The sequence below is a fragment of the Bombyx mori genome, chromosome 17 (genome assembly GCF_030269925.1).
Source record: "Bombyx mori chromosome 17, ASM3026992v2".
Lineage (NCBI taxonomy): Eukaryota > Metazoa > Arthropoda > Insecta > Lepidoptera > Bombycidae > Bombyx > Bombyx mori.
In genome coordinates this window covers 8923819-8995907 of record NC_085123.1, presented here as the reverse complement: position 1 = coordinate 8995907, position 72089 = coordinate 8923819, and the positions used below count along the sequence as shown (strand labels likewise).

The 72089-nt window shown below is 38.5% G+C and overlaps 3 protein-coding genes across 8 annotated transcripts; all 3 read left to right on the top strand.

Moving 5' to 3' along the window:
- Positions 1-20828: 20828 nt before the first annotated feature.
- LOC105841255 (phenoloxidase-activating factor 3) lies at positions 20829-27079 on the top strand. Of its 5 annotated transcripts, XM_038017046.2 has the most exons (9): positions 20829-20913; positions 21050-21085; positions 22219-22379; positions 24454-24805; positions 25047-25205; positions 25379-25438; positions 25690-25858; positions 26330-26526; positions 26605-27079. In XM_038017046.2, the coding sequence occupies exons 3-9, from the start codon at positions 22269-22271 to the stop codon at positions 26994-26996; spliced, it is 1440 nt and encodes a 479-aa protein (XP_037872974.1). In that variant the 5' UTR covers positions 20829-20913; positions 21050-21085; positions 22219-22268; the 3' UTR covers positions 26997-27079. The 5 variants fall into 5 exon arrangements, with proteins under 5 accessions (XP_037872974.1, XP_062529351.1, XP_037872973.1 ...); XM_062673367.1 differs by lacking the exon at positions 20829-20913 and having other exon boundaries at positions 20959-21085; positions 25705-25858; XM_038017045.2 differs by lacking the exon at positions 20829-20913 and having other exon boundaries at positions 20959-21085.
- Positions 27080-31113: 4034 nt separating this feature from the next.
- SDR1 (short-chain dehydrogenase/reductase) lies at positions 31114-36209 on the top strand. Its single transcript, NM_001177862.1, is given in 4 exon segments — positions 31114-31470; positions 31658-31815; positions 32728-32899; positions 35617-36209. Coding segments are annotated over 4 exon segments (921 nt in total). The 5' UTR covers positions 31114-31223; the 3' UTR covers positions 35961-36209.
- A 1938-nt stretch (positions 36210-38147) lies between these two features.
- Positions 38148-71121, top strand: LOC101737269 (nuclear pore complex protein Nup214). Of its 2 annotated transcripts, none has more exons than XM_004932411.4 (28): positions 38148-38428; positions 38742-38880; positions 39160-39320; positions 39814-39986; positions 40840-41051; positions 41449-41569; positions 41878-41965; positions 42554-42656; positions 43193-43346; positions 46395-46452; positions 46833-47010; positions 47346-47413; positions 47537-47791; positions 48116-48285; positions 49246-49407; positions 50158-50340; positions 51504-51793; positions 57661-57798; positions 58103-58291; positions 58373-58894; positions 58973-59071; positions 59159-60392; positions 61623-61810; positions 64367-64531; positions 66975-67035; positions 68450-68625; positions 69567-69690; positions 70935-71121. In XM_004932411.4, the coding sequence occupies exons 1-28, from the start codon at positions 38390-38392 to the stop codon at positions 70963-70965; spliced, it is 5481 nt and encodes a 1826-aa protein (XP_004932468.1). In that variant the 5' UTR covers positions 38148-38389; the 3' UTR covers positions 70966-71121. The 2 variants fall into 2 exon arrangements, with proteins under 2 accessions (XP_004932468.1, XP_012551253.1); XM_012695799.4 differs by having other exon boundaries at positions 38194-38428; positions 68471-68625.
- The last annotated feature ends 968 nt before the right edge of the window (positions 71122-72089 follow it).

Below are 72089 nucleotides of genomic sequence, written 5' to 3'. Positions count from 1 at the left end.
ATCGCGATGAAGATTAGACGTCCGGTGCATTCGTGTTGAGCGCGATGCACCGATGTTCGAATCTGAGGCTAGTACCAATTTTTCTAATGAAATACGTACTAAACAAATGTTCACGATTGACTTCCACGGTGAAGGAATAACATCGTGTAATAAAAATGAAAACCCGCAAAATTATAATTTGCGTAATTACTGGTGGTAGGACCTCATGTGAGTCCACACGGCTAGGTACCACCGCCATGCCTATTTCTGCCGTGAAGCGGTAATACATTTCGGCTTGAAGGGCGGGGCAGCCGTTGTAACTAAACTTGAGACCTTAGAACTTATATCTCAAGGTGGGTGGCGCATTTACGTTGTGGATGTCTATGGGCTCCAGTAACCACTTAACATCAGGTGGGCTGTGAGCTCGTCCACCCATCTAAGCAATAAAATAATAATAATAATAATCAAGAGAACAAATACAGCGTTGCAGAGACAAGCGTTTCAAAACGATAGTTTATGGTATTAAGTTTACGACGGCCTGCACCGTACGAGGGTGTTGTTTTATTGCCCGGGTCAACGTATAAATCTCTTTAGGCAAAGGTTATGACGCCGCAATGTACGGCTATACGTATGCGTGAGATGTACGACTTTAGATACACTAGGATATTGTTTGCTCGTGTTTTAAGGTGGGTAGGTACCACTATTTTGAGTACTTCTACCGCAAAGCCGTCATTGGTGGTGTACTGGTGGTAGGACCTCATGTGAGTCCACACGGGTAGGTACCACCGCCCTGCGTATTTCTGCGGTGAAGCGGTAATACATTTCGGCTTGAAGGATGGGGTAGCTGTTGTAACTATACCTAGACCTTAGAACTTATATCTCAAGGTGGGTGGCGCATTGGCGTTGTAAATGTCTATGGGCTCCAGTAACCACTTAACACCGGGTGGGCTGTGAGCTCGTCCATCCATCTAAGCAATAAAAAATATATTAATATATTCTTAACTTCTCTCTCTCTCAAAAGGCTCATTCCCAAGTAGCTGGAGAAAGGCTTATGTTCTCCCACTTCCTAAGGTCCCTAATCCTTCCTCTTTTTCTCACTTTCGTCCAATCTCAATACTTCCCATTCTCTCTAAAGTCTTGGAGGGTTTAGTCCAAAGACAGCTCACTGTCTATCTTAATAAAAACAATCTCCTCAACTCTTTTCAGTCTGGTTTCCGCCAAGGCCACAGCACGGTCACTGCATTGCTCAAGGTCACCGACGACATTCGCCACGCGATTGATGTGGGGCAGCTAACCGTGTTGACCTTATTGGACTTCAGCAGTGCTTTTAACTCAGTAGACTTTGACATCCTTCTAAGTATCCTTGGATCTCTTAATGTATCTCCACTTGCTCTAACCTGGTTTGAATCTTATCTTCGGGGACGCTCGCAATGTGTCCGCTCTGATGATGCTACTTCGAAATGGTGTGATTTAACTGTGGGTGTACCTCAAGGTGGCGTACTATCTCCTCTTCTTTTCTCTACTTTTATTAACGAAATCACTCAGGTGCTGGCTTCTCACTACCATCTCTACGCTGACGATTTGCAGATTTATAGACATTTTAAAGCTGATGATGTTGCTCTAGCTATTGCTGAAATCAATGGAGATCTTGGTAGAATTAGTGCTTGGGCTAAATCTTTTGGACTTCTTGTGAATCCATCAAAATCACAGGTCATAGTAATTGGTAGTTCCTATAGGTACAACACGATTGACCACATTAATTTGCCCCCTGTGACGCTAGATGGAATTCCAATCGCTTATTCTAAAACAGCAAAAAACCTAGGTATTGTCATCTCTCTTGGTCCAGTCAGATAAATTTAGTTAGCAGGAAAGTGCATTGCACGTTTCAGTCTCTCAAGCGTCTTCAGCGTTTCTTGCCCTTTGAAGCTAAAGTCACCCTGGCCCAATCCCTTATGCTTCCTCTCCTTGACTATGCGGATGTCTGTTTCCTCGACGCCGCGGAGGGGCTATGGAACAAACTGGACAAACTTTATTTTTGGTTTACGCAAATATGATCATGTCTCGCAGTACAGATCACAACTTAATTGGTTGCCTATCCGACTTCGCCGTGATGTACATGTTTTATGTATGCTGTTCAACATCCTCAATAACCCAGCTGTTCCCCAGTACCTCCGTGAGCGCTTCGAGTACCAGATGCCCCGTGGTGTACCCTGTCGTACAAGTAGATCCCTTCTCCTTAATTTTCCCCCTCACTCCTCCAGCCGCTACGGTGGCTCGTTCACTGTGCACTCTGTGCGTCTGTGGAACTCAGTTCCACACTCAATCCGGGCAAGTCCCTCACTTGAAGTTTTCAGGAAGGCATTAAAGGAGCACTATCTATCAATTTAGTATTATTTATATGTATTTATTTTATGTATTTCATTATATATGTACGTGTATATACATTATATATATGTGTAATTGTGTATGTATATAGTTTGATTTATTATGTATTAGTGTTTATTTTAAAGCTTTCCATCTTTGAGAACGGTTAGCTGGTAGATAACTCAATTGTTGAGTTAAGCTCGCCATTTTTTATATCTTATCGCAATTACTGTATTATATTAACAGTGTGTACAAATAAAGAATAAAGAAGAAAAAAATATATTAATAATTTTAGTCAATAATTAAATTTTCTCGAAGCCGTGAAATAATACAAAAACTTTACAAAAAAAAACGACTTCAATAAAATGAATACAGAATATCATCAGTATAGTTATAATCAATTAATATACATTATTAAGATTAAAATTACTGGTCATATCTTGATAAAATTTAAATGAGACCACATGACAAGCACCATCTTTCTACTTGAAAAATATTTATTAATATCGATTCATCTATACGAAAGTTTTAAGGTAACATAAGAAATACCTAATACAGACGAATTGAAAGACTCCTCTTTTTTTTAAATTCGCTTAAAATAAAAGAAAAATGTTTGATAATGTATAATAACTGAGGAAGCACTATTCAGAATTAATTAACGAAAATAATATTAGACCAACTTACACACGTAAATACTGGCAACACTACAAAACTCAATAGTCTGTAACTTAGATAAGCTATGAGGCTTACGCTATTCCAGATGAAGGAACCGGAACATTTAGATGCAGTTAGTAGTTACCAAACCAACACCGTGATACACGGACTCCTTCCGGCACAAACTGCAAGGACCAACTTGATCTACTGCGATTTGTGCGTATTCAACTATACTATTTGGAAACTGGTACCTGGAATTTCGTGTTTGGAAATTACGAATTATTAATGCATCACATCGGATACTATTATAAATGATATGAAATGATACGTGCCATGTTAAAATTGCAACAGCTCCAGTGATAATAAATGTGGCGTGTGCTCAGGAACGACTTTCACAGTGAAAGAAAAACATCGTAAAATAAAAACTAAAGATTGAAGAATTTTTCATTAAGTATGATAGTTGACACTATCAAATCTATTTCTACTCCGAAGCAATCATGGTTACCAGTCAGAAGTACAACACAGCTGCAATTGAATATAATGGACGCTTTGACGCTCATATCTCTCTCAATCATTATAGCGGCATTCACGTGGCGTTGTCTATGGACCCCAGTGATCACTTATCGCCAAGTTCTCCATGAGATCCACAAAATGTTTTTGGTATCCGCATCAATTGCAAGACAGGATAAAAAGACAGAGAGACAACGTAACCTTACAAACATTGTTTCATCTTACATCACTAATGACAGTCTAGCTCTTAACTCTTTAAGCTTGTTCGCGAAGTCCTGTGAATCAGTTTGATTGCCAACGACCATTCCCATTAGTCTCAGCTAAAGAACTTTCCCTAGATACGGCGTCATTAAAACGTTTTCGTGTCTTTAATCACGTAGCAGCGTTTGACGCTTCGGCTAGCATAGTTTTACAACCAGTAATTGAGGTTCCGTATAAATTGCACTGGAGTCTTTAACAGCAATTTGTTGACAGAGATATCGTTTGTGACATAACGCTTGCTCATCTAAAAAAATATGTGTGGTGTCGTGGGACACCGAATAGGAACTTCCTTTATAGGGTTCCTTACTATAAAAATATTAATTTGAAGTTCTATTCGAGGTATAAAGAAAATAATTATTCGGGTATACATTTTGTATTATGATTTTTTTATTGATAAAAATAAAACTACTTTACAAAGTTATCAACTTTATTTTATTCACAATGATTTATAAAAAATACACAATAATAATAATATACAAATAAACAGCTATTTATATGAATCATAATAATAATAACCGTCATCACGTAGACTATACATTAGACACTGTATAGCCATCATACGAAGACTATACATAAATAACAAAAATCTTACGTTACGGGCGTTTTTCCCGGTTAGGGTACCCCTCCGCATCGTCCCATAAGGAACTTCGTTCCACAAAACGCCTCTTTGTCATTAGTTATTTAAAGCAGTAAAATGGTATGATACTTTCGTAAAATACAATTTAAATTAAATGTTTTTTTCATCGATATAAAGCGACAGTAGGTAAGACGTAGGTATTTCCTGGCTAATCGCTGGTAACCTTGAGGGGCTATTCCAGCTACGCACGGCTTGGTAAGCGAGCTCAGCCAAGAGAAATTGCTAACACTAGCCCTAGCAAGAGCAGTGGCTGAATCGCGAATCCACTGAGAAGATCCGGCGACAAAGGCAGTGGGTTGTGCCCGTGGGTTAGATTGCATGTCTTTATCGCATTTAAAGAGTTGGATAAAAACGGCTGTCGGTGCTTGGGGTGCCTAAAAGCGTCGAGAGAGGATCAGGAGGATCCGATTTTACATGTTTAAAGCAACGGTGGCTATGCGTTTATCCCGTCCTCTAGGCTGGAAATGTAACTCCAGGCGACCACGATAAGAAAATTATAGTACCGCGCCGCTTTATAGAATACATATAGAAATACATGGCGTCTATGATGTAGCTATAATTCCGTAGTAGTATTTTTTTTTCTAACTAATGACTAGGAATATGATCGTGTAATAAAAATAAAAATTAGCAAACTTACATTGACTCTTTGTTATTGCAAAATGGCAGTAATGCTTATTTTATTTGGAATCTTAACTAAACAGTAATTCTAAACTAATTAAATTATAGGTTACCGTTACCGAATGTTCGAGTAATTACTTATGAAACAAGCCAACCCCTATACATAATATGAAAACTTTAGCAAGATTCCTGTGAACTGCAAGCAAACATTAATGCTTTACTGTAAAACATAGATAACGCAATATCTCCACAGCCGCCCTTGCAAAGTGAACATTTATTATTAAAGATTTACAAATATCGTAGCCTGCAAACACACAGGGTGAATTAATTTCACCCCAACAAATTAGGGCTGGCACAACTAGAATAATTTTGCTTGATGTGGTGAATATACCGAAATTGTGGTCGGGCGTATTCTTAATCGGATGGGTATGTACCAGGATCCTGCTTATTTGTGGCTCGAAGAAGTCATGCGTTCCATATTAATGGTTGGATAGCCATGATGACAATACAATTGACACTTCAACCTTTTGTTTCAAATTGGGTAGTGACATTCACTTAATTCCATGTAGACCGTGAGCCCCTCTATCAGTTGTCTTGTACAAAAGTTAATTACCGCAATGAGCTTGTTTGACTAATGACAATGACGTTTCCTTCTTGGAATACGAGGCGGAAGTGGCAATAGGCGAGTCCAATACTTTCTACCGATGTTCGCTTCGGACGAGTTGAGGACGATAATAAAACAACATTGCACCATCTTAACAACAAACTTGCGACATTGTCGACAGTGGTGAATGCTTAAACAAATGAAAGAGGAAATAATTGTAGTCACTAGTCAATACGACCTCATGGGAACAACCGAGAACAAGTGAAGCCATTTAATGCTAAGATAATGGATACGAAATAATTTCATAATGGCTCGATTATTCGCAACTCTGACCAGTTTATGGCTAACTCAGTTTTATTCGAACAGCCTTCTTTTAGGCTAGACGCACTATTGCGATTAATTATGAAGAGCATAACACGGGAACCTATATAAAAATATATATTTACTAATATCTTGGGCTGAAAATGTACAGGGAAGGGTTTATGGTACAAGACCGCGCGGGAGGTCGCCAATGCGGTGGACCGACCAAATTAAAACTGCAGTGGGAGGTCCCCTAAATGAGTGCAGTAGAATGGCCTCGAGCAGGGAGAGATGGCGGGACATCGTGAGAAGCATCAAGTCTGCCCCTTCCAACACTACATGACGATCACGACCACTCTGTCAATAGTGACACGATTGAGAAAAAGAAAGGCATACGGCCCACCTGATGGTGAGTGGTTACCGTCACCCATGGACTTCGGCAATGCAAGGGGCAAAGCCAAGCCGCTGCCTATCGTTAAGTACTCTCCACAAGTCTCGTTTCAAGAAGGATATGTTATAGCGCTTCGGAAACACCGTGGAGGGGAGCTCATTCCAAAGCCAGATGGTACGTAGCAAAAAATATCTCTGGAAACGCACTGTGGATGCACTCAGTGGCCTCAGTACGCTTCATACGCAGTATGGATGAACTCTACTCAGGTGGCGGCCAGTGCGATGGTAAAAACGAGATGATGGAATCATCTCAAGCAATTCCTACAACAGACTACAACAGCTCTCCGGTTCAATTTGGATAATTTATATTTATTTTGTAAACGAACTGGAATGCGGTAAAGTTAAATAACAGTATCAAATAACTGTTAATGAACTTGCACAATACATATTTACGTGTAAGCGAGCGTAATATTTACGATTCGAATGAATCTACAAATTAACGATTCAATTTGTAAAATTCAAAATTAATGAGCGGTTAAATTTAAATGAGAGCATTCAGAAAATAGGTAAACGTTCTACATTCAACGAACTCATGCTAATGTTCTCTTTTTTAATGCTGTAGATAAAGAGACGATCTCGCCACACACCTAAACCTACATATATTAATATATGTACATCCTGTCACACTACGTGGATCCCCCAATAGTATCAATGCTTTTCTATCCCTAAAACTGATAAGTATTACTGCTCCGCGGGAAATATACAAGATATTCCCTACCTGTGCGGGATCATACTACACTACTAGTTAAAAATGATACAAATATATAATATGTATGTATGTATGAATGCATGTATGTACATATGCAGGTATAAGATATCAAACAACAAGTTTGCGCGGTTTTTGATATTAATACCCTAAGTAATTAATTAAAGTCTTTAACTCCTCAAGTAAAGACGATAAAATAAGTTAAAATCTTGTTAAACTATGTATTTGTATAAGTATCGGAAAAAGACTACATACATACCCAAATGCACAATAATTACCTCAGAAGTAAAAATAACCTAGGTCATGTTTATGAATTAGTTTTACGAAAATATCTGTAATTATAACCTAACTAACCTTTCATTTTAGGTAATGCATATTTTTCAAATGTTGAGTATGCTCAAACTATGGTTTAAATTTCGTTTCTTTCAGTCTTCGCTAAGGGCAGCCATTTCCTTCCGTGCTCACTTTCAGAACCTGGTCCCTCGTTTGTTGGGGGTGGCCGGCGCGTTAAGCCGGCTTCTGCCCAACGTCGGGGGGCCTGACCAGGTGACGCGCCGTCTCTATACGGGGGTGGTGCGATCAATGGCCCTATACGGGGCACCTGTGTGGGGCCAGTCCCTGGCCGCGGGGGTGGCGAAGCTGCTGCAACGGCCGCAACGCACCATCGCGGTCAGGGTCATCCGTGGTTATCGCACCATCTCCTTTGAGGCGGCGTGTGTATTGGCTGGGACGCCGCCTTGGATTCTGGAAGCGGAGGCGCTCGCTGCTGACTATCAGTGGCGGGCTGACCTTCGTGCCCGGGGCGTGGCGCGTCCCAGCCCCTGTGTGGTCAGAGCGCGGAGGGCCCAATCTCGGCGGTCCGTGCTGGAGTCATGGTCCAGACGGCTGGCTGATCCTTCGGCCGGTCGTAGGACCGTCGAGGCGATTCGCCCGGTCCTTGTGGATTGGGTGAATCGTGACAGAGGACGCCTCACTTTCCGGCTCACGCAGGTGCTCACTGGGCATGGTTGCTTCGGTGAGTTCCTGCACCGGATCGGAGCCGAGCCGACGGCAGAGTGCCACCATTGTGGTTGCGACTTGGACACGGCGGAGCACACGCTCGTTGCCTGCCCCGCATGGGAGGGGTGGCGCCGTGTCCTCGTCGCAAAAATAGGAAACGACTTGTCGTTGCCGAGTGTCGTGGCATCGATGCTCGGCGACGACGAGTCGTGGAAGGCGATGCTCAACTTCTGCGAGTGCACCATCTCGCAGAAGGAGGCGGCGGGGCGCGTGAGAGACGCACAATCCCGCCGCCGTCGAGCGGGGGCCAGGGAGGCGGATCTCGCCCAAGCCCTGGCCCTCTAAGTGTTTCGGGTCCCCCTCACATGTCGGTCTGGGGACCGGCGAGGGGGGCCTAAGAAGACGACGTGCAAGCTGCTCTGCACGCGTTTTACGCAAGAGCATCCGGGTGATGGAAGGCCGGCTATCCTCGACTCACGCTGGTTCTGGTCCAGCGGGGTATTCCATAGGATAGCTCACTCTAACCGGCGCCATCTAGGCGGGCTTCGGATAGCCTGCCGACCGAGAGGGCTGGTGGTCGTGGCGCCGACGACCGCCGGTCCGGCGTCCCGAGGGGGAGGGTGATGGGAGAGATGTGCTCCGCACTAAACGCTTCACTTTCCCCCCTCTGCCTCTTCATGAGTTCTGTCTCATGCGAGGTTTGGACGTTGGTTGTTGAGCGACAGGAGGTTTTAGTCAGTTCGACTCTGACATGCCCCGCCCTCCATCCCCAGTGGAGGGCGGAAGTCCGGCGATTTCCTCCTGAGAAAAAAAAAAAAAAAAAAAAAAAGGGCAGCCATTTTAGCGTTTAATTATCTACACTTTTTGAAGCGTTTCGCTCGCATAGTTTTCACGTCCTCACCTGAAAGACCCGGTGCATTTCAAAGCATCATTGTTAACTGCTTCAGTTGAAAAATATTGCAGTATTCAATTTCCTTTTTGTAATATAAAATGATTTTATAGTTTACTAGTAAAAATTATAATACATAGCTCATCAATTTAGCAGCAAAAGCCCAATTCGAAATGCGAATATACCTACTTTTAAAATATTACGACCTTCGATCTACTCCTCCTCCTTCTCCTCCTTGCGTCGTTATCCTCATTACTGAGGGTCGAGACTCCGCCTCTGCATCAATCTCTCTTGTACGATTGTTCTCCATCTGCTGCGATCCTTGGCCTCGTGGAGCTTGATGTCCAGACAAGACCAAATTTGGTCCGATCATCTCGTGAGACTACGCCCTCTGGGACATTTGCCTCCTATCTTGCCTGTCACCATCAGCTGCTCAAAATTGTGACGCTCCTTTCGATCTACTAAATTTCAAAAATTTCAATAAACAATTCTAGAATTTTTTAAATTATGTTTTTACTATAGTCATCATTTTAGAAAACAAAATTCGATTGGCCTATAGTATATACGATCGGATTAGTTCACGACCCATGTGATATTCGGTAGATACCCGGAGCTATAGAAATTACAATCACAACACACCATCACCACAGGTCACGTGTACCGGACATGGTGGGATCGTGCACCGATTCCCGGTCGTGCACGATGTTCCACAGTGCTCGGTGCTCGGCCCTCTTTTGCGGAATATCGGGTATGACTGGATGCTAAGGGGTGCCCTCCTCCCGGGCCTGAATTTACATTAATTTCTACGATATTTTTAAACGTTTATTGAGAGTCATTCAAAACGCTCTGTACATACTGTAAGTTAATTCCACTGCGCAACATAAAACGTAAAGGAGCGAACGTTGACTACGAAAACTGCAAAAACATTCACGAAGTCACAGTTCAAGTGAGTCTTTCGCTCGTTGATGAATGTTGGGAGTGTTTCGAAATTATAAGCGCTCGTAACGTGTGAGACTGAGTGCTCCGCGGGGTCGCACGCACTTCTGAAGGCTAGGGAACTAATGTTTTAGAATTATGAAGCAGCTAGCTAGAGGTTGGGGAAACTCGTTTCAATCTGCCTTCATTTAATTTTCTGTTTGGCGTACAAATAAATACCTCGAACGCAACCTTAGTTTAAGTCACGTCATAGACAATAAATAAATAATAAATAAATAAATATTTACTAACGATCACGCCACGTTAACTGGTCCCGTGATAAGTTCGTAAAGAACGTGTGTTACAGGTACCAGATAACGGAAATAAATGTAAGATTTTTATTATACACATACATATATTTGATATACATCCATAACCCTGGAAAAGACATTTATATTTATCATATATACCGTTGGCGGGATTCGAACCCGTGACCCCCTTATGTAGTGACCATGTCACTTACCACTACACCAGACGGCCGTTAAATAAACAACATTAAGCGCTTGCCGACGATGAGTTCTCGTGAACACATGTAACTCTCTAATAGCTATAAAAAACAAACAAAAAATAGGTATAGAATTTTCTGAGATTTTTGCGAGCCGTATACATAATTAAATTATGTTTACGGTTTAATCTCACGTATTTCATTTATCAGTTTATTTTACCGATTTTTCAGAATACTTTACGGTTTTCGTGGTCGTGTAGGACTTAAGTGCTATTCGTTAAATATTGAATATATTTTTTTATTGCTTAGATGGGTGGGCGAGCTCAAGGCCACCTGGTGTTAAGTGGTTACTAGAGCCCATAGACATCTACAACGTAAATGCGCCACCCACCTTGAGATATAAGTTCTAAGGTCTCAGTATAGTTACAATGGCCACCCCACCCTTCAAACCGAAACGCATTACTGCTTCCCGTGCGGACTCACAAGAGGTCCTACCACCAGTAAATGAGGTATTACGTTAATGTATTATGTTAGTGAGGTTAGATAACCGAATGCTAACTTTAAAAGTAGTTTTTTAATTATATAAAATTTGTACTTGAAAACGTATTTGCCGCATTTCGAACCGGGGACTATTCGCTTAACACAGCCAAAAAAAATTTAAATATATTATGTACAAGCGGCCCACACCGGCTCCACTCGGCACAAAAATTTCAACGATATTTGACGTTGTTTTCTTTTTTTAAATAAAAGAACACTTATTGCGGCATAACTACAATATTTAGACTATGCTGTCGCAACACTTTTTGTAAACAATAAGGTGTTCTACAAAGTCGTAGTACATTATTTTATTCTATCATCAATAGTTTTCGCAGGGCAGGCGATGTAAAGAATATTTTAGGTAATTTTTTTATACCTTGGGTTACATTATTGGAGTTTTAGTAAGGATCCCTAATTTTTTTCAAAAAAGATTATAGCCTATGTCACTCGGGAATAGTGTAACTTCTAAACAGTGAAAGAATTGTTCAAATTGGTTCTGTAGTTTCGGAGCCTATTCAATACAAACAAACAAATCTTTCCTCTTTATAATATTAGTATAGACAAGCATTCTTGTTCTCCTTCTTGTCATTCTTGTCTTTATCCCACATTAAAGGGTCGGCGCTGCCTACCCTTTTATCAAGCTGCATAGGAATTTGATATGAGTTATACGACCAGTTGCCTGTCTGACGTCAGTCCTCATTGGGTTATATCTCCATATATCCGTATAGCAACGTGTATTTCTATCTCTTTCTATCCTTCTATCCTATCTTTCTATCCTGTCTATGCTGGTTGCCTCTAGAGGCTGTGCCAGCGTAACCGAGCGAATAGGTGAGCTCACGGGGCTCTGAGGACATTACTAACACTAGCCTTAGCAAGAGCAGTGCTTCACAGAATCTAGCACCGGATCGGAATCGCGATACACTGAGAAGATCCGGCAAGAAACTCAGTGGGCTGTGTCTATGGGTGCGTGTCAGAGGAAGTGACTGTAGTATCTATTTATGTTTATGGTGTATCTTTTACTTTATCCGTTTTTGGTTCTACAATTTGCATTTCGCATATAAATGCATATGATTGACATCGCATACAATGAAACGCATATAATTGACATCATAATATCTAAACTGCTTACTTACAAAAAATATGCGCAGTTAAACGGTGCAAGCCATTTTTTTTTTACATTCTAAGGTAATTACAAAATTCCTTAGTTGTTTTAAAACAATGGCGATCAAGTAATTATGAAGGTATTCCAATAAGTATGATTTGCTTTTGTTGTTTCTCATTACTAATTGACTATGTATTTGTACATAGATCTACTGATCAGTAGTGGTCGCCAGGGTAGGTATTCCTGACACTAAATCGATTCCCATTTTAAGAATTTTCTACTCACAAATGAAACAGAACTATGTAGTACATATTTTAGTGAAAAAATATTATATAGTATCTTAAGAAGAATGAATCATAATGTGAACAAAATAGAATTTAAAAAAATATATGTTTCCTGAAAAAAAATAAGACAGATAAAACATTCCGGCGTCAATGAACTCGAAATGAGCATGAGTGCATTTAAAAAATGAGTATGCGCTTAATTACACGTATAGATGAATGCGCTCACGGACTTCCTGATTTTAGGTGATTACTAAAGCCCACACAGACATTACAACGTGAATGCCACCAGCAACCATGGGGTCTATATTAAAAATATACAGTAATTACCCGAAATTCAGATGTTATGAATATGTTTTGAGCACGTATTTCATTAAAAAAACTATAGGTACCTGCCTGCGGGACTAAGATTTATTTAGCGCATAGCCGCCTCAATTGCACTTTATACTTTAGGTAACTACGACTCAGTCATTATGGAATAATATGAAGTATTAATATCTGGAAATAGCTAAAATGTTTAAGGTTCTTGGGCATGAAATAAAAAATATCAGAGAACATCGGCGTAGCAATTCTCTTAATCATTTACTCTGTGGGAAATCGAATTTTGAAAACGGAATCAGCCATTCTTTCTAAACATAGAATTTAATTGATTTATATTTAAACATTTTATTCACATTCGAGGGTTTACGTTAATTTGTTATTAAAATATAAATACCACATAAATAATCTGCTAACTAGGCTTCAATTCTGAGCGGTCTTATCGGAAAACTTTAACTTTCAACTAAATATTATAGCCTGAAGATTGCAATAGATCAAATATTTACGTGATATATTTTGCTACGAAACTACTTTTTCGGATTAATCTCGTTGATCGTTTCCGCACCGTAGTGTCCGAAACTTTGACAATAATACGAGCATAAAGAGTAAGATATAGACAAGTGATAGAACAGTAAAATTAATTTTAATTAGGTTTTTTTTTATTGCCTAAGTTTGTGGACGAGCTCACGGCCCACCTGGTGTTAAGTGGTTACCGGAGCCCACAGACATCTTGACACCTTGAGATACGAGTTCCAAGGTCTCAGTATAGTTACGTCTGCCCCAACTTTCCAGCCGAAACGCATTACTGCTTCACGGCAGAAATAGGCAGGGTGGTGGTACCTACCCGTGCGGACTCACAAGAAGTCTTACCACCAGTAATTACACAAATTCTAATCTTGCGTGTTAAGTCAATAGAGAACATTTGCTAAGTACGGATTTCATTAGAAAAATTGGTACTTGCCAGCGGAATTCGAACACCGGTGCATCGCTCAACACGTATGCACTGGACGTCTAATCCTTTAGGCCACGACGACTTCAAAACGACTTAAAAAATTGCAGAAAATACTATATATTTTCACACTAGTAAAACAGGTTGTATTCGCCTTCGCCGCAATCAAAACAAACTAAATAAACACAATACAATAAACGAAATCAAGACGAAAAAAAAAAACTCTCAAACATTTTTCCCGAAACACTCGACAAGAAGCGAAACTGAATTAAAAAGTTTTTTTTTTTTATTATTTCCTGTTCGAACATTTTTAGTCGCGTCGTCCGTTGAACGCAATATGTTTCCGACGCACATCCGCACACGCACATATGACGTCGACACTTCGCATTTTATATTTTAAATTATTCTCATACATATGTGCATAAAAGGTACAGATTTGTTTTCATTAAAACATTATTGCTTACGAACGAGTGTCTGATTCCGTGTGTGGATATTATACATGTCAATGGTTTTTTAAGTAAACTCATATCAAAAGTTTCATTTAAAAACTAATTTATATAAGAAAAAACCTCTCTTCAAAGGACGCGAGCGAGAATATCACTTGATATTTTGTTAGTTTGCACCTTTGTTTTTAGTAAAAAAACGTGTAATTTAAAATGATAACAGATAAAATATTTTGGTATGAAAACCAATTTAAAAATGCGGTCGAACAAAACAAATCAAGGTTGTGTACCTACTGTTGGTTACTTCGTAATATAAATTGAATGTACTTTATTTACTATAATAGACTTATTGAATTATTTTATGTACATTTATATATTATTTTAACGGCCGTCTGGTGTAGTGACATGGTCACTACACAAGGGGGTCGCGGGTTCGAATTCCGCCAAGGGAAGATATTTGTATGATAAATATAAATGTATTTTCCAGGGTTATGGATATATATTAAATATATGTATGTGTATAATAAAAATATTACATTTATATCCGTTATCTGGTACCTGTAACACAAGTTCTTTACGAACTTATCACGGGACCAGTTAACGTGGCGTGATCGTTAGTAAAAATATTTATTTATTTATTTATTTATTTATTGTTAGTATTTTTTATACAAAAACAATAAATGAACAAGCAATATGTCGCATTCAAAAGCCACAAATTCCCGAAGCGGCAATCGCTCAAATTTGCCTACGGGAAAATACAGTTAACCACGGAAATGAATATGGGCTGCTTCCGAATTAAGACAAATCGAGTTATCGGTACTCGTAAAATATTTTCAATTTTGCACTGGTTCGATATTTCATATTTAAATATTAGAACTATCTTAATCACCGATAGAATAAATTACTGGTGGTAGGACCTCGTGTGAGTCCGTACGGGTAGGTACTACCACCCCGCCTATTTCTGCCGTGAAGCAGTAATGAGTTTCGGTTTGAGAGGTGGGGCAACCATTGTAACTATACTGAGACCTTAGAACTCATATCTCAAGGTGGGTGGCGGCATTTACGTTGTGGATGTCTATGGGCTCCAGTAACCACGGTGTTGGGCTGTGAGCTCTTACCCCTTTATAGGCATGCTCACCTTAAGATTTCAGTGAAAATTATTATGACAATTATCGATGCTTTAATGGGTTGGAGGCATTGCATTGCATGGCAGGGGCATTCGTTTCCAATCACGTGACTGTGTCAAAGCTAAAATACTTCAGGCAGTGGGCAACTTGCTGACGAACAAGTTCTGTGATAAAAGAATGCATCGTCTAATTAATAAAAAAAGATGTGTGGTGTCGTGGGACACCGGATAGGAACGAAGTTTCTTATTATAAAAATATTAATCTTACGTTTTATTCGAGGTATAAAGAAAACAATTATTCGGGTATACATTTTTGATTGATTTTTTGAAATTGATTTATGATGTTTTTTATTGAAAAAAAAAACTACTATAAAAAGTTATCAACTTTATTTTATACATAACGATTTATAAAAAATATATAATAATAATATACAAAGAAACAGCTATTTATATGAGCAATAATAATAACCGTCATCACGGTTCATCACTATACATTAGACACTGTATAGCCATCACACTAAGACTATACATAAATAATAAAAATCTTACGTTACGGACGTTTTTTCCCGGTTAGGGTACCCCTCCGCATCGTCCCATAAGGAACTTCGTTCCAAAAACACGCAAAACATATTATTATTACGTATATTAGTTTACGTAATTATTGCTGGTATTGCGATAACTTTATTATCTGCTTAGGCTGATACCATGATCGTGCTTATTACGGCCGCAAAACGTTCGTGCGTTCAAAGTCGGGTGGATGCCTCATACGATGTAATTAAGACTTTGAACTCATATAGCGATATTTGTGTAGTAGTAGTCTATGGTCCCGGCAAATGCTTAGGGCCGGTATTAGAGATCATCTATTGAAAGATTATTTATTATTTCTTTACCTACGTGATGTATTATGTTACATATTTTTGGATGAACAACAGTCTTATGCATATTTCTCCATAGCATTTGATATTTTTTAAGAACAATATTTCAATGCCATTCATAAACCAAGTGATCCTGGAAAAAATGTTCTGCTGAAATTTTTAGCATGAAGATAGGAACGATGAGACAATTCGTCTTCATTGTTCGCTCCGTTGAATATTTCCAAGTTACTTAATACCCTAAAAGTACCAAATGAAAAAAACCCTAGATGAGAAAACCCTGCTGCGGTCTGCGTAATTCCCAGCACCGATATTATGCGGCCTTGACTGTGAAAAATCACGTCTTTTCTTCCATGCTGTCTTTCCTCCACATACATAACATAAGTTCCTAGTGTTCAAAGTAAGTATTTTAAAGTTGAGATGACCTTAATTTTAAAGCAACAAATTAATGAAGTTAGGTCCATGAAGGTCGTCGAATTGTCTTGATCTTGAACTAGTGTCGATCGACTTAAAGGTTCTTAACATGCGTAAAACAAACATATATGCGACAGAAAAAAAAATGAAACACATTTGTATCGATTTAGAGCAGCAACTCCCCATTTCTGACACGCTAAGAACTATGATCGATGATTTGACACGTGCAGTGGGGATGCACGTCGTTTATAACGTTTGCTCCAACGAAGGCAAAGGCGTTTTCGAAATAAACGACATAATTCATTATCATCGGTATCATAAATCGTGCCCGTTAATCACGATGTTTTTCGAATGAAAAAGGTAAAGTATTAAATGAGATTTTTCGGTCTGTATCTCTAAATATTAATGTTACCTATATATTTTTATTTTGAAATCGTACTAATTGTATCGTGTTAGTCTATTTTTCTATGCCTCTGAACTCGGTGTTGGAGAAAGCCGCTCAGCTCTGACTCTGGATTAATACCTAGACAATCTCGTTATGTGCTTTTCCGGTAACTACATTTCCGATCCTGCGTACAGAATGAAAAGCAGTCGACGTCGCCCAAAACACGTCATTTCGGATCCTCCCGATCCACTAACGGTGCTTTTAGGTACCTCAAGCACCGGTCATCATCCTCGTCCAACCCGTCGCTCGCGACAAAGGGCTCGACGAGTAAATTAACCCACAGACACAGCCCACTGAGTTTCTCGCCGGATCTTCTCAGTGGGTCGCGTTTCCGATCAGGTGGTAGCTGCGAAGTACGGCTCTTGCTAGGGTTTGTGTTAGCAACGTCGTACAGGTTTGAGCCCCGTGAGCTCACCTAAATGTTAGGGCGAAGCTGAAATAGCCTTTCAAGGCTATCAGCATAGGTAAACAAAAAAAAAAGTGCTTCACAAAGTACAAGGCCGACCTGGCGTGGATTACTGCTTCCATCTCTGGATCAGTACTCCCAAATACCAGCTACTTGGACTTGACTCCATGCAGGGCTGTTCGGACTATCGAAAAACTCGTTCACACAGATCCTTTAGAGCCTCCGGGTCTATAGAAAGACTTCGTTTTGCTGTGTTTTAGAACTCTGAGAAATCGTTCAAGATGAACCTATCGTTTCTCTTTGTTCAGCAGAGAACAGAGCAATTCATTCCAGAGCAGAGCTTATCCCTAATGTATAGAACCGCTGCGTTCATCTACAGTGTCTTTCCAGGGATATTTTTGCCACGTACCTACCATTCGGCTTTGGAATGAGCTCCCCTCACGGTTTCCAGAGTGGTATAACATGTTTTTCTTCGAGGTTCAAGGAGAATCCTTAGCAGCAGGCAGCAGCAGGTGGTTTGCTGATGTTGTTGCAGCCTGTTGACGAAGACCGCTTAACATCAGGTGGACTATACACTTATCTACCTACAAATGTAATGAATAGAGTAAAGAATAAAAGGGAATGAAATGTCCATGATCCATCCAATGAGACTGTGTAATTATTATAGTGTGGCATCAGAAAGCATTACTATCAAATAGAAATTCAATAAAACAAAGTAGTTACAAAAGTATATTATGTTACAACCCTTTTCATATGTTAGGGTTCCACCCTTGACAAAAATCCTTGCTATATCGTGCCATTAAAACTAAGTGGCACTTGTCGAATCGAACGTACCCTGAAGTTAATTGAGGGAAGATTGAAACCAGACATTCGTTACACGGAAGTTCTGTCTTTGGGAAAACACGGGGGGTGAAAAATAAAAGTTATCGCATAAAGTTCTTTGTCACTTTGCAAAGAAAGTTGTTGAATAGTTATTTGATAAAAATCGATGAAAAATTCACCGATAAACAGCAAGATATTGTTATGAGACTAACTTGTATTTCTAAATTATTGTATTGATTAAATTATGTTTTTTTTTTTCAAATCAAAAACTGAAAACATATTGGTCATATTTAGTAGACGTTGACTCAAGTGCAGGGCCTTATTCAATTTCATAATTCAGGTTTACGATTCCAGAACTTTTGGAACGAGGCCAAAAACTAGGCACTTAAAAGGACCTAAATTAAATTGGCTACTCTGTTATGTCTTGGTCGAACATTACTGAACCCAAGTCTCTATTTAATTGGGTATGTAATAATAATGATAGTAATTAACCAGGAAGTTCTTGACATCGCAATAGTTGCTGCGTACATTGTGAGCTTTTGTAACGGTACTATTCCATTTCTTTTCCTAATTAACACGCGTTCTGTTTTCAATGACTGTAATACTGTTTTTCACTTATAGCTTACTCTTATAGCACACATTTTGGTCGCACCAAAAACAAACAACCAGAATAACATTGTAACAAAAAAACCAAGCGTTGTATTTATTACAAACTAGCTAACCCGTCTTCCCCGACTTCGTAGTGTCTTAATCGATAAATAAAAGACCTAAACTTTTGTATAAAACAAACTTAAAACAAACAAAAGGAATCCGTCCGATGGGGGACACATCAAAGGAAAAACAAAATTGTTATTTTTATTTAATTCCGAGCATTTTCATATTTATCTACTTTTTAAACCTTCTCTAGACTTCCAAAAATAATTCAAGACCAAAATTTGCCAAATCGGTCCAGCCCTTCTCGAGTTTTAGCGAGACTAACGAACAGCAATTCATTTTTTATTTATTCGAAATTAAAGTAAATTAAATATAATTTACTTCTACAACGGTTTTCGTATCTTCACATCCACTTTATTTTTCTACATACTTCTCCCCATTTCTTAGCTTCAATATAATCTAGTTGAAATATGTCTCAAGAATGTCCGGAAACTTATAAAATAACGAAAGATTAACACGCCGCTCCTCGACATTAAATTGTACCAAAAGCTCAAGATCCGAGTAGTGCGTATGTATGAAATTGAAGTAATCGAAAGTGTGGCTGTCTACAACAATACATCAGAGGTTGTATCAGGCTTTGTATAAAAATATACGAAAAAAAAATAATAAAGCTAATATTTTCTTTCAAGACGAGATTTTAATAAAAATTAATGTCTCGGTGCTAATTTAATGAGGACCTCTTTACGAAATTGGATGAAATGATCTAATCAGGTCAGTAAAGCTTTTTTGTGAGAAGACAATTTTGATTAGTTCTTAATTGAATGATGGGGTAATTTATCTTTTGTTTAATTGTTCCAGGCTACTGGGTTAAATGTTTAATATGAGATAGGATTTCCCAAATAAGGAACTAAGTTATGTGAGACAGATAACAGTAATTACCTACTATTGAAAAAACCCACAAGTGTGACAGATGTGTAGACGTTACATTGAGTAACGTTTTTTACGAAGAATTTTGAACTATCTCACGGCCTACCTGGACTGAAATGATTAGTGAGGACCCTAGACATCACGACGTGAATTCCCTCAGCCATCTTGAGATATGAGGTTGAAATCTTAATCGTACGGTATTACGGATGACCCTTAAAATCATCAATAAAGAGTCGGTTTGTATAATTACGTAATAACTTTTTTTGTGATTTTGACTTTTTTTATAGTTTATGGATCGTGAGCACGTTTACCTTTCTATGGTTTAACTGTGAAAAATTAAACAAATCTAGGAAATTTTCCTTTAAATGTTTTTTTTTAATTTAATGCTTTATTTAAAAAAAAACCTATGATTTACACATATTTTTTGCATGACTCAGTTTAGCGATTACAAAGAGGTTGAAATCAATAACAGTAGTAGGAAACAGTTAGGTGTTCTAACCGCAGAGACAAACATGTGTGTATCTGTGTGTGTGATTTCGTGTTATGGGAAGTTTCGGGGGTGTGTGGTGGCACACTGCTAATTGAATTTCAAGCGCAGGACATGGTGTGGTCTACGCCGTGATCCTGTTTATCGAAGCTGAAACCAATTGGCCACCGGTAATTCTAAAATTCTGTTTAGGAGTTATACGTGAAACCTTATGTAGGGTTTTATTCTCTTTAAAATTTTATTTCGTACCTCACCTTATCTATACTAATATTATAAAGCTGAAGAGTTTGTTGGTCCGATTTGAAAAATTATTTCAGTGTTAGATAGCCCATTTATCGAGGAAGGCTATATATAGGCTATATAACATCACGCTAAGACCAATACAAGCGGAGCACCAATAAAGAATATTTCCAAATATTTTCACTTAGTAGGTAAATGAAATGGGGGTAAAATTTAGCGTTATGCCAAAGTAACTATTCCACGCGAACGGAGTCGCAGACAAAAGCTAGTACCTTTATAATAGTTTTTCTTTAGTTTCCTCTGCATATAGAAATAGAAAAAAAAGTTGGCCCACATCATGCCTGAATTGAGAAAATCTATTATTGCATTCTAAGAAAAATATTATGTAGGTACTTATTTAATTGTTATCATTCATCAAGTGCTTGTTAGTTCTATTAAAACTATTAGGTCGTAATTAATAAATAACTTAGATTTCCTTTGTCAATCAATAATTAGTAAAGTAAGTAGATATACCATTGTTGTAGTATTTTAGTCAGTCATTAACAAACGTTCATTAGCGGACATTGTGTGTGACATCTAGTTTAAGTTTTTGTGTAAAATGCGGGTGTCTTTAATTTGTCATATTTCATTTTTAGGAAGTGTAAGCCTTTTTGTAACTGCGACACGCAAAGGTATGCAAATATTTAGTAATTTAACATATCGGGGAAAACACGAAGAAATACACACATCGCTTCAAAACTGGGCCTACTTAATACGACTTTTCTTCTCAAATTACGCGTATATTGATGTTTAACTTAACGTTAATGGTAAATTATACAGTACCTTGGCAATTTCTTTTCATTTATTATATTTATTTCTATTAATATTATAATATCAAACGGTAAGTTTATACGTTATATAGAAAAAGTACTTCGCATGCTGTGAAAGGCACCATATAATTTGACTAGTTTTTTCCTGTACACCAGTATTAAGCAGAGCCTATAAATATCATAACGTGTACGCCACCACTTCAAGACAGGGGGCTAAAGTCTTAGATGTACTGTATGAGGGTTCACGCACCCTTCAGACCTGAACGCATGACTGCATCGCGCTGCATATACTCGGGATGGCCTTACCTATCCATGCGCGTTTACAATACCAGCAGTAAATACGGGCTAGTGATCGAAAGACAATAATGAACGCTGCTGTTAATTCTCTTAACAATTCCTTAATTGCCTTTTACCCACAGGAAAAGACGAGGTGGATGTTATTCTAGACACTATACAGCTCCATATTTTTGTGTACATTAAAGAAAAAAATGAGCAGATTAAAATATGTTTTAAGGCCACGCATATAATTTTTTGTGCAGTACGTTCCGAGAGCGCTATTCTGTAACTTAAATGAAAAGTAAAACGTTAATAAAATATAGCAATACAATTAATGCCAGTTGATTAGTAAATAATATGAAAAAATTAAAAGTTTACTGAATACTTTTTTACTGATGGTAGGACATCTTGTGAATCCGCACGGGTAGGTACCACCACCCTGCCTATTTCTGCCGTGAAGCAGCAATGCGTTTCGATTTAAAGGGTGGGGCAGGCGTTATACTACAAAATTTAAACCTTAGAACTCATGTCTCAGGTGGGTAGCGGCATTTACGTTGTTAATGACTATGGGCTCCAGTAACCACTTAACACCAGGTGGGCTGTAAGCTCGTCCACCCATTTAAGCAAAAAAATATATATATGAATTACATATAATATGTCAGAAATGTGTGTTTTAAACATTTGATTTAAAATTGCAATTTGAATTGCGTTATTTTCAGATGTATGCGACCAGTGTGTACACAAAGATAAGTGCTCATTATTCGGTAACATGACCCCACATGAACAACAGGGTTGGGTCACTAAATATCCTTGTTCAAGCCCTCATAATCATGGGAACAGCAGAGTTGGTGGTTTTACTGCGAATGCTAATGAAGGCTATGTGAGTATTGAAACATCAAATGCAACATACGTCTACATATTAATACGTGAAGCAAAAACTTTGTATCCCTTTTTACGAAAATTGCGCGGTCGGAGAAGTATAAAATTTTCCACACTTATAGAGAATATAGAGACGAAGTGCACAACGCTAATATTTTTTAAAAATAATGCTTAAAAGATACATTAAATCAATAAAGAAAACATTACACACACTACATACAATGTATTTGACGCACACACGCATACCTACTATTTATTGTCAAACTTCTGTTCTTGACGTCTGTGGTCAAATTGAGAATAGATTAAATATTGTTTGTCTTTTTTAATATTTTTTTATAGTGTAGCCTTGGCGAAATTTGTGATTATTGAAGTATAAAATAGAATCATAATAGTGTACAAACTTACAATTCCAATTAATTACTGCGGGACCTCTAGTACATATAAATAAATTAATTATTTTTAAAAATATATACGAAACGATTTATATACGAAAAGCTACTAAATAATTACCTACTTTTTAACTACCTAATCAGTAATCGCTGCCAATCCTAATGGTATCCTACTACGCTAACAAACAAAGATCAGTGATTAATTTTACGTGATCAACGGATTTAAGTAGTTCCAATAAAAAAGCTTAATGTTTACTTCACCACCATTTATTTTACCGATGGAATAGTACTCTGAATTTCACTAGCAATCAATGGTTTTACTTCATTTTTATATATCTATACTAATATTATAAAGAGGAAAGATTTGTTTGTTTGTTTGTTTCGAATAGGCTCCGAAACTACTGGACCGATTTGAAAAATTCTTTTTCCATTAGAAGCCGACATTGTCCCTGATGAACATAGGCTACTTTTTTTATTTTTTTTTTTATTTTTTTTTTGGTTTCATGTGTGTTTTAATGTTTCCGAAGCGAAGCGAGGGCGGGTCGCTAGTTTTTATATATTTTTACAATAAAGTACGACAATAAAGTTTTAACAAACAAATTTGTTGAAGATTCTATTAATTAATTTTCGAATATAATTTACTTAGATTTGAATATTATAGCAATATAACTAAAATAAATAGTCTTATATTTACTGAAACCCATAAAGCTAACGTAGACATTAAGTCTATTCCATTGGGAATCAAACTACACGATACAAGTTGAGGCACTGACCGGTAAACGAGGCGACATACTTGTACATACAACTTATTTACCTATGTAAATACACAGAAGCGCTTGCGGATTAAAGAATAAGACGGTTCGTGTATTCATGTCGAACAATGCGACTTTATCGGGATACAAATCCCGAAGGCAGATACGAGATTTCTTAGAAAATACGTACTTAGCAGATTCACTCATATAATGAAGGAAAAAATATATGTATTATCGTATAAAATAATATATGTATTATAATTTTACTAGCGACCCGCCCTCGCTTCGCTTCGGAAACTGTAATTTATTACTGATTTCTCCACTATTTAATGAATGTTATTATACATATAAACCTTTCTCTTCAATCACTCTATCTATTAAAAAAAACCGCATCAAAATCCGTTGCGTAGTTTTAAAGATTTAAGCATACATAGCGATATAGGGACAGAGAAAGCGACTTTGTTTTATACTATGTAGTGAAAAAAAAACACGCGTTAATACCAAATCTTTATTTTTATTCAGTTGACACTATTGATATTAGAGTGAAGTTATAAATTTATTCTATTGTCATCGGTCCTTAGCGAAACATTCAAGTTAATCGAAGGTCGTAAAGAAATATGTAAAAATGACGTTCAAAAATTCTCCTACTTAAAACAAACTTACGCATACCAAGCTCATAAAAGCTAAAAAAAAAGAAAGTCGTAAGACATATTTAGCCCCCACCGCAACTTATATTATGTTTATATATACCTATATATCGCTACCGTTCTGGTTCGAAAGTTAGGGAAGACGTCATAAGATACAATGAAGACAATCTGAAGGTAACGATATTTTATGACGTATGTTTGCTCTGGTACTCACTTGAATTTAGGAGGACCGTGAGCTCATGTACCTATGTAGGACAAAAATTAACATATTTAAGTATTTATTTCAGATATGCTGCCCAAATGGTATTTGGGATCTAGAGAAACAAAACTCAGCCAATAATACTAAAGTGAATCCGGCCAGTGGTAATTTAGATCCGTTAATATCAAATCCTAAGCCGTCTCACCCCGAAGACCTTAGTGTTGACCAAGGAAAACCTAAACCACGAGTAAACGTTCTTATCCCGAGAACACCGCAGCCGACACTTGATCCTGGAACAAAAACCTCGTATTTTCCGAGTTTAAATAATAGCCCGGGAAATATAAACACATATAGCCAGTGCTCCCCATTAACAAGCTTTCCGCCTGATCCTAATACGGGGTGTTGTGGCCTGGAGGCTACTGAAACTGACAGGCTAACAGGTGAGTTGTTTTGCAAAGCTGTTATGAAGGAAATACACATTTTTAAAATTTAATAATGCAATGCACGCGCACTGTTGGTGAATGAAAATTTTCTGAGCTCTCCATTATCACTGTTATGCATTTTGTTTACATCATTGAATTATCTTATATGACACACATATTGTTATATTTCTGAAATCATAAACTTTCCGAAAAAAAAACTAATTTTTACGGCTTAATAACATAACTCACTTGCACGCAGCCATCCCGAATACAATTTGGGCTCAGAAACCGTACATCCAAAATACTTGGAAACCTTTAAAACCCATGCTTGACCCATCAATACCATTATGGCAGAATAGTCAGAGTCATATCAATCGGAAGAAAAGAGAATTAATTAAGTCGTCGACTCGCATCGCAGGTAAGATGAAACTATTTTCTATCGAATGTCCTAAACCAACAACCCGATGTAAAGTAGGAAAGCTTTCAATTATACTTCAAACTAAAGTGGATAAAATCAAAGAAAGATTTACGAAAGATTTACGAAATATATATTTTCAATCGTTTTTACTGTTCTAGTTTTATTTTTTTCAGTTTTCGCGACTCGTGGACATAGTTATGATTGCTTTAACGGTTTAATCTCGCATTATGACGGTAGTTATCATAATATACATTATATTGCATGGTATATAGTTAAGACATTATTTTAACGTCAACAAATTACACCCTAGTCATCTCGTCCCTGACCACGAACACGTAAATTGTTTGAAACATTGAAAATAAAGAAAATCAAAATAATAAGCGCTAGATTAAAATTTTAAAGTACTTTTAATTATATTTTAAATTCTTCTAAATATATATCAAGGCAAAATTGAAATTGGGTACTACTTTTTTTTGGGAAACAGGTGGTACCGAAACAGAGTTATATCAATATCCGTGGACAGTTCTGTTGAAAACGACATTCAATTATGGGACCCACAAAGCGGCGTTCAATTGTGGAGGATCTCTCATCAGTTCTCGCTACGTACTCACCGCCGGACATTGTGTGTTTGATCCAAACGGCACAATAGCCAAGTAAGTTTGACTTTATTCAAAATTCAATTACCACAATATTGGATATTAATTCATACCATAAAAATGCATTGCTATCGAAACAAAATTAACGTGTAGAAATTCAACAAAAGGAACTAGTATAAAATAACTTTGTTAGATTTAATCTCAACAACCATTTATCATAAATATTATAAGTTAAATTATTAAATGATCTCATTCGTAATGAAAGCTCATTGGAACGTTTAGTGGTTCAAGGAAGAGTAGACGGTCAACGCTCTCGCGGCCGATCATCCACAAGGTGGACAGACTTGATTAAGTCATCTACAAAGTGTTCCCTTACTCACATACCGTCACAAATAGACAGAGATGGAGAAATCTTTCAAAAGCCGCAACCAAGCATTAAGACATACGTAACCACGACCACTCCGTTAGGAGTGTACGACTGAGGAGAAGTTAAATCCAAGATGAGTTGTAACATTTACTTCATTTCAGTGTTGAAGTTCATCTAGCAGAATACGATAAGCAATCGTTTCCGGTCGACTGCAAAATGGTCTTAGGTGTCGGTCAGAAGTGCATACAAAATTTAATAATGTACGGAGAAGATGTTATTCGACACCCCCTATATGACGACAATAGCCTCAGTAATGACATCGCATTAATCAGACTACGTGGGAACGTTCCATATACAGGTTTTTAATTTCACCAAAACCAATCGATACGTTATATTTTAACGGTGGATATTAATTAGTTAAGTTTAAAAATTTCAGATTATATTCGACCGATTTGTCTGCCCCCGATCAATATTGACGATCCGGAGTTTTCGAATTTGCGATTAGCGGTAGCTGGATGGGGTAGTAACGGTCGGTTTATATCTGACATCAAACAATCGACGGTCGTCAATCTAGTGCCACAGGCGCGATGCAAATTTTTTTATCCGGCTCTGAGCGACACACAGCTCTGTGCCGCCGGGTATTCTGGAGAGGACACATGCAAAGGCGACTCCGGAGGACCCTTAATGACCGTCTACGGCGGGAAGTACTTTGTCGTGGGTGTAGTGAGTGGAAAACGGGCTGACTCCCCCTGTGGGACATCCATGCCTTCGCTTTATAGTAACGTCTACCGGTACATAGACTGGATTCGGAGTAACATTCGTAATTAATTCCCTTTTGATGTTTTAAAGTGTTGCTATGTTTATTTTTTGTTTTTTTCCGTGCAATGTAAATAAAACTTCTTTGCGAGCGCATTAAATGAGTTTTATATCGTGTCTAGTGGTTGGCTAAGTTAAATTTACCATAATGTATGAAAATGATTGCGGCGCATATACCCGCCGAGTTCCGTAAGAGCTCTACATTTTGCATGCACAAATAAACTTTTATGAACTGAAAATATAGCTCGTGAAATTCGAGTTTGCGATATTTTGTTGCCGTATTGCGTGGTGCTGTTGGCAGGGCTGCTTTGTTACCGCGTAAATTGCCCGTGCATTCATGACGACGCCAACTGCGAAATTGTGCAGCGACGAGAAAAATTGATTTTATTGAGAATTTGTCAATATCCTTTCGTTGTTTGTTTAAAAACAATTTTTTTTTATTGCTTAGATGGGTGGTTAAGTGGTTACTGGAGCCCCTAGACATCTACAGCGTAAATGCCCCACCCACCTTGAGATATAAGTTCTAAGGTCTCAGTATAGTTACAACGGCTGCCTCACCATTCAAACCGAAACGCATTACTGCTTCACGGCAGAAATAGACGGGATTATGGTATCTACCCGTGCGGACTCACAAGAGGTCCTACCACCAGTAACTGCTTGGCGCTTCTACTACTGTCGCCATTCGTAGAAGCAGTACTATAATGACTTTTGTATTCTGATTTAGAGATTATATATCCCTTCTATTTTAAGTAAACGTTGACGTAAAATAAACAGGCGGTCGTAAAAATCCCGCCTTAAGGTGTTTAAGGTTAAGGACAAGAAAATAACGGCTTAATCTTCACGAAAAACGAACACATATTTTTTGGTAAATGTTAACGTGTTACTTCCGTGTATTACAAGCTTGGGTTAATTATGGTCTCAGTTGATTTTGTAGGGAAACGTATTAACATTTGACAAATGATGATGGATCGTGAGAAGTACAGCTCCTGCGGTCATCGTGAGTTTGTCATCCATCAATTTCCTGAACAGACGCTTAATTTCATTGCTAACCAAAAGACGAGATAATATAGCAAAGAATCGGTAGTTCGTTAATATCCTTTATGTAGTACATCAAATTTAATTTTACAAACTTTAGTATTCATTTAACTCTTTTCTAATAATTGCCGCTTCATTCTTTTAATTTCATTTATTTATTTATTTACTGCTTAGAGGAGAAGAGGGAGACGAGCTTACAGCCCACCTGGTGTTAAGTGGTTACTGGAGCCCATAGATATCTACAACGCAAATGCGACACCCACCTTGAAATATAAGTTCTAAAGTCTCAAGTATAGTTGGCATCTACCCGCGCGGACTCACAAGAGGTTCTACCACCAGTAATCATCATCATCAAAAGTAATCACTGCTTGTTCAAAACACCCAACCTTGCTTCAGTCTCAGGTGATAAATATAGTATTTTTATGTTCTGTTTACGTAATTCAATTTTATAATAAAAAAATAAAATAGACCAGGATACATTTTTGAAATTGTGGTTCCAACCAATTTTGCCACAACAAATATAAATTATGTAAGTTTTTAATTAGTAAACGGTACCAAAACTAGAGTCTGGTACCAAACGCACTCTCAAACCCGTTGTCGCCGAGTCAATGAGACAACGAGGCTCTTAAAGACAGGCTTCACGTTCCCTATACCATTAACCGAATACAATCCGGCAGAAGAACACTCAAATGAGCAAACACTATTATCAGGACTACGTCGAGGGCGGGCAGATTTCCCCGGAGTGCCCTTCTCCTTAAAAGTGTCGGTCCAATGACCGCCGTTCGCCGCACGAGCCGTCAACGGATTTTTCCTGGAAATTTCCCCTAGAAAATACAAATTTAAAGCGATACTTTTCTTTTGTTCTCGATCCATTATCCCATTAGGTGGAACATCTGAGTTATGGTACGATATTGATTATAATTGATCTGTGCCTACTTCCCTTGCGAATGAAAGGTTTAACGGGCAAGACAAGATAAAAATTGGTAGGAGAGTTAAGATAGAAAATAAAATAGGAGGACTGTGTGAAGTAAAACCGAGATGGAAGATGAGAAAGGTAGTAAATTTAGAAAGCGAAACACTTCATGTATAGCCAGCATCGATAGCTCAATAACCTAGTTTTGAACTATTTGAATGTATAATAGATCATAGATTAATTTAGATAGTTTTAAGAGGGGTATCCCAGAACAACAACGCCATCACCATCGCCATCGCGATCGACCGGTGTAAGGGGAATCGTTGCAAGGGGAGTCGTTTGGTAAGTAAGACCCTAAAAATATTCTTAGGCCCGTGGTCTGCTTCCAACATCTATAAAACCGTAAAGTTCCATATACCCAGCGCGCCCCCTAGGCGTAGATACTTCGTATGAGATTCAGCCCGAAAAAAAGGTCGTTCTATAGACGCATTGCGGTCTGAAGAGCGAGATGTTTTTACATGTAATTCAACTGGGCATCAAACCAAATATCTTATAGTGGTTGGAGCTCAAGCCTTAATTGTAGTCTTATCCGTTTTCCTAGCAGAACACGGCTTGGAGATCGGGGTATTCACGTTGTGATGTATATGGAGACCCGTAATCACAAAATACTGGATGGACGTGCGCTTATTTTCCGTATATATTTATGTAGAATCATTGGTCACAATAAAACATGCCCGTCACCATTGTCGAACGAGAAAGGTGACATAATTTATCGGCGTATTCGTCGATCCCTAAACACCAATACTGAGGTGTATCCGCACTGTATATATTTGTCCATTCCCCTGTCGTAAAGGGAAATTTATGTAAAATCAATGCAACAAATAAAAAACATCAGTTGACTTATTCGCGCCGTGTAACAATTAGCCAGTATCCCGCAGGGACAGATTTACATCCGATGTAATCACAATAATACTTTTCTAATTAAGAAAATTTACAGCATAACTAATTAAAGTACACTTCACATATCTTCTAAATCACTATCGGGCCCCAAAGAATTAATAAGATTTTGCACAATTACGTAAACAAGATGCTCAGAATAAAATAACAATAAAATGTTAATAAATAATTAAAAGAAACGTATTTATAGAAACACTATCAGTCGACATCCGATCCCGAATTAAGTCATCCAGAAAATACAAGATTGTTTCCGTTCCATAGGTCTAATCTCTCAGATGGGTATTCGTGCTGAAACGATCCTCTTTTATTGGCGTCTCTTTGTCGAACTATTCGACATTTTCATCTGACACCCCGACCAATTTTAGTTTTCGGCAAAACTTTTTGTACTCATGAAATCATTTGCCATCGAGATGTTTCGAAAAACTACTGTCGTTATATAGTTATTTTTTCTGCTAAAACATTTATACAGGAAAAGAAGCTCTAATATCAATAATTATTGGATTTACTTAAATACTAACATAGTTTAAGTTATTTGTAATACTGACACGCTATGAGATTATGATGTCTTGAAATAAAAGATTCTTATTTTATTTTATTTAATATTTACTTTTTTTTATTGCATAGCTGGGTGGACGAGCTCATAGCCCACCTGGTGTTAAGTGTTTATCCAGAGCCCATAGACATCTACAAAACGTAAATGCCGCCACCCACCTTGAGATATGACTACTAAGGTTTCAGTATAGTTACAGTCTCAGTGTTATAGATTTAATTCGGTAATAATTCGGCCACGACCTATTCATACGCAGGTATAAGCTCAGTAAATGACAGAAACTATTCAAATATACTTGGTAGCTCGTGTTTCAACATCGATCGCGGTCATGTCTATTGGAATTGGTTAAAACCGACTACACAAGATAGTATGAGAGATCAATTTCTGCTTTAATATATTGCGTTGAGTAGATCAGAATCTACTGAACGCAATATATTAAAGCAGAAATTACGAAGTTTCTTATCAACTTCATTCCACTTTATTAGATAAGCACATAAACTTATTACGCATTTTTTGCTATTGTTCTAATTTTAATGTTGGAAAATAATATTCTAAAGTTCTCCTGATAGTCGAGACAAATAAAAATTATAAACATGAAATTCAATGTAAATATGCAGTGAGGCCCGAAACCCGTTTCATATGCAACAGACCGCCGGGAATTGTCTACAAACGTCAGTGTCTTTTCAGTTCTTAAGACAGCAACACCATATCGGAACGACGTCGTAGCCGAATATTTTATTAGAATTTTTCATTACAAGTCTAAATATTCTAAATAGTCAGCGCGATGTCCGTTAGCCGTCTTGTAGCTGTAACAGGGTGTGATAGTGGACTCGGTTGGGCAGTAGCAGCTCGATTAGCCCGAGAAGGCTTCATCACAATAGCTGGTATGCACAAAGGAATAGAAACCGAAGCAGCGAAAGCCCTCGAAAAATTGTGTGCGCACACATTCCCTTTAGACGTAACTAGAGTTGAAAGCGTTCAAGAATTCCGGAAGTACGTGCTTACAGTCTTGAAAGATAATCCTAAATATAGTAAGTACTTAAGCTGTTATCACCTATCCTTATAATGTAAATCATATTAAAATGGCCATGAAGAATATTTAGCCTATCTCCATCATTTATTTTAATGTACATTTTTTTTCTATTTTCAAATTTTAAATTTATTTTCGTTCTACCGTCATTATCATCTTCATTGGTGCTAACAATATAATTTTGTTAGAATTTCATGCCGTGGTCAACAACGCTGGAGTTATGACAGTAGGAAAGTACGAATGGATGACAGCATCGATGATAGAAAGCCCGGTTCATGTGAATTTGCTCGGCGCGATGAGAGTCATTTCCGCATTTTTACCAGAGATCAGAAAAACTGCAATCGAAGTACGTATTTACTATGCGTATGTTTTAGCGTAGACTGATGGAACGAACTCGCGGCTCTCGAGGAGCCCATAGACATCAAAACGAGAATGCCGCCGCCCACCTTAAGCCTTAAGATCCATATTACTATGCCGTTGAGGTAATAGTATAATATCAATTTGAAAACTATAAAAAATATAATTTTTGTAAGTTCGTTTTTTATTACATGATGTTCGTCTTTAAACACAAGAATAATTAGAAAAATTTATATCTACCTGATGGATTTAAACACCAATATTAAACACTCAAACACTATTTACATTATAGGTAACATTAGAGCATACATTAAAAAAAAAGGTGCGCGTGCAGCTTGGTGGACGTATGCTTAGATGGGTGGACGAGCTCACAGCCCACCTGGTGTTAAGTGGTTACTTGAGCCCATAGACATCCACAACGTAAATGCGCCACCCACCTTGAGATATAAGTTCTAAGGTCTCAAGTATAGTTACAACGGCTGCCCCACCCTTAAAGCTGAAATAGGCAGGGTGGTGGTACCCACTAGCGCGGACTCACAAGAGGTCCTACCACCAGTAAACAAGAGAGTGGTGAAGCTTCTTTTACGGTGTGTAGTATTGTGGTTTTCTTCATTATTTCCGATTTCATACTGTGACGCGTAATACGGGATGCTGTTTATATGAGAAATGACCTAGCTCGCTTTGTCCTCTCTTTCTCTTCACGGTCGAGTGGTTTGCGAGACGCTATTTTCTCACTCTCGATGATCCTAAATTGTATTTTTTCTCTTTAGCCGTAACGAATCAGTCGCGAGTTAAATTTTATTCTAAACGCGCCTAAAGAAGTTCCACTTCAATAAAACAACCTAAAACAAAGATTAATATGATCTGGAGAAAAATACTTAACTTTTGGTTTTCATTTCAGACTACAAGCAAACCTAAGCCCCGTATAATCAACGTTGGTAGCCATTGTGGCCTGCAGCCTTTGCCCGCCTTCGCTGCATACAGTGCAAGCAAAGCTGGCCTTTTGGCGTTGACACGATGTCTACATCTTGAGCACAGCGAGCACGGATTAGCTGTCATTGCCTTTGTACCAGGTTCTTATGACGAAGATTTTTGTTTCAGAACTTCCCGAGTCTACGATTTTTGTTTCTAATCAATTTTAAATGTTGTTTCGCTTCAATAAAGCCCATACGTTTTGATTTCTAGGTATAGTCTGGTCCTGATTATATATTTTTTACCAAGTAAAAACAATGTCTCTGTTTGTGTTAGAAAAAAATCAAACCATCTGTGTAGTATTTGCACTAAAAAGACTATTAAAGCAGTGAAAGCACAAATCCAAAAAGTCCTCCGCTAAAGCAAGATATTTCATAGTATGTATATTAATGAATAGTACCCACAACCATATAGCGTATTTTAAATCATGACTTATGATTTTTAGCTTACAACAAAAGCACAGTTACACACACATACTTATCCTATAATTTAAAAATTAATAGTATGGCCAAATCAAAGCGACTTCTTAAGCGGTAAATAAAGGAGACCGAAAAAAAACCACTGAGCAGAATTTTTACCGTTGAGCAAATTTTCAGCTATACAGAAATTTTAAATTGGCCGGCCACATACAATATCCGGCTTCAGAAATGGCTTTGTGGGCTTGTTATTTTTAAAAGGTGACTGGGCCATATTTTGTATAGAAAGGTGTCAAAACATCAGCCCAGGTGTAGCAAGAATCAAAATACACTTTTATTGAGCGTAGTTATGCAATGGATTGTTTATGATTCCAATACATCTAAAAACTGGCTGTCATCTAGTTTCGATCTTAATCCGTTTGATTTTGCTCTTTAAGAGTGATTACTTGAAGTCCGTAAAACATTCCATAACATTGGCAGTAGATTTTTTAATGGAGAATGTGAGTAATTTAATCGGTAACTGACTACAACGCTTAAAGTTTTACATTAAATGTAGATATGGAGATGACTTTAAAGGAAATTCATATGTTTCAATATATAGATATATGTAGGTAAACTAACGCACATTACGGTAATAAAGATCCTTTAGATTTATAATAAAATTTGTAGCGAGACTAGGAATGAAATCGTTTGCTGATTCCAACTGTAGTTTCAAACAGCTTATTATGGATACATCGATATAACAGTAGAAATAAGTCCCTAATCGCGAAGAAGCTTCAGAGCGCAGCCCTAGCCCTAGGACAGTGGTTCCGAAAATGGCGCATAGACATCAACCCAGCGAAAAGTACTGCGGTGCTATTTCAGAGGGGAAGCTCCACACGGATTTCCTCCCGGATTAGGAGGAGCAATCTCACACCCCCGATTACTCTCTTTAGACAACCCATACCCTGGGCCAGGAAGGTCAAGTACCTGGGCGTTACCCTGGATGCATCGATGACATTCCGCCCGCATATAAAATCAGTCCGTGACCGTGCCGCGTTTATTCTCGGTAGACTCTACCCCATGATCTGTAAGCGGAGTAAAATGTCCCTTCGGAACAAGGTGACACTTTACAAAACTTGCATAAGGCCCGTCATGACTTACGCGAGTGTGGTGTTCGCTCACGCGGCCCGCACACACATAGACACCCTCCAATCCCTACAATCCCGCTTTTGCAGGTTAGCTGTCGGGGCTCCGTGGTTCGTGAGGAACGTTGACCTACACGACGACCTGGGCCTCGAATCAATTCGGAAATACATGAAGTCAGCGTCGGAACGATACTTCGATAAGGCTATGCGTCATGATAATCGCCTTATCGTTGCCGCCGCTGACTACTCCCCGAATCCTGATCATGCAGGAGCCAGTCACCGTCGACGCCCTAGACACGTCCTTACGGATCCATCAGATCCAATAACCTTTGCATTAGATGCCTTCAGCTCTAATACTAGGGGCAGGCTTAGGGACCCCGGTAACCGTACTCGTCGAACTCGACAAAGAGGTCGACGTGCAACCTAACCCATGCATCAGCCCGCTGAGTTTCTCGCCGGATCTTCTCAGCGGGTCGCGATTCCGATCCGGTAGTAGATTCATTCGCGAAACAATTGCTCTTGAGTTGTTAGGTCTCCTTCGGAGGCGCTCGGGCAGTTGTTAGCAAATCCCACCCCTCTTGGCTGAGCCTTTGCTCGCCCACCTGTCCTGGTGAAACTGGAAAGGCCTTCGGGCCACCAGTAAACTTTCAATCATAAAAAAAAAAAAAAAAAACATCGATATAACGTATTTTGTATATATATAGATATACTTTTTTTGTATGTATTCGTAACCTAATATAAATTTCATTGCACCTACCACTATTTACTCTGCACTACCTTTGGTTGACTGGTAGAGAATGCCTTAGGCATTAAGCCCGCCAATGTAAATTTTACATGAAGTGTAATAAATAATAAAAAAAAAAGAAGTAAATAACGTTACCATTACTAAAACATGAAATTTGAATATGTTGGGTTGAATGAAAATTAAGTATAGTGTATGTATGTGTGTGTGTGTATGTATATCAATCACAAAGAAGTAGTTCATTCCGGTTCGAAGGGTGGAAAAGCCGTCATTCAATAAAATTGAGACTTCGACCTCATGTCTCAAGGTAAATGACAGAAATCTTACTCACTTTATCCTGGTCAGAGAGTGAGTTTTCTACCATAAAAAAAATTCTAAGTCTTCTTAGTCTTTTTAATCTTCTATCGTCTATCTAAATCCGATGTTGACCATTTTAACGCCATGTTTTATATTTTCATAATTTATATCTTAATTATTTGTGTTAGATATACATTGATCTTTATTGCTAGCCTACATGTTTTTATTTTCGGTAGGTGGCTTCGTTGGCTCTAGTAACATTCTGCTCGGGCAAGAAACAAAAGGAGAAGCAATGGTTGAACATTTAAACGATGAACAACGAAAGTTTTACGGAAATAAAATTGAATCTCTAAACAATTATTTGGAGCTGGCATCTGGCGAGGGGAAATTTGATTCAATGCATGATATGAAAATATTGAACACTTTTATGAAGGCTATGTTGGATGAAACTCCGAAATTAATGTATAAAGTGGAATCCTGGAGATATATGTTTTATTATAATTTAATGAGATTGCCTTTGCCATTATTCATTCATAAATGGATTATTAAACAGTTTCTAAGCTTCCCTGATCACCAATGAACAGAATAACTTATAGATATAATAGGTAATAACCAACTTTATTTAAAAATTATAAAAAGGTAAAAAATTATAAAAACTTAAAAAAAATTACAAAAATTAAAAATTATAAAAAGATATCTATTTAGAATGTTTTTTTTTTTTGTTTTAATTATTAAGCAATAAACTTTTCCTTTTAATCATATAAAATTAAGGAGTAGGTATTAAGTAGGTATTTATATTTTAAATTATTAAATTCGTAATTACTACTTATGCAATGTGTTTTTATTTATTTACATACTCATTTACTAAGATAAGTATCTAGAGAAATCGATTGTACGTGTCTATAAAACAAGCCCAAATGAGATCATATAACTGAATGGCGGCCTAGAATGGCACTTCCCACCTTTTGCCGTGGGGACCATCATAACACTTAGTCCAAAACGAATTCTAATACATATCCATATCTCTCTTGCGGTAAGAAAAACCTAAGCCCTTCTGCCCTTCGGAGGCCATAATTTCAATTTGATTAGTGTAGGAAAGAGACGAATCCCTATCTATACTCAAACAGAATGCCCACAGTGAAAGTGAAAAAATGACACTAAGAGGCTCTCAAAGAATGGCGTATAGCTAGCGGAACTAGTTGTAGTATGCATTATGATGGCACATATGGTGGCACAGCTTCCTGTTTATTTCGAAAGGGAACCAATAATGCAGTACCTACGGCTTGAACACTATTCTGTCTTGCCTGATGCGTCAGGGTGTGAGCGTCATTAGGGTTCTAATGTCTCTGGAATAATCTCTAATGGGCTCTGGAAACCACTTAATACTAATGTCAAACTTCAGCCTATTTCCTAAAACTTGGTTGAATACTCGACTTTTTCGCCTCCTACCGGGCGAGCCGCTAACTGTGATGCTGGTGTATACCTAGTTGTTTCTGCCGAGTCAGGCACCCTTGGGGTGGGCACGTATCTTGTTGCAGTGTTTATTGCGGTCTCTCACATTCCTAATCGTGGCCGCCGCTAATTATATATCCGACCCCTGTGTCGTTGCAACGCAAAACCGCCGTCGCTCAAAACACGTCTTGTCGAATCCCCTAAAGCTCACAGTAATTTTAGGCTCTTCAAGCACCGATCTCCGTCCTCGTCAAAGTAGTCCATTACGCCGAAGACTTTTACGTGCGAACTAGCCCATAGACACAACCCACTGAGTTTCTCGACGGATCTTCTTAGTGGGTCGCGATTCCGATCCGGTGGTAGACTCAACGAAGCATTGCTGTGGCTTGGGACAATGTTACCGATTTTTTTTGCGCCCGTGAGTATCTGGAATAGCCGCTTAAGCTACCAACGATTAGGTAGGGAAATAAATAAAACAACACTCCTACCTCCTTCGGGTTCAGAGGTCGTCGTGGACATCTTGTAGAAAACTCGCTTACCAAAAGAAAATGATGAACTGTTAGAAATCGTCATGAAAAAAGTAATACATAACTTAACAAAATATAACGTTTTGCATCACGTTCCCGCCATAAAATTTGTGCAGGTAAACAGTACGTAACAGATTATGATTAATACTTGTTTAAATTAGTCAAATAACTTTTTTTAAGATTTTCCTCTCATCTACAGCCAATTTAACGGTATGCAGCGGCTTGGCTCTGCTCCTGGCATTGCTGAAGTCCATGGGTGACGGTAATCACTTACCATCAGGTGGGCCGTATGCTGGTCTGCCTACACGGGCAATAAAAAAAATCTGAAAAGTGTTATTTTAAAAAACCTCGAATTTAGTGATTAATAAAGTTCTTGTAACCAACATATTCACATTGATGTTCAAACAAAAATTTGGAATTGTATTAAATTAGATGGAATGCAAGCGACACAATCATACTATTTTGTAAATAAGTGTTAATATTTTTTTAAAGATTACATATTTGAAAAAATTGTCAAATCGAATGTGGAGATCAAAAATACGTCAGTAAGCTTCGTTGTCATAAAGCCCTTTGAACTGCACTAAGCCCACAACATGCGTTCTAATTCGCTCAAGCACACTAAACGTCATTATATTATAACGAAAAAGTGCACTACATACCAAATTATCAAATTGTTAGAGCATTCAACGAATACCTTTCGTGTAGCACGCCCTCTTTTTTCAAGGGATTTTACGACCTGGTAACTAGGACCTTTAAGTCAAGTCTTTTTAACTCACAGATTAGACCTAGTCAACTGCAAATACTTCAATTTACTACCTATTAGGCTATTACATATTTTGATAGTTCTATGATTCAAAACGATATGAATTGACTGCCAATTGTGCTACAAATTAATACTCTTCGAATTTTGTATCCTTAATCAATAAATTACCGATGTATTGAACGCAGGCTTGTAGCGCGTATTTTGATAAAGATATTGAGGTATTCTTTGTGAGGTAGCTGTAGGTAGAACTTTGAAACCGACTGCAGCATGGAATCAAAGTATGGACCAAATTCTATTGATGAACCGGTAGGTTTTTAATTTTATTTCTAAAGATTTAAATTATAAATATTGTTTTACTTCAGACAGGATAACTAGTGCCTATTAATAAATGAATTGAAAAAAAAACCGAAATCAACGTTACACAACAAAGCTTAGAAGAAAATGTTATAATTAAAACTGGCCCATGAATATTAGGATATAAAAATAAGCTCTCATTTCATTTAAAAGCTTCCTTTAATAGATCATAATTTGAAATGAATGGCTATAAATTTCATAGCATCCAATACAATACAAATTCCAAACAAAAATAATAACAAATCCAAATAATCTCTTTTTTTAGAATTTGTTGTATAAATTGCAACACAAGACAAAAGTATTTAACACAACAGAAAAATTGTCAAATCGGGGTTACAATTTGGTGGCCTGTAGCAGCAAATATGGCATTGTTTTCATTGCTGCTCCTGATGGGACACTTTCAGGTAAATAAAAAAATATATATAAAAAAAATTAATTGAATGACATAAAACTTAAAATACATTATGTTGATCACAATAAATTTGGGTATAAAAAAAATGTTTTCCGAGTGTACATATGGGTTCAATATATAAATTGTGAAACTGAAATTAAGTAAAAGTCACTTAAATACCCTAAAGTTAGTAAAACAACTTTTAACCAAAAAATAGCAACACTTTCAATATTCAAATGAACTAGCTCAAGTAACATCTATTTTGAGTAAAGTCTATTTATAAATGTTTTAGTCTATTCCCTAAAACAACTGATATCTAATGAGACACAACATACAAATGTGAAGCTTCAAGAGTGTGCTACGCATATTGCTGTTAGTTGCGATGATGAACTACTTGCAGTGGCTGGTTCGCAATCTCTTTCCGTGTTTAAAGTCACAGACTTTCAGAATCAGGTAATACACCTAATGTATTTATTAAGATAATTGAATTAATAATTAGGAAATATAATACAGTATTAGTAATCCTCCTTATAAAACAGTACTCTTTTAATGCATTTTCATATTATGCAATATCTATCCCCTCTTTTATGCATTTATACTTCATATTCCAGGATTATGTTAACAAGCTGTCAATTTATTTGTTTCTAATGCTAACATGATGTCTCAAGGACCTAAGAGCAGACCTTAGTTTACTCATGAATAAATGTACAACACAATGAAAGAAAGGCTAACTAAATTGTAGTCAATTGAAATTGTTGCCACCTTCCAATTAGTTCTGACCTACGAATTCTTGTCTTGCTCAGTATTTGTCAGTATTTAGTAATTTAATTCTAAATATGTAGTTATATTTAAAGTAAATATCTATTGATTAAACGAAATACAGTACTCTAGAAGATTTGATCTCTCTTTATATAAATGGCTTCATCCTCTTATATTCATTCCACAGAATGTATCACCATCAATATTTATGAAGACCAATGTGAATCCATCAACATTTGTATCAGCATTACAATGGAACCCTTGCATACCGGACTCTTTAGCATTAGCATTCCAAGATGGTACCTTACTTGCCTGTCAAGTTACCACAAACCAGGTCAAGAAAGTACAAACAAAAGCGAGGTAAGTTTTGAATTGCTTTTATTAATGAACTATTTCACAACTGAAACAAAAATTATGACTATACATTAAAAGAAAATATATAATTGGAACTTATACCTAATGTGTATAGGCTCTGACAACAACTGAACACAAGGTCCAGACAGCGGGCTCTTATCCATCTGTGCAAAAGAAAGGGGAGCTTACAACAATACTAGCAGTTCTCTGCAAATCAACATTTCTCTTGTTCTGTATATTGACTGTATTTTAAAAAAAGTTTTATATCTACCAAACAATGACCTGCCACTCTATAAATTTAAAACAATTTTTAATTTAATATAATTATAATTCTCAAATTTATAAATGTTGATGGTGAGATTTTTATTATGCAATGCTATTCCTCTCTTGAGGATTTTTTTTTATTGCTTAGATGGGTGGACGAGCTCACAGCCGACCTGGTGCTTAGTGGTACTGGAGCCCATAGACATTTACAATGTAAATGTGATATCCACCTTGAGATATAAGTTCTGAAGTCTCAGTATAGCTACAATGGCTGCACCCCCTTCAAACCGAAACGCATTTCTGTTTCTAATAAAATATAAGCTATAAAAAAAAAAACCTGCCTGTGCGGACTCACAGGAGGGCCTACCACCAGTAAGCTTGTATTATTATATATTGATTGAATAGAACACATGCTTGAAATTTATATCTTTTAATACCTTCTTTTAGGATTTGTATAACTACACAGCTGTATCACTCAACACAAGTACACCATGCCTCTCATCCTTTACAACACAGACTCCAGATTTATAGTCGATTGGAGTGTTAATTTTGCAGCTTCCGCTCATGACTGGTTTTCTATCAATTTCTTTCACAGATGTATTTGTTGGAGTCCAAAAGGGAAACAGTTGGTGACAGGCAACAATGACGGGACACTGTGTCAGTACAAACCAGACTTGACTCTTGCAAAAACAATACCAGCTCCGATGTTACCTGAAGGATCGTCAATTGAAGCATTAGCTGTGTATTGGATATCCACTTTTCAATTTGCTGTCGTTTATAAAAGTATTGGCGATGACAGCCGGCCATGTATGTATTTTAAATTAACTTCTCTATAATACTTTTATTAAGGCAAAGATCCATCAGACAGATCCAGCAGAGGTTGACCGGCCAAGTATCTGAAAAACTAGGATAGGTCAATGAATTATCATTTGGGCAATTTTTATTGGTGATTGGTGATAGGATCTACTCAGGAGATTATATAATACGCATAATTACGACCTCAACTTAACCTAACAAGTTCTGAAACCACAATCATTTAATCACAACATTCACACATCATCACAACATTTAAAATTTAAATCTTTTTATCATATGAGCTGCAAAATCCATTTATCCGGAGGCCACGAGTTTGTGTCACGAGTGAACAATAACATAAAGCTTAAAACATAAACATTTAACATATTAAATTTTTTTTTTATTGCAGCGGTTACAATAGTGAATGCTGGAAAGACGGGACAACCTACTTGCCTCAATTATGAAGATGTATGTTTCAGTATGGGCTCTATCAGGCCCTGGTATTATTTTCTACTTGGGATAGCACAATGGTTAGTTACTTTTAATTTTTCAACCCAACAATATCTTCAGAAAACGGATCTTTGTTAGCACTTGTTTCATGTGTTTGCGCATTGTTTATCCAATTGCGTTGAAGTTTGCGCGTTGTAGGCGCTGCAGCCCAAGTTTCGGCCAAAAAAAAATTTTAGGAAATGTTTGTTCCATAAGGCATAGCAGAAGACGAATTTCTTCACTACCATGGCGTTGTATTGAGGTGCTTGCTCAAAGGCAAAAAAATAAATATAATATATAATGGCTGGTCTAACCTAGTGATTAATAACATAATGTGTTTTATTTTTAGGAATATTATTTTAGCTTCATCATCAAACAGTATGGAAATAGCAACGCTGGCATCGACTGACGGTTCCAACTGGATACAGTGGTGTCAAGTAAGTAGAACTGTTGAAGTATTCTGTCGTCGTCGTGGTCTAAAGAATAAGACGTCCGATGCATTCATATCTTGCAATGCAACGGTGTTCGAATCACGCAGGCGGGTACCAAATTTTCTAATGAAATACGTACTTAAGAAACGTTCCCGATTGACTTCCACGGTGAAGGAATAACATCGTGTAATAAAAATGAAACCCGCAAAATTATAATTTGCGTAATTATTCGTGGTAGGGCCTCTTGTGAGTCCGCACGGGTAGGTACCACCACCCTGCCTATTTCTACCGTGAAGCAGTAATGCGTTTCGATTTGAAGGGTGGGGCAGCCGTTGTAACTATACTGAGACCTTAGAACTTATATCTCAAGGTGGGTGGCGCATTACGTTGTAGACGTCTATGGGCTTCAATAACCACTTAACACCAGGTGGGCTGTGATCTCGTCCACTCATCGAAGCAATAAAATAAATAAAAATAAGATCATATAATTATGTTATCTTCTCGATTAAGTTTTTCTTAAATTAAAATTTCAGTACCTTAAAAACACTTTTGACATTCTAACACTTAAATAATTATATTTCGTTTTCTTTGTAGACAGACGAAGGCAGACCAGAGCTACCATTGACAGACAAGAAATTGGAGAATTATCCTGTGGGAATAGCTATTGACACATGTGCCATACAACAACTGCCTTGGGGTATTGTATACCATAATTTGTACTAATTTATTATTGTTGTGTTATTGTTAATAACACACCGGAATGCTTATATTGGAAAATCATAAGCTGTCGTGTGTACTAAAAAATTAAATAAAATAGAATCCATTTTCACACGAAGACAATAAAAATAACGACGCTGTTAGAAGTATGTTTTTTTTTCGATTTATTCTTAGCCTAGGTTATATAAGTTTAAATTCATAAAAAATAAAAAAATAAATTTCTCAAAAAAGATACATATCGTATCAAATTTCATTGTAATACAATAGATCCAATTCTAATAGCTTCTAAGCAAAAGTAAGAAGCTTCTAGACCAATAATAAATAAATATTATGGAATAAATTGCCTATAAAGCTTCTAGATATTAGATGTAATCAAATAATATAGCAATGCTCATAGATTCACAATAGAAAAAAAAACAAATATTTACTACAAAACCATTAACAGGCCCGTAAGAAATGTATACAATAAAATAATCGTGTTCTAAAATTAATAACTTAACTCAATATTGTGTACAGGTGAGAATGAAACGCTTCCATACATGCCGTCCCTGCTGATCGTTTCACAATCTGGTCTTCTAACAATATTCAATATTGTGAACTTGAATCGAGGAGCCCCTCAAGTTTGTGCCCCACCTCAGCAATTCACGTTACCCGCATCATCGTTAACGAGGTAATGATAATAAAATATTATAAATAAGTTATTGTTTTCAAGTGTATTTAATCTATACATATAAATAAAATTAGAGTGTCTGTAGTATTGAAATAACAGCTTTTTACTACATGCATATGAATATATATACACCAAAATAACTTTTGTTACAATTTTTGTCTGCCTGGCTGTCTGTCTGTTTGTTCCGGCTAATCTCTGGAACACCTGCACCGATTTTGATGAGACTTTCACAAGGTTCAATAGGTTTCAATAGGTAGCTGATGATATAAGTAGTAACTTGGCTACTTTTTTTTGAACTAGCTTCGCCCCGCGGCGTCACCCGCTGTACGTAATATATAAGGATGGCCACATATCACAAGATGAAAAGTTGTCTTTTTATTTTTAGCTATTTTATTTCTTACTAGCGACCCGCCCTCGCTTCGCTTCGGAAACATTAAATTTTATTATTGAATAGCGACCCACCCTCGCTTCGCTTCGAAAACATTAAAGTTTATTATTGATAGGCGAAACCCGCCATGTCGCGCGCGGTACGACAATAACTGCGGGTGACGCAGCAGGGCGAGGCTAGTGTTAAATATTTATATATCCAATGTTTAACGCCAAAGCTCTGAAGGCCTTGACGAAATTTCACTTATTGTTGATTGTTTCACGCTAATGTTTTGTTGTTTATATGATGATACAATATAGGGTAAATAGCAATAGCATAGCAATAGTTCATTAAATTATAATTTATAACGGTATTCATTTCAATAGCATTATTTTTTGTTTTATTGCTTATATGGGTGGCCGAGCTCAGAGCCCATCTGGTGTTAAATGGTTACTGGAGCCCATAGACATCTACAATGTAAGTGCGGCCACCTTGAGATATAAGTTCTATCTTCTCAGTATAGTTACAACGCCTGCCCCGTCCTTCAAACCGAAACGAAGTACTGCTTCCTAGCAGAAATAAGCAATAAAATCTCAAGTTATTCGAAGTTTTTTACTGGTGGTAGGACCTCTTGTGAGTCCGCACGGGTAGTTACCACCGTTACCCGCCTATTTCTGCCGTGAAGCAGTAATGCGTTTCGGTTTGAAGGGTGGGACAGCCGTTGTGACTATACTGAGACCTTAGAACTATATCTCAAGGTGTGTGGCGCATTTACGTTGTAGTTGTCAATGGACTCCAGTAACCACTTAACACCAGGTGGGCTGTGAGCTCGTCCACACATCTAAGCAATAAAAAAAAAAACGTTTCAAAAGTTCAAACTTCATATCAACATTTATATATAATTTAAAAATTCAACTATTCATATTTTACAATACAAATAAATATAATGAGGACAAAACAAAAAAGGAAAATTGCCGCTTTAAAAATTTCAGGGTTGTCCTCACAGTAACGTCATCTTGTAGTTCCGTGATTTTACAGACATTTAACATACAAAGTCTATTTTGTAATTTATCGTCTACACTTTGAAAAAGATATATGCTTAACATGTTGTCTGTGTCCTACGTCGCGCACTGAAGTAATTATGTCGATTTCTCTCTTTTCGATCTTCCCGGAATATCTGGAAGACTGGGAAAGATGAATCTGAAAATACTGAGAATGAATCTATTTTTAAGAGATCTAAAGAATAAAACATACATTAAAAACAAATAAAAAAGGTAAGTTACTGGTGGGGCTGGAGTCATGGTCCAGGCGGCTGGCCGATCCTTCGGCTGGTCGTAGGACCGGCGAGGCGATTCGCCCGATTCTTGTGGATTGGGTGAATCGTGACAGAGGACGCCTCTTTCCGGCTCACGCAGGTGCTCACTGGGCATGGTTGCTTCGGTGAGTTCCTGCACCGGATCGGAGCCGAGCCGACGGCAGAGTGTTACCATTGTGGTTGCGACTTGGACACGGCGGAGCACACGCTCGTTGCCTGCCCCGCATGGGAGGGGTGGCGCCGTGTCCTTGTCGCAAAAATAGGAAACGACTTGTCGTTGCCGAGTGTTGTGGCATCGATGCTCGGCAACGACGAGTCGTGGAAGGCGATGCTCGACTTCTGCGAGTGACCATCTCGCAGACCATCTCGCAGAAGGAGGCGGCGGGGCGCGTGAGAGACGCACAAGCCCGCCGCCGTCGAGCGGGGGCCAGGGAGGCGGATCTCGCCCTAGCCCTGGCCCTCTAAGTGTTTCGGGTCCCCCTCATATGTCGGTCTGGGGCCCGGCGAAGGGGGCCTAAGAAGACGACGTGCAAGCTGCTCTGCACGCGTTTTACGCAAGAGCATCCGGGTGATGGAAGGCCGGCTATCCTCGACCCACGCTGGTTCTGACCCAGCGGGGTATTTCGTAGGATAACCTATTCAAACCGGCGCCATCTAGGCGGGCTTCGGACAGCCTGCCGACTGAGAGGGCTGGTGGTCGTGGCGACGACGATCGCTGGCCCGGCGTCCCGAGGGGGAGGGTGATGGGAGAGATGTGCTCCGCACTAAACGCTTCACTCTCCTCCCCTTGCCTTTTCATGAGTTCTGTCTCATGCGAGGGTTGGACGTTGGTTGTTGAGCGACAGGAGGTTTTAGTCGGTTCGACTCCGACATGCCCCACCCTGTCCGGTGATTCTGGTGGGAGGACTTCTTGTGAGTCCGCACGGGTAGGTACCACCACCACCCTCCTATTTCTGCCGTGAAGCAGTAATGCGTTTCGGTTTGAAGGGTAGGGCAGCCGTTGTAACTATACTGAGATCTTAGAACTTGTATCTCAAGGCGGGTGGCGCATTTGCGTTGTAGACGTCTATGGGCTCCAGTAATCACTTAACACCAGGTGGGCTGTGAGCTCGTCCACCCATCTCAGCAATAAATAAAAAAAAAGATTAGGCAATCCAGATGCTTAGTAACAGAAATCAACAATAGACTTCAGTGCGCCGCGTAGGGCACGGGTGACCAACATGGCAGTCGACATATTAATGAAAGATCCATTTGAAGACTTTTTATGGCTCTTCGAAATATGAACAATAATTTGCTCCATAAACATTATCATAAATGATATCGTTTTGCCTTAGCTATATATCTTAAACCATCGTTTTAATTTCAGTGAAATACCGGGCGAAACACCAGAAGAAGCTTCAACCGTATCTATCGTACAGCCCAAGGTAGTAATGATACATTACGTATTTTAATATCGATATTAGTAAAAATATTATCAGTCACACTATTTTATTTCCGAAATTGAACTAATGTAATAATCATACTGTCTTGTCCGTAACAGCTTATTCAAATCCTATTTAATAAACAGGAAATGCAAAAATTTTGAACATAGCTAAATCTATACTAATATATAAATCTACAGTGGTTTTTACGGATGTTCCGTTATAACTACTGAACCATGCATCCGATTGATCCGTGTAGAAAATACATGTACTTAATGGATAGGCTAATATTTATACGAATGTTGGACTCCCTAATAATAATGTTAATTTTAAATGCCCATAACGGCTAGTGCCATATAATGACATTAGAAACTAACTTTCAGCCTCAAGTAATCCAACAAGCTCCGGCCCCTCAGCCCATCCAACAACAACCGAATCCACCAGCATCTGTTCCCGCTGTTAGCAATTTTGCAGCTCAGCCCCAACTCCCGACAAGTGGCTTGAGTGCATCCAATGTAATAAAAGTACCAAAACCGCAATTTACTTCAATGTTTGGATCGGGTGAGTTTTTTTTTTTTTATAGTAGTTACGTCTTATAAATCGATAAAAGCGGCTGGAAATACGAAAAAGTGTCACGTTCCGCCTGAGCCTGAATAAATAATGAATAAAAGTGTAATCGATTTTTTTTTTCAATATAATAAATAAAATGTTCCAGTAAAAGTCAGTAATTTTGATTGATGTTTTCAAATATTGATGTTAAGTTTTTAGCGATTATCAAGTATATAGATATTTTTCATTTAAATACTGAAATATTACTATGCAACCATAGGAAGTTATTGTTTTTTTTTATTTTAGTAAATTTGTTTAAATAAATTCTACATATTTCTTTGCTTTAGCTGCAACGAATCAAAATAGTCAAGCAATGCCAGAAAAAAAATCACCACCGCCCATACAGCAACAACAGGTATGTAACATTTATAAACCCTTAACCCGATGAAAGCTTAATTTACTAATTGCACAAAATTGTACGGTTTACCCTAACCTTTTTTGTTGTACCTCTCTGACGATTTTTTTTTATAATTTCCAGCTTCAGCCTTTATCTCAACCCAAACCACCGGCTGCCGCCAACCAAACAATACACCAACCGCAACCCAAAGCGGCAGTGGCTCCAACTCCTCAATCCCCTCAGATACAGGAGAACGCTGCGCTAAAAGAAGAACAAGAGAGAATCAATAAAATGAAAGCTAACCAAGAATTAAAGAACATGCTCGTTAAAGAAGTTAACGATTTCCAAATGGAACTGTACAAGTTTATGGTTAAAACGAGGGAAACTCAAGTTAAGGTACGCCAATTAAAGATCCTTTTGGCTTTGGAATGAGCTCCCCTCTAGAGAGTTTCTCGGGTTACCTCTACTTTCTGCTGTAGACAGCGGCATGGCTGTGCGCCTAGCGTTGCTGATGACCATGAGCAATGGTAACCATTCACCATCAGGTATACCGGTCTGGTTACAAGGACAATAAAAAAAACTTCTGTTCTTAAGAAACACTACAGACTGTCTACCTACCCAGCAAAAACATTCGCATAGTGGATGGTCCCTGCGTCAAACGACCCAAAACCCTTACATGGTATATCTATATTTTATTGTCATTTTTCATTTCATTTACAGCTTCAACGCGACATCGAATCTATAAGTGCAAATTTCAATTTAACTTCGCTAGACTCTGAGCAGCTCAAGAAAGATTGTTCACTGGAAGACTTAAGGGGCGCGATAATACAACTAAAATTGGAACTTGTCCGCACCTGCGCTCTAGTCGCAGAAGCCCGTACACATGCTAAGTAAGTTAAGATAATTTTTTTTATATTGTAGTCTACTGAACGCGACTGTCGCTTTTAGATATGACGTCTAAGTCTCAATTGTATATAGTGCTAGCTAACCCGGCAGACTTCGTAGTGCCTCAATCGATAAATAAAAGACACATCAAGGGGACACATCAAAGGAAAAACAAAATTGTTTGTTTTTATATAATTCCGAGCTTTTTTATATTTTCTCACCTTTTAAACCTTCCCTGGACTTCCACACGAATAATTTAAGACCAAAATTAGCCAAATCGGGCCAGCCGTTCTCGAGTTTTAGCGAGACTAACGAATAGCAATTCATTTTTATATATAGAGATAACGGCGGTTTTAACCTCAGGCAGATAGAAATAGGATGATTTGTAGTACTCACCCGTGCTGGTTCACAATATACCAGTAAAAATACAACACTGTTATTTCTTCATTGTTGAAGTAATTCGTGAATACGTGATACGTACGTATTTCCTTAAAAAAAATTTATTTCTGTCTGCGGGGCTTGAACCCCGGCATAGTCGCATCGCGTGATTGATACGAATACATTGACGTCTCGTTCTCTAAGGAATTATTTGGTATGATAAAAAAATATCATTAGTATTGACTTAAATTTTCGGAATCAGAAAAACTATAAAATTATCTAGGCTTGGCAGTAAAAGTAGAAAATTTACTGGTGGTAGGACATCTTGTGAGCCCGCTCGGGTAGGTACCACCGCCCTGCCTATTTCTAGCGTGAAGCAGTAGTGCGTTTCGGTTTGAAGGGTGGGGCAGCCGTTGTACTACAAAACTGAAACCTTACAACTCATGTCTCGAGGTGGGTGGCGGCATTTACGTTATTTATGTCTATGGGCTCCGCTTGTTTTTACAATAAATTAAGCTGATATAATTAATAAGCACGTGTCTGTCGTAATAAGCATGTGTCTACGAAATACTATTATTATGTTTTAGCACCAAAGATCTACAACAATGGACGCAAGCGGATCCGCTGACAATAAAAAAAGTTGCATCAGTGAAGAAACTTGCTTATTACGTGCGGAATCAACTGGAACAAGCACAGAAAGCGCTGGATTATAAATGGAACGAAATAGTCGAGAATGATCCAAATGCCAAGTAAGTGTTGTAGGACATTACAAAAAAATATATATATGTATATAAAATTTTAATTTAAAGTTAAATTTTGCATTTATACTGGGTGATGCTTTTATTCGTCTAGTATAATTTTGTTTACCATTGCAACTCGTGATATTAAAGCGTAAATTTCATCATCCGATGTGAGACATCAAATATGTTATATTGTATAAAATCTTTGAGAGCCGAATCCGCGATTGCTTTGTGCCGAAATAAGCAAGTTGATCCCTACACCCATACGGTCACAAAACGCCCTTCTCCAAGTAATTACGTAAATTAAATAATTTTACGTGTTCGATTTTTATAATAATCTAAATTATTATATAATGTTAGATATTATTTGCCATAAACAAAATCAGTACCTGCCGTAGGATTGCGTCTTGCAATGCGTCTTCTTATCGTCTTATCTAGTAGGCTAGAAAGATTTCTTCTAATAAAAAAAACTGGTACTTTGTAAGTCCTCTAGGTGCCGACAATCTGTCTTTTCTGCGAAGACCAATCGTTCTTATTTCGAGGGCGGGAACAGCTGAAATAAAACTAGCTACTTCGTGTGTCAAAAACGGCGATATTTACTTTTCGGTGTTTTCGACTCTGATACCGGCTTTAAGACCAAGTATCCTTACGTCTGGGTCATAACAAATTAGTGTTTAATAATAAAAAGGAAAAAAATGTTAGTCAAGTCACATTATGCAGCCGACATCTTTAATAAATTAACTATTCAATAATATTCAGACAGGGAAAGTACATGATACGTCCAAGACTGGACGACGTGTACCAGCCGCTGGTGAAGCAACAAGAGATCCTGAGCCGACAACAGACCGTTTTAAGGAACCTGCGTAATGCACTCAAGGAATGTGACATATTACCGTTAAGCAAATCTCCGTCGCTGTTGAGAAGCACTCCTTTTAGGAACAAGTGAGTTTATATATAGAATTCATAAAATGCTTCGAAAATTAAATTCGTTTTTTTTTATTGCTTAGATGGGAGGACGAGCTCACAGCCCACCTGGTGTTAAGTGGTTACTGGAGCCCATAGACATCTGCAACGTAAGTGCGCCACCCACTTTGAGATATAAGTTCTAAGGTGTCAGCATAGTTACAACGGCTACCCCACCCTACAAACCGAAACGCATTTCTACTTCACGGCAGAAATAGGCAGGGTGGTGGTATCTACCCGTGCGGTCTCACAAGAGGTCCTACCACCAGTCGATTTGAAGAATTCAATTATATTTTCCAAGAATTCGATATTGTAATCTTCAAAATTCTGGATAGATCTATGTTTTGGTGCGGGCTGTATGGGCCGGTTGCTGATATAAAGAAAACTTGTGCTTTGTGCTGCAATACGGTTTATTTGAATGTCCATACACTTGATATTATTAATATGAAAAACACGTCCGCTCGCGGTGAAAAGTAAAAAAGGAAGAGACTGTTTTTTTTTTTTTTTTTAAGAGATTTTATGACCTGGTAACTAAGACCTTTAAGTCATGTCTTATTTTACTTTATATTCTTAATTTTATGAAAAATGATAATATGGAGTGAAATGAAATGAAGATGATTAATTTGAGACATTAATCAACTGGGATGAAATTTAATGAAATGAGATGATATGGGATGAAATATAATCGCAGTAAAATGGTGGTCATTTACTGAGATTTTTTCAGTGGACTTTTTGGAGGAACCCGAGAAGTTACGTCCAGCAGCTTTGTTTCATTTTCCCACATTTGTGCACTTTCACAGATATTAAACAGTTAATAAACCACCGTTATTACACATTTAAACCTGAAGAAACACTAAATAGACAAAATAAAACAAATCACACAACTTCACTGCTCGCGTTCCCGCCAAAAAGTCAGGAAGAGACTGACATCAACAATGTTGCCAGTCATATAATTTTATTTTCCATGCTAAAATGTTGGAGTTGCCAACACTCTATAATACATTAGAAACAGTAGTTGAAATCACCGACATTTGGGCTCGATAGATTTTTTTTTCTTTGTCCATTTCTGGTTCCATGTCGCATAAACTTGCCTATGTGTATGTATTAAAATATAATAAAGATACTTTTATCGATATTCACAGAGATCCTCTCTCGAAGTTAACGAAGAACATATTGAATATGAGCATAGAACCGGAAACGAAGACAAAGAAGCCCCTGCTCACGCCGCAAAAGTACGACGCTTTAAGAGATATGCTATCGAACCATAAAATAGTTAAAATAAAGCCAGTAGACATTGAAATGGGACATCACTTGGCGACGATGCGGTCTAAGTACGAAAAATCTATGCAGGAAAAAGCTCAACAAGCAACAAGCGCGGAAAAATACGTAAACAAAGAAGTGCAAGTTAAAATTGAACCTGTTGAAGAAAGCGGTGAGCTAATACTAAATTAAATATTAAATTTGATTTGATCAAATCAAATCAAAAAATTGTTATTCAACATAAAAGTACATACTTGTTGGACGTCTAAAAGAACTACCGCCAATTCACAAAAACTAGCCTCCGTCCTGAGAAGAACTGGCAAGAAACTCAGCGATCATGTCTTTTTTTTTAAATATTAGATTTTTTTTGTTACGTTTTTTTTTTAATATTCATTTTTACAACGAGTATTATAACTTAACAATTATTGCAATATTGAAATGCCCGGAGCGAGCCACTCATTCCCACTTTGTGCAATCTTCGACATAATCATTGACTTTATAGTAAGTAATAAAGAATATATGATATGTTTTGGAAATTGTGAATTTTTCTGGTGGTTAAATGTTTGAATGTACAAAATACGTTTGACGTAAGAGTGAGTAAACAAATCGAGTTTGAAGTCGTCGTGGCTTAAAGGTTACAACGCCCGGTATATAGTCATATTGAGCGATATAACGATACCTGTGTTCGAATCCCGCCGGCTGGTACATTTTTTTCTAATTAAATACGTACTTAACCAATGTTCACGAATGACTTCCACGAGGAAGGGATAAGGTCAAGCCTCAAGGTGAGGAACGGCATTCATGTTTTGATGTCTACGAGCTTCGGTAACCACTCGACACTAGGTGAACGGTGAGCTTATTACCGTCGCGTTGACGGGTCAACGCCCTCTATACAATGGAAGAAATATAATTAACAATAAAATTCTGCTACGCAGAGATCATACAGGTGGGATACGGGTTATAAAATGCAATTGAGATTTTGACCCAATGTTTTAAGGTGGGTGACATTCGCGCTCTTTCTTCTATTCGCTACTTATGCCAATAAGGCTACTTTTTTATTTTTTTATTGCTTAGATGGGTGGATGAGCTCACAGCCCACCTAGTGTTAAGTGGTTACTGGAGCCCATAGACATCTACAAACGTAAATGCGCCACCCACCTTGACATATAAATTCTAAGGTCTCAAGTATAGTTACAACGGCTGCCCCATCCTTCAAACCGAAACGCATTACTGCTTCACGGCAGAAATAGGCAGGGTCGTGGTACCTACCCGTACGGACTCACAAGAGGTCCTACCACCAGTAAAAACTAGTAAAAACCAGTAAACTTGCTCTTGATACCCATCCAACATTGACTGACTCGGTGGTGCAGTAGTTAGTGGCCCTGACTGTTACGCCGAGAGTCGTGGGTTCGATTCCCACATCGGGCAAACATTCATATGATGAACAGGTTTGTTTGATCTTTGTTTGGGTGTATATATTATATGTATTATGTATTATTTATACATGTATCAATTTAAACGTATATAAGTATGTATGTCAGTCTCTGGTACCCATAACAAGGGGAGGGAATCCTAATTTGAGACCAGGTGACCCTGTGTAATTTTTTCCCAGTTTTAATAATAATATAATAATTAATTAAATAAAATTAACTGAAATATACTTCCAAACTATGATTGGTTAATTCTTAGAATATTATGATTTACAACGTAATTTGGTCTGAAGTACTAAAAGATCTAAATTTCTTTTAAATTCTACCCATTATTTAACATATTATTATAATGTAAGGGCTAGTCTTGTGTCAGACAATAGAAAAGGTACGGCATAATTGGAATGCCATAGTAAAATCACTAACATCTTCTTATCTTTAAAAATATATATTATTAGGAATCAGAGGTGAGAAATGAATAAAAAAACAATTGCCAGTGGCCTAACCTTATCTTACTAATTTTTAATTAAGTACAAATCACAAATCACGAATCACGTATGAATATGCCGAGTAGTCCGCGAACGTCCGTACCCAGCGCCGGTCATTGCTCAAGTCGCCGAGCCGTCGTGGGGTTGTCGTACCCCCTTTGGGGGGGCACGGAGCGGGCCTCAGGGAAACCCCTCTGCCCGGACATGTAGCTCCCTGCCTAATAAGGCAGGGGTGATGCGCTGCGGGATGGTATGTAGCAGGCTCGAAGGGATTGGTGGGACGACTTCTTTCTTCTCTTCTTCATCTTCATCATCTACTTCTTCATCCTCTTCCTTTCTTCTCTTCTACTCTTCATCAGGGGGCGCCTGCTGCTCTCCTCCATTTTTTTTTTTTTTTTTTACAATTTAATCTTATCCTAACTTAACCTAAGGTAGACCTAACTTAATCTAACTTACATCTAAGTGACGGCAGCGCGCCGTTCCTGCACTCCGTGGAGTGCCGGGACCGCGCGCGCCGTCACGCCTAAACCTAACCCTAATCTAACCTAACATAGCCTAATCTAACCTAAAATGGGGGAGAGAGTAAGCCGCGCTCCTCGCTAGAGTCCTCCCCCCTCTCCCCATTGTTACAATTTTTGATGGGAGGGAGGACTGTAGCGGGTGTGAATACCCCATCCCAAAAGGGGGTGGGGGGTGGGGTCAGAGCCCCTAATGGAAATGAGGCTGCACCTACGAGGTGCAGCCGCGGTCCCCTTACGGGGGACCCGCCAAACGGGCAAGAGGCGTGGGACTAGAGGCTGATGAAACTCAGCTCCGAGAGGGGCGCTCATAGGTCCTCCCCGGCCTCACAGCCGGCGAGGAGCTTTATCTCCGAACGATCGTCGGGGGTACCAATAGCTCCCGCGGCAACGCCGTACCATCCGGTGGTCTGGCGTGCAGCGGGGCTATGTTGTGGAGATGCTCATGGGGCCCGTTTTCGGCTCGCTCGTACATATTACGGGCGAGCCTAGTCACAAACTCCACACCTAGGTCCCGGGCAATAACGTCATTTCTGACGTACTGCCCGGCCCCGACGATAATGCGGAGGGAAAGACTCTGCTGGGCCTGGAACCTAGATCGCTGGGACGGCGACAACAGGTGATACCAGGCCTCAGCAGCGTATGTGAGGCGGGAACGGACGTATGTCTTGTAAATGGCGAGTCTGGTCCTGGTCGGAAGCCCGGACGCAAACACCGGCCGCAACAAGAACATGGCCGCGCGAGCCTGACCGATGACTCGGTTGACGTGCGCGACCATGCTCAAAGAGCGGTCGATGTCGCATCCGAGATACCGGACCGTGGTCCTGAACTCGATATTCACACCTCGGAGGCTGAGTTTCTTTGGGACGACTCTGATACGGACCGGACCGTAGAGTAAGGCCGCGGTCTTTCCCACATTGACCGCGACTCTCCAACGGTCCAGCCACTGGGGCAGTAAATCCAACAGCCTCTGCATCCTCATAATGGCTGCAGAGGGGAAAGGAGAGGACGAGAAGTAGGCCGAGTCGTCAGCGAACAAGGCCAACTTCACGTCCTCCTCCCACGCCCGAAGGTGACCCTCCAGGGTGGGGATGTCGTTAGTGTAGAGGGCGTATAGAATAGGTGATAGGACACTACCCTGGGGAACCCCGGCCGTAATGGGACGCACGGAAGACCGTGCGCCCTCGACCGCGACAAAGAAGATTCTGCCCTCCAGATACGACCCGAGCAGTCGCACGTGAGCACGCCGAGCCGCGCCAAATACGGTGCTTTTATAGGCTTACTCGGTAACGGTATAGTGCGTTTAGCTAGTGGGGGTACATCTAACACTGATTATCGCCAAACGTCCGTGCACTGCGAGTGTAACGAGCAAAATGTGCGGAATTATCTAGGTACCCTCCTTATATAGGCTTGCCGAGTATTCGATGGCGATGTTTCGGAGGCTCCTTACAATATATATGAGCATTTCTCAAAATAAATGCACCACCAATAAAATAATGTACTAAAATAAAAATGTTAAACTAGAGCATTTTTTTTGTTTTCATTTGTAGATAGGTGTCTAAAGATTTTGAATATGAGGTTTGTTCTGAGGTTTAATATGTAATAAAGTAGAGAAATGTGTAGAAATATACCAAGGTGGAGAAATATTCTTATTTTGTTACCGTCTATCAATTACGTTAATTAAAACACCAAATCAATTTCGTCAACTTTTATGCATTTCAATAGGGTGACATAACCATCATTTTACGTGTCTATAAAAAACTGTTAACATTTACAGCAAAATGTTACTTATATAAGTTGTAATATATCCTTTACGTTACCATTTGCCCACAACTTTGTTTTAAAATCACAGTAAAGAAGTTTTGATGTTGTTTTATTTTTAAATACGTTCACAAATGAAATAACAATACACTTCTTTTGCTTTTTTAAAAAAAATTGCAGGTTTTAAGATAATAAATAAAAAATTTGAAAAGAAATACGTGTCCGCTTTTATGGGACAGTAACAAAAATGGAATATTGGTAACAAACTAGGATTTTATAAGGCTAGTTTTCGAAGTAGTTCAAATTATAATAAACTTTGACCCGTGTTAAAAATAATTATAATTATATTTATATATGTAGATTATAGTATGAACTGCTGTCAAAGGACATTTAAACATTTTTCGTTTAAAAAATACCCTATTCAAATATTTAGGAACATTTACGAGTAGGTAACAAAAATATCGTTTCAGTTCTTTTTTAATCATAATGAAAAGGAGGCCTAACGGTTTCTAATTCAGTAAAAACCTTTAATAGCAATAATCACATTCATCGGCTGGATAGTGATCGTATAAATCATAATCACATCTTTGGCACCAAAAAAATGGACAACGTAATAATATTTTTATTTCTACAGCGTTCATACTTGATACAAAATGCAGCGGATTATTAGACGAATCTGGAATAACATATCGGTGCCTTGATAAAATGTGTCGAAGAAAAAGGCCATGATAGGCCAAGGTGTAAACACAGGCACGCCACTTTTGTCTTTGTTTATTTTTTTCGTCTTCTGACATCTCACTTACTGATTTATATAAATAAATAATATAAAATAAATTCATAGTACAAATCTGTAATAGTACAACAAAAAAAACAAAGAAATTGACGCCGTTGTAATTGCAATAATTATTATAAAATTATTTTAAACAGAAAGTTAAATAATAATAATAATATATTATATATACTCAGCCTAATGATTTCCTATTTTGTTACTCTCTTTTCCATTTATACGTTACCACACAAAAGTAACAAAAAAAGAAGTAACAAATCAAGAACAACATGTCATTTTATTTGTAAACACATGTAACTCACACGATTACTCTTATTTCGATTTGATTAACGAAATCAAGAATGGGAGCTTTAATAGTAGGTTAAGTGAAATAACAATAAAATCTGCACTTATCTATGTTTTATGAGTAACAAAGGTGGAATTTTTTTTTTGACCGCTAGCTTAAATATTGACTTTTACCGTTCGTACCGGCACCAGAAAGAACTAGTCGAAATTAAAACAAGACGGATGCCAAGCCGGCTAATGCTACCATTATTCTAAAATATAACTGCATTAATCGATTATCATATTTCTTCAGAATTATGGTAACAAAAACTGGAATTTCTAGGTGGAACTTTTTACGGGACAAGTTAAAATCATTAATTAGAAATTTAATTATAAAGTAATGCTAAAAAGGATGTTTTAGGATGAATTGTGACTTATGGCTATAAATAAATAATATTTTTTATTTATACAATGCCCATGTCCATTCAACTAAAGATCGATGGTTTGGTAAGATATTGAGATTGGGACACTGCACTTTTCATACAACTGGTTGAAGCTGATTTATGATATATATTTTTAATGAAAAAATCTCATTGTATTTAAATCTGTTTTTTTCCTTTCTAATAAGTAGAGTAGTTATACTGCTTACACAATTTATAAAAAGTAGTAATGAACTAATATATTAGCCGGAACAAAATATTAAAAAAATGGGACAGAGGCTAAAGTCTATTGTGCAATAATTTTGAGAAATGCTCATATAATACAGAAATCTAATTTCCTTGTCTTATTTTCAGTGCCCCTTAAAGATGTTATTAAAGCTGAACCTAAAATGGAAACAAAACAATTTACCGAGACAGTAGCGCCGTTCTCGCCCATTCAGAGCAAACCCTCAGTACCGGGACTTCAAAACGTCACTAGAACATTGTTTACCGGTATGGTTGTATGATTGCATGTTTGTTGAATATTTCATACTTATGTGTGTACTAAATATCTTTAATCATACTGGTCATTCATCGCCTTCCCAACTCAATGTCAGTAATGCTTAGCCTAATCAATGTAAACAAGGATTGCAATTACTGTGTGTTATGAGGAGATTACTTAGAAAAATAATCAGTGCCCGTGTACTTATTTTCTATTTTTAGTCCACAATTTAGTTGTTTAAGCCTGAAAATTTGCAAAAATTTTTCAACAGATTATGTAAATAATGTATTAATAAAATAATAATAACAATTCCAGAACCGAAGCCCGAAGAACCCCGAGTTAGAATTCCTGTTGAATCTTTTAATTTTACTGGAGTTTGCTATGCACCACCCCCATTCTCATACACATCGCCTGTACCTAATATGTCTTCAAATCAAACGCCTAACAATGACTTGAAGCAATTCATGGGACAGAAAATATGCTCACCTATTTCTCCGTTCTCAAGTAAGGTTAAAACAAAAGATAAGACTTCGTACATATTTTTTTGTAATTATACCCAACTGATGCTTTTGTTGTAAAATTTAGATCAACCAGCTACTGCGGAATCGTTAGTGCCGGCCAATAAGTCGACAGCGAATCTTGGACTTAGTCAAAATAGCTTGTCTTCGAGTGCTCAAACACAGCCTGTGGTTTTTGAACCCAAACCTGTGACTGTCGCTTCTGTGAAATCCAGTGAAACCGGCGAACCTGAAGGTGCAGCAAAACCAGCCGACAGCAAGAAGGTTAATAAACCTATTACCAACCTGTTTGGTATGAAACCAACTACCCCATTTGCACCCACCATCTCTAATGTACCGGACGTTTTGAAAAGTCATCAAGAAGTACCGAATACAGAAGTGAGAGCCGTCGTGAAGCACAATGAAAACGCGATAGAGAAACCAAAAGAGAACATAGCGGCCAAAGTCAACGATGAATCTAAAGTCGTTCAAAAGATTGCCGAAAAAGAAAATGTTCCTAAAACGTTTGTCCCGCAAATAGTTAAACCGTCACCGCTGATACCGGTAGTTCAACCAGTTGCAACAAGTTCGAATGTACTAACAACGCAGAGTGAGTATAAGGAATTTAAAGAACATATTTAAACACAAAAAACGTTATTAATTTTTACTATTTTTTTTTTTATTACAGCCATTCCGATTAAGCTAGAAATGAAATCTGAAACAGCCAAGCAGCCTGATACTCCAGCCACATCTAGTACAACTTCGATATTCAGTGCCGTGAACGAATGTATCGTATTAATGCATTTATTATTGTTACTACTATTTTATGTTACTTACTAAACACGTATAATTTAATACAAAAATTATATTTTAGCTTCCAAGCTAATAGCCGCTTCAACTACTTCACCGATCCAGCCGAAACCTGATGTGCCTACAAAGGATGAACTTTCAACAGAAACTAACACTGCATCACCAGCGACGACTTCTGCTGTCTCCATTTTTGGAACAGCCGTCGCATCACAACCAAAAACTACAGCATCTAGCTCAATATTCAGTACAGCTACGCCTTTTAGTGTTACAACACAAAATTCTATATTTGGAGGATCTGCGACGGGTTCCATATTTGGGACACCACCAGCCACGACCAGTGAGTCACCAAAACCATTGGTGCTTAGCGCACCGAAACCGGTCACATCAGTATTCGGAACGCCTGTACCTGTATCGACCGCAGTACCTAGCGCGAGTGTGACAGCGACCTCAACTATGGCAGCAACAACGACCTCAACTGCGGCGGCCACAACGTCTTCAACTGTTGCCTTTGCCTCAGCAACATCATCGGTATTTTCGGCGTCCGCGACCACACAGTCGTCAACACTTAGCCCGACAACTGCATCTTCGATATTCGGAACTAGCGCAGTCACAACCCAAGCTTCAGCTTTCGGCACACCCACGACAACTGCGAGTGTGTTCACGCCTACCACAAGCGCCCCATCTCTATTCGGGACTGCGACTACAACGACTCAAAGCGTATTCGGTAGCGCTGCATCAGACACACAAGCCTCGTCCATATTTGGAGCTGCGGCGAATCAGTCGTCAGTGTTTGGCCAACCTTCGACCCAAGCGTCGGTGTTTGGAACGCCAACCTCGGCTGCGCCGGCTGCGGCATTTGGATCGCCGAGCCAAACAACACAAACATCGTTGTTTGGTACTGCGACGCCAACGACTTCGGCGTCCGTTTTCGGCGCCCAAACGACTCAACCGTCCTTGTTCGGTAGTCCGACTCAGACGAGTCAAGCCTCTGTGTTTGGGACTCCGTCGCAAAACAAGGCCTCCGTGTTCGGGACCCCCGCTGTCACTCAGCCCTCAGTGTTTGGTAGCTCCACCCAGCCAGCTCAAACATCTGTGTTCGGAAGTAACACGCAAACGACGCAGGCGTCTATATTCGGTACTCCGACGTCTACAACTCAAGCATCGTTATTCGGAACTCCGACGACGGCGGCCCAGAGCGGTTCTCTGTTTGGAGGCGGTGAATCTAATTTATTTGCAGCCGCAAGTATCTCGACTACAAGCGCTGCGTCTCCGACCGCCGGCGGGAATATATTTGGAGGGTAAGCTTGGAATACAACACATAGTTTACGAATAGTGATTACTAAAATGAAGCATTTAACCCTTTGACTGCCATGTAGGTCACCGGTGCCCTACACGGCGCACTGAAGCAATCGTGTCGATTTCTCCCCTCGATCTTAGTAAAGCGCCGGAATATCTAGTAGATTCTCGGAACAACGAAACTTAAAACTGTATTCAACACTTAGAACACTTAATCACTTCACAAACACTTTAAAACACTCAACAAACACTTTAAAACTTTCAATTCGCTTGTTCCGCTTCGCTTCAGGTGATCCGTTCGCTGTTTCGCTTCGAGTAGCTCCGATTACTGACTGACTGAGTGCCATCCCTACAACGCTTTTAAAGCCGATACCTTATCCCTAGAATTATCGAGAATATTCCACACTTCTCTAGTAGTCGTTTCCGCTATCTGATAATAGATGGCGTTGTAATTCTCGCGCCTTCTAGATCCTTCTATATTCGTTCGACTATTCGGCGATAGATGGCGTTACTTTTACCGGCGTAACACTACAAAAGAAGCTGAAGTTAGGCAATCCAGGTGCTAAGTAACATAAATCGACATAATTACGTTGGCACTGTGCGCCGCGTAGGGCATCGGTGACCTACACTGCAGTCAAAGGGTTAAGAGACTAGGGCAATTTAAAATACGTTTCAGTAGTCGTGTAATGTCGAATAACAATAAACATTGTCATTGTGATGATGACGTCACTGGTATACTGCATGCATACAAGAAAGTTCGAGAAATTCGTGTTAAACTGAAAAAGTGTTTTTAATTTTGTGGCGGTAGCCATCATAAAAACGCAAGTTATTTGATAGATCCCTTCAGATCTTCATCAGACATTTTCAAGATAAGCTTGCATATATACAAGTTCCGAACATTCGGATCATCGGTCTACAGAGTAATATCACCCGCTCGGTGGAAGATTTTCCCTTTGTCGTATATCTCCCTACAATTGAAATTTGCCAATCCGTTTCGCGTACGCTAGAAAATATACTTTATTATCTAAAAAAAAAGTCGCGATACTAAAAGAAACTATGGCTGTAGGAGACGTTAAAACCGCCCAGGGTCTCAATGACTTGAAACAATATTTAGCTGAGAAAAGCTACGTGTCTGGGTAAAGGCATACAGGTGATTTAATACAATTTAACAAAGCTCACCACGTCAACTTCATCTATAACCCCATCACTTTAATTTAAATAATTGTTTTCAGGTCGTCGGGGTCTATTTTCGGTAGCAGCGGTACTAATGTTTTCGGAGGCAGTACAACCTTTGGTCAGTCAAATTCTAGTGCGTCTTCGATATTCGGCAGTAGAACTACGTTTGGAGATAAACCCGCTACGAATTTGTGGGGATCCGGTAACGCCGCTGGCAACACTGGCTTTGGCACAACTGGATTTGGTGGGCTATTTATACTTTTATTAATTCTTCGTCTTAACTAAAAGTCAAACTAAATCAGCGGTCAGAGAACTTTTTTAATGTATACCTCGAAAATATTTTTGTGTAAGTTGTTGATATTACCCCATGGCGAAGAACAAAAAAAAACCAAATCGCTTCTTTTTAGTATCTTTCATATTATAGTGATGATAATTTTGAAAAGAAAACATAACTAAAAATTTGACGATTATAAAGAAGTTTCACTTCAATATATACTTTTTACTCATAAAAGTTTCATTTTACCCCATTTGGGGTAATTTACCCCCATTTGGGGTAATTTACCCCGGTTCCCCGACCGCTGAACTAAAGTGTTTACAAGTAGCTTAAATAGTAGACGCGCGAGGTTGAAAGACTTCCTGGTCTTAAAAAATGTGAAATTGCTAGAATCGTTAAGCATTTAATATAGCCTACATTTTGGGGGTGAAAGGCTATTTAGTTTAAGCGACATTTTTGCTACTGTACAGCAGAGCCATTAAGAGTTTAAAATTTAGACAAAATATCATAGCAAAAAAAAACCTTCTTCACCTTTACGAATGGACTAAACTTAATTGAAGTTTGATTAAAAACATCGAATTGTTGATGCTAATACCAAATAAAACGGACCTTTAACTATCTATAAAGATAAATGGCGCGTATTAATGTAAATTTCACTTGAACCTTCTTTTACCTTTCGATATGTTAATTGTTATAATTTGGTATAACACCTTCAAGCTGTGATCGTTACGGATTGTTTAATGGAAAGCGCAAAGGGGATTGCCCACTCTCCATAGTGTGCTAGGCCCAAGATGGACATCAAATATTACTATAAAAATGTACCGATTCAAATTCTTAAATGTATTGGATATCTAAAAAATATATTGAAATTGACGCCACTATTATAAAAAATATAATAAAAATAAAAACTCGTTTTGAGGTTAATTTTCTATATAAATAAGTGTCGGATTGTGAGATACTTCAAGAACTTTTCTTTTCTTAATGCTTAAGATGTTCCTAATGTATTTTTATCCAATAGGGTATAAAAACACACTTAATTCTTTAAATATCAATATTTTCTTCATCTTCATACACAATTAGTATCATCTAAAAATAGCAAAGGAGAGCATATACACGGTTTTAAATCTCGGTCAGGGTAAAACCACAATTCACACAATGTTTTTTAGTCGTAGTATGAAACGTTATTGATAAAAGTAAAATAAATCGAAGAAAAATCAAAACACATCCATTTTGTACGCAAGCACAACACCACAAGCAGCAAGCGAAGTATCAGTCAGTCAGATTAAATTCAGTGTTGTCAGTATAAAGAAAAATAATTACATGAAATTCATATATCGATTATTTTTTTAAATAACCGATAATTGATTTATATCTTAATCTTTTTTTTACGAGTATACCTACACCTTGAGATATAAGTTCTAAGGTCTCAAGTATAGTTACAAGTTAAAGTCCAATGGGTATGTCTTCGATGTTATTTTATGTGCATAAAATCCATTAAAATCGTTTGATTAATGATAATACTTAAAATGATTTATTTATATGTTTTATTTATATACTCAAAATATTTACTTCATACGTAAAAGGATTTGAAGCTGGCAATATTTTTCCCGCAAAAATAAAAATCCTTGTTTTTTCAATAGAGTTACTTTTTTTAAACTACTTATTGTAAACTATAGTGGCGCTAATTTGCAAGAAAGTAAATGCATATTTATTTATGACAAAATTAATGCACTAAGTATTTTTTCTATAATCTATTGTCCGCTTTGGGCCTAAAATGGGCCATCCCCTTTGTTGAATATAATATATACGCGCCACCAGTCCTACTCAAATTCTACTTCGGCAGAGACTTGACAACAAAGAGTTCACTAACGTCACATTTATAGAGTACCAGCCGTACTCGCCCGCTTCGCTGGGCATTTAGAATTAACATTATTATTTATTGTCATTATTATTAGGGAGTCCAACACTCATATAAACATTAGCCTATCCATTAAGTACATCTTATTTACTGGTGGTAGGACCTCTTGTGAGTCCGCGCGGGTGGGTACCACCACCCTGCCTATTTCTGCCGTGAAGCAGTAATGCGTTTCGGTTTGAAGGGTGGGGCAGCCGTTATAACTATACTTGAGACCTTAGAACTTGTATCTCAAGGTGGGTGGCGCATTTACGTTGCAGATGTCTATGGGCTCCAGTAACCACTTAACACCAGGTGGGCTGTGAGCTCGTCCACCCATCTAAGCAATAAAAAAAAAAAAAAAAAACATGTATGTTCTACATGGATACCAAGTTTCAAGTCAATCGGATGCACGGTTCAGTAGTTATAACGGAACATCCGTTGTAACTATACTTGAGACCTTAGAACTTATATCTCAAGGTGGGTGGCGCATTTACGCTGTAGATATCTATGGGCTCCAGTAACCACTTAACACCAGGTGGGCTGTGATCTCGTCCACGCATCTAAGCAATAAAAAAAAAAAAAAAAGGAGTAAAGTACAAAACCTGACAACATGCATACGTGCCCGACAGGTCAACAGACAACAACACAGGGCTCGTCGATATTTGGGAACAGTTCCGGTGGTAGCTTCAGCTCGCCTCAGTCCGGCCAAGCCTTCGGTGGCACCCAACAGACTTCGCCATTCGGTAGCGCCGAAACTAAGCCTTCAGTTTTCGGATCTCCGCAACAGCAAGCGGGTTAGTAACAATACGGTTTATAATCATCATCATAATCTGTTACTTTTTTTTTATATTGTCCTACCTAAGCTGATGGTCTAGAGAGACCATATCAGCATAACCTTAACTAGTAGGTGAGCTCACGAGGCTTAAACCTGACGACGTTGCTAACACGAACCCTAGCAAGAGCCGTGCTTCGCAGAATCAACCACCGGATCGGAAACGCGACCCACTGAGGAGATCCGGCGAGAAACTCAGTGGGCTGTGTCTGAGGGTTAATTTACTCGTCGAGCCCTTCGTTGCAAGCGATGGGTTCGACGAGAACAATACCGGTGCTTGAGGTACCTAAAAGCACCGTTAGTGGATCGTGAGGATCCGAAATGACGTGTTTTGGGCGACGTCGACTCTGTTACTCTTGGCCGAGCATGGTCATGTGGAATCCTTGTTTATTAAAGCCTTGACAGTTGTTCTCCATAATTCGCGATTGAGGCTTAGCGCACGGAAACGTTAAGTGGGGTTTTGGTAAGGATTTTCACTTGATCGATCCAACGTATGGGACTTTGTCCAATGCTTATAAAAGTAATAATTTATCCGAAGGTAAACCAATCTAGCAATAAAAAAATTTAGTTTTGTGTTCTACGTTGATTTCAAATAAACAAACAAGTATATGATTTATTCATTGTCCTTTTTCAATTTGTACATAAGGTTGGCCAGAATATCATTTTATTACCTTCGGCTGGTCGTTGGACCGTCGAGGCGATTCGCCCGGTCCTTGTGGATTGGGTGAATCGTGACAGAGGACGCCTCACTTTCCGGCTCACGCAGGTGCTCACTGGGCATGGTTGCTTCGGTGAGTTCCTGCACCGGATCAGAGCCGAGCCGACGGCAGAGTGCAACCATTGTGATTGCGACTTGGACACGGCAGAGCATACGCTCGTCGCCTGCCCCGCATGGGAGGGGTGGCGCCCTGTCCTCGTCGAAAATTTGAAATGACTTGTCGTTGCCGAGTGTTGTGGCATCGATGCTCGGCGACGACGAGTCGTGGAAGGCGATGCTCGGCTTCTGCGAGTGCACCATCTCGCGGAAGGAGGCGGCGGGGCGCGTGAGAGACGCACAATCCCGCCGCCGTCGAGCGGGGGCCAGGGAGGCGGGTCTCGCCCAAGCCCTGGCCCTCTAAGTGTTTCGGGTCCCCCTCACATGTCGGTCTGGGGACCGGCGAGGGGGGCCTAAGAAGACGACGTGCAAGCTGCTTTGCACGCGTTTTACGCAAGAGCATCCGGGTGATGGAAGGCCGGCTATCCTCGACCCACGCTGGTTCTGGTCCAGCGGGGTATTCTGTAGGATAGCTCACTCTAACCGGCGCCATCTAGGCGGGCTTCGGATAGCCTGCCGACCGAGAGGGCTGGTGGTCGTGGCGCCGACGACCGCCGGTCCGGCGTCCCGAGGGGGGGGGGTGATGGGAGAGATGTGCTCCGCACTAAACGCTTCACTTTCCCCCCTTTTCCTCTTCATGAGTTCTGTCTCATGCGAGGTTTGGACATTGGTTGTTGAGCGACAGGAGGTTTTAGTCAGTTCGACTCTGACATGCTCCGCCCTCTATCCCCAGTGGAGGGCGGAAGTCCGGCGATTTCCCCTCACCAAAAAAACTAATAATAATAAAAAATAAAAATAAATTATTAACATATCAGTACATCTATTGTACTATTAAAATTGTTAAAATTCTATCAAAATCTTATAAGGGTATATACTTTTACGTTGCAACAATACGGTAGTGCTGAACGGTCATCCGTGAGTGCCCACGAAAACTATAAGGTATCGAAACGTCGTAAGTAATATGACTCAAAAAAAAACGCTAAATTAAACTGTAAAATTAAATACATCTACGTTTCGCCAAAGCCTTAGGAAAAGACTATATATAAGGGTATATTTCATTAAATACTCGTATTAATAATCATCATATTATTGAAGTGAAACTTCTAATGCGACTTCTAACAAGGTTGCGTTAAACGTTTAACGCTACCATACTAGAAAGAGACAAAGCGAGAATGAATGCGCGGCACTAGAACACATGCGCGTAGTATACCTGTTACAAGCGAGCGCGAGCGTTACTAACGAATAGCGTCCAATATTTTAATGAAGTATTATAAAAATATATATTTATTTTTCTATCTATAATTTAAAATACGGGTATAGTATATATGTCGCATCTCTTATACACAGCATTCCCTATTACGAGAGCAATCTGATTTAAGGATAAAAAATGAAGAAAACCACAATACTTCTCATCGAAATAGAAGTTTCACTTCATTCACGTGCACCGTTTTTTTAAAACCTTTTTGCAGCTTACCCTCCGCAGTGAAAAATTGGCTCACCGTCTAACCCAATAATAAAAATATAGCAAAGTTTGTTTCTTCTTTTGAGGTATCTTTGCGTTATGTTGTGCTCATTCGAAAATCTCTTACAGCTCCCGGCTTTGGTAGCCCTGCTGCATTCGGTTCTAAGCCAACATTCGGTCAGTCTGCTGGGTAAGTGAAAAATTTAATTAGTGCCTCGAATGTATAGTAAGTAATGTTGCCATAAATATTGCTATATACTTTTCCTTTATAATTAACTGCTTAAGAATATATATCATTTAAAGACCCCCGGTAAGACGATGAGCACTAAAATCGAACATTCCCAAAGAGCGCTAGGTTGTTTGATTGAAATAAAATAGATGGCAGTGATTTAATAATGTTATGAGTTGCGGGTAAGGATGTATAAAACTGTTCGTCGAAATACTTACAAATCTTAAGGTAAACCTTACCTACACAATTCGCAGTTTTGCTTTGATTCGAATAGAAGGTGCCTTCACATCGCCTACATCACCGCTTTATAAACGTTTCGATTGTGTCTACAATTTTCCAGAACATTCTCGATGCTAGAACTAGAACATTCTCGAATGTTTTGGTCTCGTATAAGTCAAGAACATTCTCGAGGCCATTAGAACACTCTCGGCACAACTGGAACATTCGAGAAACGTACTCAATGCAAAAATAAATACAAGTGTGCGACATAAATGTAAAATCAGTTTGTCCTCTTGTGATTAACGGGAAAACTTACCCTTTGGGGTACGAAAAAAATATCTTCCACTGAGTCTATTTTATTGCTCTGTAGCTGACTTATTAGAAACTTTTATGCGAGATTACATAAGGATGGTCACGACCCTCAGCATTGAGGAATACGACCCAAGGGAGAAGGATAAACGCCTTCTTCTAAGTAAAACTTGATAATATTGGCTTATGATTTTGCAAACTCTACGGTTCGTGTATCGAATCGTGGATAAAGAATTTGATTCATTTAAATTGATTGAATTTTTGTATGTACTAGCTGACCCGGCAGACTTCGTAGTGCCTCAATCAGAAATTAAAGACCTAAGCTTTTGTATAAAATAAACTTAAAACAAACAAAAGGAATCCGTCCGACAGGGGACACATCAAAGGAAAAACAAAATTGTTATTTTTATTTGATTCCGAGGATTTTTCATATTTATCTACCTTTTAAACCTTCTCTGGACTTCCACAAATAATTCAAGACCAAAATTAGCCAAATCGGTCCAGCCGTTCTCGAGTTCGAGACTAACGAACAGCAATTCATTTTTATTTAAATCGACGCTTGAAAGGCAAATGTGACTAAGCGACAATGACTGCTTTATATCAAATCAAATCAAAAACATATACATAAATGATAGGCAAATAACCATATTCGATGCGCCAAAATATTTATATTTCTAAGTCTATAAAAATCATTTCAATCCTACAGCTAGATTCGTTAAAATAGATTTTTTTCAGGTATTTCAACTTTAAATTAGTCTACTGTAAAGTTCACGCATTGTCGCTTAGTCACGTTTGCCTTTCAAGCGTAGATATAGATAATAAAACCACTGGTATTTGATTGGAACAGTTTTGGTTCTCCTACGGGTAGTGGCTTTGGGTCTTTCGGTGGATTCAACAAGAGCCCGAACAGCGGATTCGGAGCGCCGGCTTCGTTCGGTTCTGGAAGCGTGTTCGGCGGCACTCCGGCCTTCGGGAACACCTCCCCCGGGAAAATGTTTGGGGGAATGGCCAGTCCTATATCAGGTAAGAAGATGAGATTCTAACATGCCATTTTTTTTTAAATTATATAATTACTAACTGTACCAGTCCGCTTCGCTGGGCATTTAAAATTAACATTATTATTTCTCACCCCCACAAAGATTCTCATCATTAAACGCCCCGGCAACTTGTGTAGGGAGTCCAACACTCATATAAATATTTGCCTATCCATTAAGTACATGTATTTTCTACATGAATACAAAGTTTCAAGTCAATCGGATATATGGTTCAGTAGTTATAACGGAGCATCCGTAAAAACCACTGTAGATTTATATATTAGTATAGATGTGACTGAAACGCGCTGTAATTAATTTTTTTGTCTGGGGGTAGCTTTAGATATTGTTTACATGTTGAGTGGTGAAAGAATATTTGGCTTAAACGACATTTCGGTTAATATGTAACATTTATCTCTGTAATTAAAAGTGCGTTTTATCAGCATCAACAGTTCGGATGCTTTTAATTGAATATAAATTAAATTTTTTCATTCAAATAGCTAAAGAATTCTTTTTGTTATGATATTTTTTCCAAATTTTAACTTTAAATAGCTATCCTGTAAAGTTGCCAAAATAGCCTTCCACACCTCGATAATATGTTATCAGTGAAAAAAAATATACGCACAGGTGACCGGGAAAAAATGCCCCTAATATAGAATATTAAATTTATTCCAAAGTGTTTAAAAATTACATGCTGTAAATCCTTCGAGAAATTGCCTACATAGAACCAATTTAATGATACCGGTAAAATAAATTATCGGATAACAAAAAAAAGTAAAGGCTTATGACGTCACAGCCAGGTGGGCGTAACAGTGCGAGAGAGAGACAGCGAAACGTTTCCATTTCCTACCTTTTTTCTTTAATCCATGTGTCCTTATTGATTTCCTCATCAGTTCCACCAAATTTGTCTTTACAAAAACTTTTAATGTTCAGGTTTCGGGTCTACACAGTCGAACTCGACTTTCGAGAATTTAGCGACGCAGAACACCCTCACGTTCGGTAATCTAGCTCAGCAATCTGGTCAGCAACAACAGCAACAAGCTCCAAGTTTCAATACGTGAGTACTTTGAGCAGCCGTGAGCACGCTTGCGGCGCCAACTGCGTTTTGTTTAAAATAACGTAGGTACTATTCGCCCAAATATTTTACTGTCCGCCCGGGTAGGTACCACCACCCCGCCTATTTCTGCCGTGAAGCAGTAATTCGTTTCGGTTTGAAGGGTGGGGCAGCCGTTGTAACTATACTGAGACCTTAGAACTTGTATCTCAAGGTGGGTGGCGGCGTTTACGTTGTACATGTGTATTGGCTCCGGTAACCATATAACACCAGGTCGGCTGTGAGCTCGTCCACCCAATAAAAATACCTGAATCTGCTGAGTGTGGGAGTCCTATGGTATGTCCAGCAATGGATGCAAGATAGTTAGATAGAATGTTTGCCCAATGATCGAAAATGGACCATAATCTAAATACAACACAAGATTTAAATTCAATTTATTAATATTTTTTTTGAAAATATTGCATTTTTTTTTAAAACAGTTGACAGACAGTGTTGTAGGTACATAACTAATTTATTTATGCCTATCTGTACTTAATATTATAAAGCTGAAGAGTTTGTTTGTTTGAACGCGTTTATCTCAGGACCTACTGGTCCGATTTGAAAAATTATTTCAGTGTTAGATAGCCCATTTACCGAAGAAGGCTATAGGCCAGAACGGTCGGGGAACAAGGGTTAATTACCCCAAATGGGGTAAAATTAAATTTTGGGGGGTAAAAATGAAACTTTTGTGAGTAAAAAGTATATATTGAAGTTAAACTTCTTTAGAATCGTAAAATTTTGAGTCATTGTATTTTTTTCAAAATTATCATGGAGGCTATAATATGAAAGATACTAAAAAGAAGCCATTTTGTTTTTTTTTGTTCGTCGCCATGGGGTAATATCAACTTACACAAAAATATTTTGGGGTAATAATTAAAAAAGTTCCCCGACCGCTGCTATGGGCTATATAACATCACAGTAAGAACAATACAAGTGGAGCACCGATAAAGAATGTTTCAAAATAGGAGCTTAAATAGCTCCTCAACATTCTATAATTCAAAAATATCTTCACTTTCTACGTAAATGAAGTGGGGGGGGGGGGTAAAATTTTGCGTTATGCCAAAGTAACTATTCCACGCGGACGAAGTCGCGGGCAAAAGCTGGTTTATACATATACAATACAATAATAGCTTTTATTAGTATTTATTTAGTGTAAGCATTGCGTTTCCACGTGTGTACTCATTTATGTTTGTTTCCACGGCTCTTAGGTCTCCATCGTTCACTGGCTGGCGCGGCTAAAGAGTGCTACGCGAGAAACGAAATCTACCCATCAAACGAAAGTAGGGAAGCAGCTTTAGTCTGATTTGCAATAGTAAATAATTATGTATGATTATCCGATGTTTACGTCAGTGAGTTTTATAATCGTGTCGCTTTATTAAAGTGCTTATATAAGAATGTGTGTTTCATTGAGTAATGTTTGGTGAATGTGTTCTTTGTGCTTAGTGCGAGTTTTTTAACGTTGTCGATAGCGTAAAAGTTAGCTCATATTTTTTTATTTTTTTTATTGCTTAGATGTGTGGACGAGCTCACAGCCCACCTCGTGTTAAGTGGTTACTGGAGCCCATAGACACCTACAACGTAAATGCGCCACACACCTTGAGATATAGTTCTAAGGTCTCAGTATAGTCACAACGGCTGCCCCACCCTTCAAACCGAAACGCATTACTGCTTCACGGCGGAAATAGGCGGGGTGGTGGTACCTACCCGCGCGGACTCACAAGAGGTCCTACCACCAGTGATTACGCAAATTATAATTTTGCGGGTTTGGTTTTTATTACACGATGTTATTCCTTCACCGTGGAAGTCAATCGTGAACATATGTTGAGTACGTATTTCATTAGAATAATTGGTACCCGCCTGCGGGATTCGAATACCGGTGCATCGCTACATACGAATGCACCGGACGTCTTATCCTTTAGGCCACGACGACTTCTACGTTTGCGTACGTTTGCCGCTAGGGGCGCTGTTCCAACTGCATACAAAATTGGGTTAACTTTTATGCTGTCGAGAACGTTAAGAAACTCGCACTAAGCATACTAATGCGATATGTGACGGTGACCACTCAGCATTAGAATAAAAATGTACAATTATGTAAGGAAGGAAGCCGTGAAGCAGTAATGCGTTTCAGTTTGAAGGGTGGGACAGCCGTTGTAGTGACCTGAGACCTTACAACTCGTGTCTCGGGGTGGCAGCTTACGTTGTAGATGTCCATGGGCTCCGGTTATCACTTAACACCGGGTGGGCCGTGAGTTCATCCAACCATCTAAACTATAAAATAAAGGAGAATTTTAAGATCGCGCGGATATGTATCACCGTCATGTTTGGTTTTGCTGCGAAGCAGTCATGCGGTCCGATTTAAAGGG

What these genes read in the sequence shown, in the direction of transcription:
- LOC101737269 (XM_004932411.4), top strand. Translation starts at nt 38,390, where the DNA reads ATGGAATCAAAGTATGGACCAAATTCTATTGATGAACCG. An exon ending in GGCGGGAATATATTTGGAGG is followed by an intron (nt 60,393 to 61,622) that starts GTAAGCTTGGAA and finishes AATTGTTTTCAG; the next exon opens with GTCGTCGGGGTCTATTTTCG. An exon ending in ACATTCGGTCAGTCTGCTGG is followed by an intron (nt 67,036 to 68,449) that starts GTAAGTGAAAAA and finishes TGATTGGAACAG; the next exon opens with TTTTGGTTCTCCTACGGGTA.
- LOC105841255 (XM_038017045.2), top strand. Translation starts at nt 21,013, where the DNA reads ATGCGGGTGTCTTTAATTTGTCATATTTCATTTTTAGGAAGTGTAAGC. An exon ending in TGAAACTGACAGGCTAACAG is followed by an intron (nt 24,806 to 25,046) that starts GTGAGTTGTTTT and finishes ACTTGCACGCAG; the next exon opens with CCATCCCGAATACAATTTGG. An exon ending in GTCGTCGACTCGCATCGCAG is followed by an intron (nt 25,206 to 25,378) that starts GTAAGATGAAAC and finishes TATTTTTTTCAG; the next exon opens with TTTTCGCGACTCGTGGACAT.